Source organism: Centroberyx affinis, unplaced genomic scaffold, assembly GCF_046629955.1.
Source record: "Centroberyx affinis isolate AG114_WGS23_722 - 3 ecotype Tasmania unplaced genomic scaffold, CSIRO-AGI_Caff_v1 ptg004204l_1, whole genome shotgun sequence".
NCBI lineage: Eukaryota > Metazoa > Chordata > Actinopteri > Beryciformes > Berycidae > Centroberyx > Centroberyx affinis.
Genome location: NW_027281952.1, coordinates 52765 through 106672, shown reverse-complemented (window position 1 = coordinate 106672; position 53908 = coordinate 52765). Strand labels below are relative to the sequence as shown.

General features: G+C 42.3%; 3 protein-coding genes across 18 annotated transcripts; 2 read left to right on the top strand and 1 right to left on the bottom strand.

The window, feature by feature from the left end:
- The first annotated feature begins 2132 nt into the window (after positions 1-2132).
- On the top strand, positions 2133-19141 carry LOC139664232 (amyloid beta A4 precursor protein-binding family B member 1-interacting protein-like). The gene is made up of 13 exons (XM_071542983.1): positions 2133-2169; positions 6713-6772; positions 8833-8920; positions 9471-9664; positions 9767-9838; positions 9996-10155; positions 10290-10411; positions 10534-10608; positions 10998-11141; positions 13694-13804; positions 16155-16253; positions 16426-16549; positions 16701-19141. The coding sequence occupies exons 2-13, from the start codon at positions 6713-6715 to the stop codon at positions 16844-16846; spliced, it is 1395 nt and encodes a 464-aa protein (XP_071399084.1). The 5' UTR covers positions 2133-2169; the 3' UTR covers positions 16847-19141.
- Positions 19142-19220: 79 nt separating this feature from the next.
- Positions 19221-45200, bottom strand: LOC139664236 (abl interactor 1-like). 16 transcript variants are annotated; one of them, XM_071542990.1, is made up of 11 exons: positions 45052-45200; positions 37274-37441; positions 31853-32029; positions 28236-28250; positions 27399-27502; positions 26884-27024; positions 25456-25560; positions 24758-25053; positions 22702-22788; positions 20361-20546; positions 19221-20239 (listed from the first exon to the last, which is right to left on the bottom strand). In XM_071542990.1, the coding sequence occupies exons 1-11, from the start codon at positions 45166-45168 to the stop codon at positions 20064-20066; spliced, it is 1572 nt and encodes a 523-aa protein (XP_071399091.1). In that variant the 5' UTR covers positions 45169-45200; the 3' UTR covers positions 19221-20063. The 16 variants fall into 16 exon arrangements, with proteins under 16 accessions (XP_071399091.1, XP_071399092.1, XP_071399094.1 ...); XM_071542991.1 differs by having other exon boundaries at positions 24758-25045; positions 25460-25560; XM_071542993.1 differs by having other exon boundaries at positions 24758-24988; positions 25460-25560.
- Positions 45201-45308: 108 nt separating this feature from the next.
- On the top strand, positions 45309-53205 carry LOC139664208 (acyl-CoA-binding domain-containing protein 5A-like). Its single transcript, XM_071542957.1, has 14 exons — positions 45309-45414; positions 46761-46883; positions 47352-47475; positions 47957-48029; positions 48799-48964; positions 49133-49171; positions 50226-50378; positions 51279-51485; positions 51987-52081; positions 52176-52362; positions 52498-52712; positions 52799-52849; positions 52980-53095; positions 53193-53205. The coding sequence occupies exons 2-14, from the start codon at positions 46802-46804 to the stop codon at positions 53203-53205; spliced, it is 1521 nt and encodes a 506-aa protein (XP_071399058.1). The 5' UTR covers positions 45309-45414; positions 46761-46801.
- The last annotated feature ends 703 nt before the right edge of the window (positions 53206-53908 follow it).

The following is a 53908-nucleotide window of genomic DNA, read 5'->3' as shown; positions in this document are numbered from 1 at the left end:
CCGGCGCAGCCCGGATGGAACACCTCCGCCGTGATGGTTCTCGGGTTCGCCCTCCTGGTGCCATCCGTACCCGCCGTGTGCGCAGTGCCTCCGCGCTGAGGTTGGATGATAGTGTACGGTACTAACGGCGCGCTTTGGGCTTGGTGATGACTGGACTGAGCGTCCTGTTGATAACCGGGGTAGATTTGCGCTTGTCTGGTCTGCGCTGAGTGGTGGAACTGCCGTCGGGACGCTGCTGGCTCCGCGCGCCCCGGGCAATGCTCTCCGACGCACGGTCTGCTCCAGTCCTGGGCAGGGAAGCAGTGCGTCCCCCGGCAGATCTCTGATACGCTCTCCGCTCTGCTGAGCAAATGTGTGACACAGAATACAAATATCGCAGAGATAAGTGCCATATCGCCTCGTGGAAAGACAAAAAAAAAATGGAATTATCTCCCCTGCCAAACGGTTAGAACAGCCTCGCGTCACTTTTACGCATCCTCTGTGTGGCCTTTTTTGCGCATTAATCCTTCAGTCCTGTATTGATCATCTCTTTGAAAGGAAACTTTACTCAAACTAATAATTGATCCCAGAATTTAATTCCCAAATGATCTTGAACAAGTGATTGGACAGCGAGTCAGCTTCTTGTCTCCATCGCGCGCACCGCGGTTTCTGCCCCTTTTGCCCCTTCTGGAGATAGCTACGTCTAGCCCACATGTGGCGCTCCCTGCTCCTAATTGGCAACAGGTTTCGCTCGTAGTCTTAAATTAACCCGTAGCTTTCCCGGACATACCACTCTGCCGAGTCACTCTGTTTCTATTGATGCCGTGCATGTGGTAGATATTTGGAATATTTTGATCTGTGTTATTTTTATCCTCAGATTTAGGAAGCGGCAGGCCATTTCATATGCTCTGCCCCCTCCCGGGGGATGGATGAAGAATTAGAGGGTCTGGACTTAGAAATATGATATGGGATTCTTTGATTTTTTTTTTTCCCCCTTCATGCAGGATGACCAGAAATGTTCCTACATTCATGACAAGTGCCAAATGTGGAATGGTGAATGGAGTTTGAAAGATTAGCCTAAAGTGCATTTCACACACATCTTTCTTTCTTTTTCTGTATTTCCATTGCCATTCATTTGGATGACAGGGTCAGTGGGCATGTGGGACTTTAACAAGGCATGTCAAAATTAAGGTTCTGTGAAAATGACTGCTTCTCCTATGGGATCAACGCTTTGATCTTATCTCTGTTGTAGGATTAGAGTGCAGGGGCAGGACTTTGAAAACACAACTCTGTGATATTGTAAAAAATAAAAATAAAAATAAGAGGTAGAACTGTGAGCCCTGTCCTGTAAAATGTACACTTTATTAGACTTTATATTACCACTCTCATTTCCCTCCCCTGACCCCACGTGGCTTCGATTTAAGCTTCGGGCCACATTAGAAAACGTTCAACCACACTTAAACGTTTCCCTCTCTTTCTTCTTTTTCTTCTCATTTTCATGGCATACATCACGAATAAACTCCTACACACACATACACACATACAGCGAGTCAGTAAATCTCCCTCGGTGGCAGTTTGTTACTGGAAATGCTGAGAAGCAGCTGCATGAGAAATACATTCAATATGAAATTAGGGACATTTTTAAATGACTGTTGAAAGGCCTGGACACACACACACACACACACACACACACACACACACACACACAAGCAAGTGATAGCAGGGCTGGCAGGCATGGTTACTGTAATGACTTTCTCACTCAGGCTAAATTGGACCACACATGAATCTGAGCTTGCTGACGTCAACTTGTGCTGAAGAACAATAATCACGCATTTCCCTCTATAATTTCCTTTCTTTCAACGTCAAACGCCGTTTAAAGTCGTTACCCACATATATGGTGCGTTACCTTTGCTGACCTTTTCCCTACCGCCAACCTGCAGCCAACCGCCCACCTATTTTAAGGGAAATTAGAGAGAAAACTCTGCTTTAACGAGAGCCGTAGTTCAATCTACTTCCTCTTTTCACAGGAAACTCAACTAATATCTCGTGAAGGCAGCGCTCTTGCCGCTTCCAGTACAGTCGACATATCACGTGTGTAAAGTGCCCACGCGCGACACATGAGCCTTCACACATCAAGCATCTATCTTACACACACTTCATGACGCTTGAGGTGTCCGCGTGACAGAAAAGGTAAGAGCTCTGGAGATTTTAAACGAGGGTGGAAGTTAATATAAAATGTGTTTTTAAGTGAGTTTTGGGAGATGCTGTGTGTTCATAGCAAATGACACTAACAACAACACAAATACTGTCTTAGAACCTTTATGTAAAAATACCTGGACAAATCTGGTGTCAAGATGTTGGCAGGCCTCTAAGCTGCACGTTTCTTGATTTTTACTATTTCATATAACTAGACAAAAGTTTGGACACACATTTTTCTTTATTATTATTTTTTTTTACTATTTTTCACATTTTAGAAAAATAGTAAAGACACCATAACTATGAAACAACCAAAAAAGGTTGACAGAAAAAGTGTTAAACAAATCAAAACTATCTTATATTTTAGCTTCTTTAAAGTAGCCGCCCTTTGCCTTGATGGGAAGGCAAAGACTTTGGAAAGAAAATCATACATAGGCATCAACTTCACGATTTATATTTGTCTAAGACACTAATTTCAGGCTTTTAAGCATAAGCCATAGATCAAAATGGCTTTAAGATAATGAAAAACACAGTAGGCTACATTCAATCAGGTGTGTCCAAACTTTTGACTGGTCGTGTATGTTTTATCTGTCATGACGGAGCCTTTATGGAAGCCTCTTTGACCAGTCCCTTCAAGAGTTAAATACTTGCACAGCCACATCAGCCTTGTTTAGGACAAACACATGTCCTCGCACAGCAGCCAATGGATGGTTGTGCAACTAATTAGAAAACAGTAAGGAGCTTTTGACCACAAGAAAAGAGAAAACATGTTGGTTTACTGTCAACAGGCACGGCGTTCCTATTCCTTTTCACGCATATAAGGCTGACTGAGTGGCTTCTTGCGCTGGAGCGTTGGCTCGCGCAGCGCTCGTTCTGCCTGCCTGCCTGTCTGTCTCAAGGAGGTTCTATATTAACGTCTGTCTCTGTCTCTCTGTCTGTCTGCCTGTTGGTGGTTCCTCATCATGCTGATGTGCGCGAGCTGACAGACCACAGTGGTAGACGGCAGCAACAACGCGACACGCCTGATGAGAGCATGGAATTCATAAACAAATGTGGTTCTAATGTGGTGTTGTAATGCACAGTATGCTTTGATGAGCAGAGGCCCGGGATAATGAACACACTCTATCACTATGTGACATCTACTGGGAATAGATGTAGAAAATAGATCTGTTTTCTACATCTATTCCCAGTATATGTCATATGTCACACCACATCTTACCTATATCTTTCTGTATCTAATCAGAGAGATATAGGTAAGATGTGCTGTTTATGAGACTTCAACGCAATATAGGTTACAGGAGCAGAAGTTATGATTTACTCCCACATGTGAAAGGCAGAAGTCCTGTGTGGCCAGGATGGTAAACTTCATTTTTTTTTCTCACAAGATTTTCACTTTCATATGGAAACAATACTTTCTCCTCTCCCCCCCCTCCCGCCTCCCCTTTCACCTCATTACAGTTTAATGGACGGCCTGTTTACTGTTCAGCATAAACACAGAATGAGGCTGCAGAACACAGGCATGAGTATATATAGGTCTCTGTGTATGTTGGGGTACATGTGTGTGTCTGTGTATGCATCTGTGTATGAGAAAGAGCAGTAAAGAACGAGACAGAGAGGCTATATTTATGAGCGGCTTACTGTGCATACAAATGTGCTGTATATACGGCAGCATAGGCACTTTGCATATGCACCAGCTGCAGCTCTAATGTACGGAATATTTCATGTTGAAGTTAAACACTGCCAAACACATGTCTACTTTGCTCTCCCCATGTGTAAACTCACCCAGGTCTTCACTATCAACATGTTTATTCTCTCCTTCTCCAGATATAACAGAGCCTACCACGCCGCAATGCAGCTCTCTCAACTCTATTGTGGTGTTTTTCATTGTTTTGCTCGAATTAAGACACACTAAGAAAAGATGAAACTTTTTTTGATCCCTGTTGGGAAGTTGAGTCATTGCAGCAGCAAATAGTAAGAGGATACAGCAAAGAAAAACAGAATAATAACAGAGAAATAGGCCTATAGAATGAGAACAAAGATATGGAAAATGGGGGCTATATAGACATGCACAGCACTAAACATTCATTCATTCATTCATTCATTGTCTTTACCCACTTATTTCGAGCCAATCCCAGCATGCATTAGGAGGAAGGCAAACTAAATGCTAAAACATGTCAAGAAGTATGTATGAATGCAATGTATAGGAAAAGTACAGATTACAGCATTAAGAACGTGTGCAAAATAAGAGCAGTAGAACTTACTGAGGCAAAGAAAAAAAATGAATTTACCATATAAAATATGAAAAATATAAATGTATATGCAATATAAAACAATGAGATGGATATGGGAATATGAAGAAAACAGATATGTGAATTTACAGCAAATAATCATGATGTGCAAAATGCGCATCGTATGCACATTAACACGTCTACAGAGGGCAAAGTGTCAAGGCATGTAGACGTCAACATATTACAGATGTAGATAACATGTACAGAATGTGACAATTTATGACTCATGCAGAGAATGTTGCTGCTCTGTGTTTTTTCATATGTTTATTTATATGCATCTAAATTAATTTATTTCTCTGCTGCTGTGGCTTGACAGTATATTAATATCCATTACACTATTGATAATAGCTCACAGCACTGATCTCAAAGAGTTGGCAAGTAGGGGAGAGCTCATTCTTCAGTTTGGTCTGTAAGCTGCTCCACATGCGAGATGTATTTTTGACCTTAAAGCTGGCATGACGCCGTCTCCATATGGACAAACTCAGACACTGAGTTTCTCAAAATGCTGCTGGATGAAAATCTGGAATCTCCACGCAGCCAATTTTTCAGGAATTAACATTGACCAATAGACAGCATCTGATATCACCCTCCGTTGTTCTATTTATGGTGTGCTGTTTAGCCTGGGTGAGAGCAGGTGAGAGCTGGTATGTCAATTGGGTTAGCAAGTGGCCATCTCCCGTCACAGATGATTCATTGAATTCAGATCAGATCTCACCTACACGACCCTGCACCTACCTACCTAGGTTCCAATATTAGACCCAGTTATTTCTAACCTTGCTGCTGGTCTTAATAACAATGGGATAATGGGTTGAATCAGCCAACTCAGCAGTTGAGAAACTGAATTCTATTAGGAACCAGACAACTATCCAAGACAGTTAGAGGAAGATTAAAAGATGCTTTTTACAGACTAACAACAATTATATTTAATTACCTCTGCAAAGTTGAGGGACGTTTTGTTTTCACCCGTTTGTCTGCTTGTCTGTTAATTAGCAAGATATCTAAAAAAAACAAAAAACAGATTTGGCTGAAATTTGGTGGACAAATAGTCCTTAGGCCAAGGACCAGTTGATTAGATGTTGGTGGTGATCCAGATCTGGGATTTCCGCCATTAGACGATTAGCGTTTTGTAGCCATAACTTTTATGCTGCGTTCATGTGTCGGTGGGAAAGTCTGACATCTGGGACTTCCAAGTGGGCTGCTAAACAGCGTTGCATTCATGTGCTATTTTGTCTGAAAATCAAACCTGCAAGACAAACAATAGTCAAACATAAATCTTTACAGAGGCTGCAGCTCTGCAAATTGGAAAGTTGCTCAGCGTTGGCAGAGGGTTGTGCTCTACCAAGGAACTTTGAGTTATATGGATTTCATGAGATGATGGTTCATGAAACTTGCTTCATCTACAAAGGAAATATAAAACAGTTAAGTCAAGTAAAGCACATGAAAATCATTAAAATCTTTGCCATGAGTTATCACTAGGCATCAACAAAAAAAACCTCTTAGTGCTGAGCTCATCTGTGATGTTTGATAAGCAAATGGTCTTGGTACTAAGATATCTTGTGAGAAAAACAACTTTAAGCTGACAGATTTTTGCATGCAGCTTGATGCGTCATTCTCTACCATAAAAAGAGATGACAAAACACCACTGTTAGGGGAAAACACGCCATAGTGTGACTGATCACAGTTCTTCTGCTGACTCCTCTCTGGTCTTGCTGGAGTCTAATAAAAACAGTCTGTGTGAGTTCACAGCTTCACAGCATGGAAGCCATTTTAGCCTGTCACATACTGCTCTGTCACTTTGTGGAGTCATGGCGGTCACATTGCAGCGTGTGCAAATAGTTTACACTTGTGACTTTGAACATATTTAGAAATGCAGATCGTGTTTCTACTTCTTTCAGTGGGTTGATTGAGCACAGGTTTCTCATTGTTCCTCTGTTTTTAAACCTATGACAATTACACTCAAAGTGGATCTGGGGCTATATATGTGAGTGTGTGTGAGAGAGAGTGCATGCTTGTATTCTGTACCACAAAAATGTCCATTGTTATGCAGGCCTTCCCCCAGACTTTGTTTCTCAGCATTTCCAGTTGTATAACAAACGATTCAAGGATGGAAGTTTGACTGGGCGCTAATTTTGTAAGAGTGAACTTGATGGGAGGCTGCCGGTAATTGAAATGAAGATGGCACCCAAAATCCTTAAATCCCTGTATCAGACTGTTAGTAAAGTCACCATTACATATTCTACTGTTCCCAGATGGAAGACATAGACGCCATGTTCAGTGACCTACTGGGAGAGATGGATCTTCTCACTCAGGTAAGTTATCATCAGGAGATTTTAGGAGTGTGTGTGTTCCTTATTTCCCATAACGCATCAGTAAAATTCATCTAAAAGTGGAGAGACCGAACAAGAGTGTAACATCGAACATCTTTGCTCCATTCGTCACATTCTTTCTCAAAACGTGACCAGATGAGCTGAGATTCCTGCGCTCTCGTCGTACGTTCCCATCAGTGTTTTTGAAGCGGGAAACAAGTCACAAGATGTGAGTCAGGGCATCCCATAATCTGAGGACATTAGCTGATTCGACATGGTAGTCTTTGTTTTGAAAAGTAAGCACTATACAGACAAATGTAAGACAATGCTGAGATGTGAAGTCATCCCATCTGGATCGGACCGCTTCAGTCTTCCTAAAGCACACATAAGCTGCTCATCATATTGTTGCAGTTTGCCAAGAAAAACATTAGACACTTCTAATCGATGCAACCCCGGCCTGTGGGCATTTCATTATTGTTCATTTGAATCCCCTCCATGTAAGCTAAAAGAGTGCAGCCCTAAGGCTGGGATCAGTCTTTCACATGACATGACCATTAAACCTACCAGAATGGCTCTGCATGTATGTCACTGAAAGAGATTTAATGGGAGAGCCATCATGGTAACACCACTGCACAGACTATTACTCAAGTTTGCAAGAAAACCATTTTGATTAAGGCAGTCATCTTCTCTGAGTCGGAGAAACAAAGGGATTTGAAGTAATTCCAGTTATTGCCTTGATTGGGCCCGTTCTCTGCTTTAAAGCCTTGGAGCGAGCAGACAAAGAAGAGTCTTTCTGATCCCTGACTTACGGGGCTCTGAGGTGTCATTTAACCATGAGCTCCGGCATGAGGACATGTGTTTCCAGCCACAGTCATCAGAGTTCAGCTGCATGCTGGCAGACGTAGCACTGTGTACAGGTGGGCAGTCTGCCCAGCTACGGTTAGGTTGTTTACAGTGTGTGATTAAGCCTGTGAAGACTTACATTCGTTATTCATGAAAATATTACAGCTTTGATATAATCCATTTTCCTCCATGACATCAGCTGCGTACTGTTTTACCACTTATATTTTCATTCATAGACATGTTAGTGCCACAATAGGCTGGATCGATGACTTGGGTACTGGGGTACTTCTTAAGTGCAGCTTGTCCCAAAGGAAAATGAGAGGACAAGATCACAGCTTTGAACCAGTTTCTTTATCCAAAAATAAAAAAATCTGGGTGCAACACAATGTAAATGCAATTATTTTTCATTATTTGCAGAGAAACAGCAGCATTTTAATCTTAATGACCTTCCTCAGGCTGCTAATCAGTTTCTTTATGAAATGACATGTAATTTGTTCTCTGTGCAGAAACAGAGAGCAGCATGTTCTCTGTAACAAGCTTGAAAACAGAGCATGATAAAGTGTGCAGGAAACAAAGTCACTGATATTAAACAGGGTCAGATACATAATTAAAGAGCGTTCCTGGGTATGAAGTTCAAAGTAAAAAATATTCCAAGGACGCATATGGTCTTCTTTTATTTTTGGGCGGCTCTTTGATTACAAGTGTTAGTGTTATCCAAAACACAAATATAGCACAACTTCTGACACAAATCATGACTTCTGCGCAACTGTGGAAGTAACTATGGTTTCTGTAGTTGAGTAGCTTTTTTGTGTACTACTTCACTACATTTTAAATCACTTCTAGTTAAAAGAATGTAGTTTGAACTCTGTAGAAAAGATCACATGGAACTAAGTAACTTTTCTAAACGCATTAACTTTTACTCTGAGAACATTTTAAATTAGCTACTTTTTACTTTTACATAAGTCGATTTTTACACCAGTACTTTTTCTTCTACATAAGTAAAATATCAGCAAAGTAACAGTACTTCTAGTAAAAAATGTACATACAACATCTTATATGAAATTATATTTGTTTGTTTTTTTCAAAATAAACATCAAAATGTCACTTATGGGTGTGGGCAAAGCAGTGGGACCTGATGCTCAAAGCATGTGCCAGCCAACTTTAACTCTCCTTCAACCGTACATGGATGAATGAAATATCATCAAATCCTTTCCATACAGAGTCTTGTGCCTGAAGCTGAGGCATCAGAGAGGGAACCCGGCTCACAGAGAGATAGCAACTTCTCCATCGGCTTCACAGACCTGAATGGTGAGTACACATTTTATTAAGCGTTTAGCTGATGCTCTCATCCAAGCACAATTTGAAAAGACAGACAGACAAATATAGGGCCATAGGAGCCCACCTGCCAAATATTGTTGCTGTAGGACTTACGGATTCTGAGCTGCAGACACTTTTAGCGGAGAAAAAGAAAGAAAGAAAGAAAGAAAGAAACGTGCTTGGACCCCAACTAAGGAGTGAGGGAGAGGGGATTTTATCAAACCTTCAAAATAAATGTATGCTAGAGTGAGTACAGGAGGAGAATATGGAGGAAAGGAAATGATTTAGTGGGGTGAGGCAGTTCTTTAAGAGAAAAGGTCTCAGTCTCCAGTGGAAGATGGGGAGTGACTCTGCTGTTCTGACTGAAGTGGGACGGTCATTCCGCCGGGTGGAGCGATGACAAAATCAAGTCTTACATGCAAAAATGAGTAGATTTGGATCTTCAAATGCATCATTTCAATCCATTCTTCAGTTGTCTCCGTGGGTTTACGGTGTGCTGTGGTGACGACAGGATGAATCTAATTCCCTTCGCTCCTCACAGAGTCTCTGAATGAACTGGAGGACCATGACCTGGACGCTCTGGTGGCTGACCTGGGATCAGACTCAACCACCTCCGACCAACAGACCGGTCAGATAACAGATAATCAACCATCCACCTCGACTCGGGGTCCGGCACCGGGATCCACCCAGCCTTCGGTACCACATACTGCTGAATCTTCCAGAGCGTTGCAAACGGTGACCTTAGAAACTATCAGTGATCATAAAAATATATTGCTATCATTTGCCATCACACGAACATGGATAAAATTTGATCACATCCTCGTAATGTGCTTCCAGAGTGAACTGCAGACAAAAGCAGACAAAGTTAAACTGGCTCTGGAGAAGCTGAGAGAGGCCAAAGTGAGGAAGGTAAAGTCATGTCGTTCTTTGTAGACTGTTATAGTCTTATTTCTATGTTTATCATCAGCAGCCTGTCTCCGTCATTCGTCTGTTGTAATTCCATAGTTTAAATAGGATATTCTTGACTATGCAGTTAAATGGCGGTGCTGTGTTTCCCCCCTTGTAGCTGATAATAAAGGTGATGATGAGCGACGGCAGCTCCAAGACACTGATGGTGGACGAGAGGCAGACTGTCCGAGAGGTTTTGGACAACCTGTTTGAGAAGACACACTGCGACCGCAGCGCAGACTGGAGCCTGTGTGAGATCAACCCCGAGCTGCAGAGCGGTGAGACACACAGCTGCTCTACACACACATGTACATTCATCAGACACACAAACATTTGACATTGCACAACTATATGAAAGGAGTTCACTGGGTTTCTCTACTAAAAGATGCCCATTGTTTGCTCGGTCTCTCAGAAAGGGGCTTTGAGGACCATGAATATTTAGTGGAGCCTCTGTCTGCGTGGACCCGCAACAGTGAAAACAAAATCTGTTTTGTGTCAAGACCTCAGAAATACGTTCTGTTCAGAGACCCCCAGGTGAGTGTGGAAGAAAAGTAAATGTAGCGCATTTTCATCACCGAAAACTTTCATTCCATGGTTTAATGCACAATTAGTAAATCAAGTCATGCCTCTCTCTCTCTCTCTCTCTCGCCCTGAAGGTGTTTTACATGTGGAAGAAGGACAAGACGTTTCTGAGCGAGATAAAACAACGAGCCAAAGAGCTCTTAATCAAGGTCAGCTGCCAAACACACATTTCCACTGCGTGAAATTACTGAGATTAAATCCGGTTTCTGTGCAATCCATCTACAGAGTGAAATGTCTTAGCAGCCTCAAGACCTCATGTGTTAACAAAAGGTATTATTCTAAAATGCTTGATTTTATGGGGAAAAAAAGCGACCTGCTCTCACTCAATCATTAAAAAACAGGCAATCCCATCCTAAAAAGGTTGTAATTTATAACCTATTCCTTGAGTGAGTTTTACTTTCATATCTTATTATTTCGTAGGAGTGCGTATCTTTTTTTTTCCAAATGGAGGATATCTCATTTTGGAATTAATCTTTTCATTTATCCACCCAGTTTTTATTTCATTTTTGCATGTGATCTTTCCCTTCGGACCCGGCAGGAGAATTTTGAGGGCCAGTCCCTGATCGTTCCTGACCTTGAGGGTTGGCTGTTCCTAAAGGAAGACGGGAAGAAGGCTTGGAAACAACGCTATTTCCTGCTCAGGGCCTCAGGCATCTACTATGTACCCAAAGGAAAGACTAAGGTATGCAAATCAGTGAAGGCAACAATAATGAAAGTATTGTACAGCACAGTCATATCTGTCATGACTGTAACATCTCTTTAGAGTAACAACAAATACATGATGCACTGTTCACCCCAGTGTTGCTGTTGCCCTAGAGGCATTAAAAAATGAAAGTAAACTGGAATTGTTCTAACCAACACATAAAACTGAAATAATTTTTTATGATGCAGAAATTGGTAATTGGTAACTGAGGCAAACCAGAAAGTGCTTTTTCAACCCTAAGTGGTAGAAACAAGCAAAACATTTAGTCAGTGGCTGAAATAAAACAATATAGGTTAACCTTGAATACTTCTGCCAAAAAAAGAATTATGGTCAACAAGAGAGGCAACGCATGCCGCCACAGCGTGAGAGCAGCCTGTCTGATATGGAGCAGCCACTTTGAACCAACTACTTGCCTCCTGTTGGGGAAGTGTTGGTGAGAGAGTCATCAGCCATGGCTTTAATGGTTAGCCCCGTCAATTTTGTCAGCCTTTTTAAGTATTCTTAAATGGTGCGTAATATAGACGATATGCACTGTCCAAATTGTTTATGAATGGTACAACATGTGCTCGTAGTCAACCAACAATCAGCTATTGTAACTGAAGCATTTTATATGAATTATGATAAAAGCCTGTTCATTTGATTGTCTGTTCCTGTCTTCCTTGGTGGTCTTTCACTAGCTAGATGGAATTAATTCTACTTTTCAAACACTTGGTGAGGGCTGTGCATAAATTTACGCACATTCTCAGGCTTAAGTACGGCTTAATAAATTACACTCTTCACTTAGAATTGCTCGTACGCATGGTTTACACCCTCTTATGCTGATAAATGAGGGTCCAGGTCTTTGTAGCAGACTGTCAGCCTTCTGGCTGAGGAGTAAAACATGGAGAAATGAGAAGAGAGCTGGAAAGGAGGAAAATGGAAGTGGCAGCAGCCCTGAGAGAAAGAGACAGGAGAATTGTTTTCCCTGCGTAAAAGTCTCGATGGCTTTCATCTGAAGGCCCGAGCATCCAGCTGAGCCGGGGAGGCGAGATGGAGGAAGGGAAAGAGAAGAGCTGGAGAAAGTGAGGACAGATGCTTTGAACTGGTGCCTCGCCACCGGTGAGGAAGAGGATGACGTCATTCTGTCTCTCAGACAGAGCGCAGAGCCTCTCCAGCAAGAAGCAACAATGCCAATTCTGAAAACCAAAAAAAAATTAGAGAGGAAGAAAGTGATGAAAGTTAAACTGCATGAGGCAGATGTGCAAATTGTGAAAATAAAAGAGAAACGCCTTGATGCCGCAGAGAGAGAGAGAGATGCAGGAATCATCTGAGGACAGAGGCAGATGTGATGATGGAAAAAGGAAAAGATGAGGAGGAGGAGGAGGATGAGGAGGAGGCAAAAGCTGAAGTGCTGGACAACGACAAGCCCAACAATAACACAAAGACCACAGTCATCTGTCAAGAAGAACAGATGAAAAGCTGATGAAAAGCAAGCATGCCGAGTTGGAGAGAGGGAAAGAAGAGATGGAGGAGATGAGGATGAGATGGGGCAGGAGCAAGAATGACCTGAAGGAAGCGACACACCAGGTCAGTGAAGCAGTGATCTATAGGTGAGCTTTACTTCCTCATAGTGTAGTTTCAGGTGTGTAATGTGTAAACCCATTTCCCATTTTTTTTTTTCAAATGGGAAATGCACCTACTAATTGGTTGAGCCACCAAGTTTCCCGCAGACATGGAATATAGAATTGAAAACTAAAAACTCTATATATCTTCCATTGGCTTTTATGGAGTGAGATTGGTGAGATTTATATTTTCTGTGAACAACTGCATTTTTGTCGGTGTGGTTTAATGTGTGACCATGTTGTGTTTCTGTTTCAGATCAACAAATGGAAAGGAGGAGCCTGTTTGTGCTTTAGAGGAAAAACTAAATCTGGACTTCTCTTCATGAACCAGGACTATTTTCTAAGAAATACATTTTTCGGTGAACGTTATCCCCCCTTTTCCAAACCGACCCAACATGGAGGCTTTGTTCTGTGTCTTGGAGATAGATTGTATACTTTCTTTGAAATTTTGAATAAAAAGAAATGGCACACTATTGAAATGTTTTCTTTATTGAGGGAGCGCAAAAAAAATCAATTGACCACTAGAATGTCAAGAGCAAACCCTTGATATCGGATACTGAATAACTAACATACAATGTGATTGAGAAAATCTCTCTCTCTCTCTCTCTCTCTCTCTCTCTCTCTCTCTCTCTCTCTCTCGTTCTCTCTCTCACACACTCACACACACGCCCACACATGCACACACACACACCATCACTGAAAATCAAATAGTGTATTGGCAAAATAATGAAAAGCCTCACATTAAAACGACCCTAATTTATAGTGGCTCTTAAATGACAATGGAATACAATTCTTTGGTTTGGCAGCCCTTTGTAATATTATGAAAAAAAATGCTATAAAAATATATCTGTTTATGTTATTAGGCGTATTGCACGCAATAGCTATAATTTATGAATTTATAGTTATTATTTATATTTCTCTGTCTGGCAGTCATCCAGTGATCTTGCCTGCTTTGTCCAGTTTGAAAAAGTCAACATCTACACCACCAACGACTATAAACTAAAATACAGAGCTCCCACTGACTTCTGCTTCATACTAAAGGTAAGATAAACAACTGTAATCTCTATACTTTTGATGAGCTAGAGGCTTCACACGCCAAATGTCATGTAATGTTTGGATAACATGACCTAGTATAGAGTTAAATGGTTAATGGTAGCGCATGATTCTAGTGTGGTTTTTATGCTTGCAGGCTTGTAGTCTTTCTGCAGCGTTGTGAGAAATATCTTTGCTCATGTGCATGTTTAAGTAAAGCTGTTTTTTAGCACACATCCCAGTGAGTTCTGCAACATGTTGGCACCACACATGCACAGAACCCACCCAGTTTAACATGAAGATATATAGAGACAGACGGGAAAGAGAGGGAGGGAGGGAGGGAGGAAGGCAAAAAGAGAGACACAGAAAACAGAAAAGCAGACCGCGAACGAGACTTAAGTGGACTGAACTAGACCTGTCCAGCTTAACTTGACGGTCACCACAGACATTGCAGCTTTCTGCTGGTAGTTTATCATGTAACAGACGTTCTAATTTGGCCCAGACACAGCCTGAACAGAGAATGAAACCAGGTGTGGAGGGGTGGCTGGTGGCTTTTGGTGTGTGTGTGTGTGTGTGTGTGTACGTGTGTATATACGTGTGTGTTTGTGTGCGGTTGAGGAGTTCGCGGTTTCCAGTTGAAAGGGCAACCGGGGTCGCAAACTCATGACAACCACATCCGGGTTGGGCTGTGTGTTGAAGGGTTTGACTTGTTGCCATAGCAACAGTTACATTCCATAGCCAATCAGGGGTCCATGCTGCAACAAACGCAAACTGCAGTAACTACTTTGTGTGTTTGTTTCTGTGTTTTACAAGTCAAAGGTCAAAACTAACGTCAACCAAAATTAGACCCCTTTTTTTTTCACCTTCACTGCTCAGGTAGTCAGTGCTGTTTGGATTTGTAAGGCAACATCAGCATGGCTTTTCACACAAAAACAAATATAGACTGAGCAGAAAGCTGAACATGATGAGGTTGTGGCTACATGAAACCTCCAGGCCGCATCAGATCCGGCTCAAGTTCTCAGGAAATGACCATATGTGACCAAGTAGATGTTGAAATGATAGTGGCTGTTATGGCTAAGGTCATGCTGTGGGGAAGTGAGAGGAGTGGTGAGAAGTCAACATAAAAACTCCTCATGTGGCTGCCTGCATTGACCTGTTGTTTCAGTGAGGGCTTTTGCTTTTATCAATTGAAGGCAGCCTGTCAGTATGTAGACAAGCGGTTCTCATCCTGAGGATTTGGACAAAGATAATTTTTTTGTGAAATAATAAATATTCACAACATCTAGGATTTTCCAATAATTTATTAATTCATTTAACTAGTCTGAAAAGGGGAAATTAAATCATCAGTTTACTGTAAATGTCAGTTAATTTCTCTTTGCATGCATGTATGCATTGTGCACAGAGAAAAAGAGGGGTTCTTCTTCTTAAGTATTGGTTCTTCATAGAACCATAATGACTTAAAAAACCCCAAGCAAGAAGCTGATTTGTTAAAAAAAAAACCCAAAAAAAACAACTGGCAAATCAGGATAAAGAACCCAGTGTTGCTGATATTGGACATGTTGTGCATTTCTTAAAAGGTTCTTTACAGCACCTAAAGGATCTAGGTAGAACCATTAGAGCATCATGCTAAAGAGAAGGGTTCTTCATAGCACCAAATAAGGTTCTGCTGTGGTACAATCCTAACAAACCATTTTCAGGTCCTTTATAGCAGTGGTTCTCAACATGGGGTCCGGGGACCACCAGGGGTCCTTGAGGAGGTTCCAGGGGGTCCCCAGCAAATTGATGAATTGTTAAACTTCAGCATTTCATTTACAAGAAGTTAGAAATTGTAGAAGAATGACTATTTTCCAAGAGACAAAATCTCATCAAAAAGGGGTCCGTGGCCCTAATGTGGATTAAACTAGGGGTCCTTGATATGAAAAAGGTTGAGAATCCCTGCTTTATAGAACCATATTTGGGCTTGTGAGTGCTAGGCGTCGCTTTGTTTTTAGGTCTTGCCAGGGAAAAAGGTTGAGGTTCACAGATGAAGACAGCGACAGTTACATAATCCTGCATTTTACAACATAACTTTTTTTTTAATATGCATTTAAATGCCACATATAAGTTCTGGTCTTGTCTTCTGCCAATGTTGTTCAACCTTCAGTGTTGCTCTAATCTGAACCTAAAGTCTCTGACACTGTTAAAGGATTGTTTTGGAGCTGTGTGGTCCACAGTTCTGTTCCAGCTTGGGACCCTGAGTGTTGCCTGCTCTCTGCTGGCTTTTGGATGAACTGCAAAAACTACAGACTGGGAGAGCAGAGGGAAAATGTCTTTTCTTTAGAGTCGGTGCTCTAACTTTCAGCCTGTGCTGTTTCCCCAGCATCCCTGCATCCAGAAGGAGTCACACTACATCAAGTTCCTGTGCTGTGATGATGAACACACACTGTCTCTCTGGGTCAACTCCATCAGAGTAGCCAAGGTCAGATACAACACTGCCAATAATACAACTCCTCACTGTACCGTCAACAATGAAATGAAAACTTGAATTAAGTTTTGTATGCTTCAAATTCAAGAGAAAATGTGAAAATGTTTGGTTTTCAGATAGAGGAAGTAGACAGTTAAACATGTATGTTCTCTGTCTGTACATTTAGTATGGGACTGTCCTGTATAAGAACTACCAGACTGCAGTGAAGAGAGCCTCAGACTTGTCCTCCACTCTGCCCCTGTCCAGTCTACCTGGCTCGAGGCTGTACACGCCGCCTACTGCCCACAAAGGTAAGTCCATGCATTTAGGACCTGCAGGCAAAAACACACATACAGGGATATTTCAGAACAACAATAACGGAGGGAAAGACAGGAAAGCAGGAATCTTTTGACATGAATAAGTGGTAGAAACCCACATCTCTGTATTTATTCTTCTTTACAGCCAGAACCAATGGTCACACGCCTCAGGTTAGCCAGCAGCCTGCTCCTCCTCCTCCTCCACCCACCACCATGGATGATGAAGACTACCTACCTGAGCCACCGCCGGACTTCATCCCTCCTCCTCCTCCTGGACACCCACTTCTTTGAGAAGCATCCTTTATCCTTCCACCCAAAAATAGGTCAGGGTTAACTTTACCTTCTAGCCAATGGTGCAGCCCTATGTGTACAGACAGTTTGACCAAATGGTACCTTGGTTACAATAGTGTGTAACACCAGTGCACACGTTACACCGGTGTTATAGATGTATGATGTGCTGTAGAGTTTTGTAATACGTTTTCTCTGACTCAACTTCATGCTTCATGTGATAATAGCAAATAGAGAATATTGCTAGATGTTATTTATTCTCACATGTATGACGCTATTTATTTGTATGTATTTTATGAATGTACATAGTTACATTGTGATATTAATATGTATCTGCCATCTCTTTCACCAGCTTCATGTACACACAATACACAGTTCAGTTTATTGTTTCAATGAGCTGTTTATTACAAAAGGACTGTACATAAATTTCAATGAGCACATCCTATGTACAAACTGAGAGGAGAAGACAAATATTGGATTCTGTTCCCATGAACATTTAAGTTACGGATCACTTTTTTTTTCACGTTTCATCATAAGAAAACACACATCAAAGAAAGGCGCCTTGAGCTGTGATGCCCTGAAATGCTAGACGTTAAGTGGTAAACATTACAAAGTTCTGCACGTCAGTGGTTGTCTCATGACTTCTCTAGGAAAAGTATAAATAAATCCATTACATACAACTGCTAGCAGACCTTCCTCAGCAGTCTCAGACAAATAGACGTAAAAACAATTTGAATGCAAAGCTAGAAATGCGTCAGGTAGAAAAAGTTGTTTTCTCACAAAAATTACCTCATGATGGACAAAATACAATCGAGGATGGGATGTAGTGGCAAATCATTCACTGTAATAAATGAAGTGTATTTATGTGTGTCTGTATGGATGCTTTCATGCACTGAGGCTGAATGAATACTGTTGATTGAGTTGGCATTATCTTGTCTTCCACACCTGAAACTCTGGATCCACACCATGTAAAAGAACAATGTCATTCCAAAAAAGCTACATATCCATTTTTACAAATAACAAGAAACCTTGTTAACGTTCATTGCTCAATATTTCCAAAGTACAGACGATTACATTCGTTGACTTTTTATAAGCAAAGGGCTTGAGATAAGCAGGAGCTTTAATGATATTTGACAGTGAGCTTTCATTTTCATCATTTTGCAATTATTTTGTAACAGTAGGCATTTTGCAAAAGGTAGATATTTCATTTTGGAATGACACTCTTCATATCAGTCCTGTTTTTAAGGAGTGCAGTTCACCCCCTCGATGCAGTCAGCTTTGCAAATCAGGTGCGTAGGCTGTATGAAGCTTCACTGGAAATCAAGACAATCTGAAATATCTAATATGACAATGTTGCAATCTATCATTCATATGTGGTACAGACTTCTCACCTGTTTCTGTAGACAAAAGACAGAAGTTGTAAGTAGCAGACTATGAATCTAACTGTAGTACATTAGCACTGCTGAATTGCCTACATTCACTAAGATTTAAAAGTGATTGAATAAGGTTACAATCAAAACTGCTGAACGTTTACCCTTTGTAACAAAATAAGGAGACAAAAAATCCTTCATTACATTTCTATGTAGAGCAGACCATTCTTGTACTGAGGTTGTTACGGTAGGTGATTATGGTTAGACTGAGCACCAATGTAAAGCACCGTACCAGTAACCACTGAAAGAATAGAAGATAGCTATTCTAGAAGTGTAAAGGTTAGTTGAACTCTTGGGCGGCTTAAATGCAACTCGTGTGCTGCGTTCAAAGCCGTGACGGAAACCGGAACGTCCTCACAGTCGTTGACAACTAATCAGTGCAGCTATTCCAACACAATGGAAAACCAGGACAATATAAAAACATAGAATAATCACTTCTTCCTCTTCTTCACATTTGCTGTTTGAAGCGAGACACATCTCAGGGAGCTCTGCTACAGTAGCTGGACAGCATAACAAAATGATATAGATGTGATTCACCATAAAAAATAACATGTTTGTGTGTGACCACTTGGCCAAGCTAAAGTTAAAATGGCACTGTCAGTGATGGGTAAAACAAGGTTCCAGTAAAAAGAAAATCAAAACTTCAAAACCACCGTTGGCACCACCTCGCTTCCCATGGACCAGTCCCGTTGACGCCGATGGAAACTCACAGGTGAAACACACTACTGACAAATGTACTGGCAGCTTCTCACGTTACAGTATATACAAGTTATAGAACAGAAAGAAACTCCACCAGAAATAAGCAACTGAAACAGTTCATATCGTTGTTTTTTTTTTGTAATGCATTCTATATACTCAGTTTACCCTTTTTGACATTCCCACCCCTGTTCCCCACCCGCCTCGTCCCCATTGTCTCCCACCGCTCCCACCGACACATAGCATAGTAAATAGATATCTCATGGTTTTTTTCCCCCCTCCCTTAAACATCTGTGATTCGGACGTCGACAGCATCAAACATTCAGCCGTGTCCTAATGCACTTGTTGATGTTTGTTTGTCCTTTTCACGTTTTTTTTTTTTTTGACAAAGTAAGATGGATGTTTTTTATTCTGTTGATGAGAGGGAAGGGGGGTTGGTCTTTTTGAGTGTGGCCGGTCTGCTGGCCTACAGTGTAAAATAAAGGGGGCGGGAAAATTAGTGCCGAAAGCCACATGCATGGTATCATATGGCAAATCTAATGTATTGAGTTGGCTGTGTAGACATGAATTAACTCTACTTCTAGACTGAGATTGATGTTTTTATTGTTGGATAGTTCTCCGCTGGAATAGGCTTAATCCATGTCTGCCAGTACTTTAAGTCCTTGTGAGGCAAAAGTCCTCAAGGAAATACGACCGTTAAACTCTTGGTATTACGAGACGCACTTTAACCTTTTCTACCAACAGCCACACTGGTAGAAAAGGGTCCTTAGCTCCTCCCTTTAGTCCACAGTGTAAACCAACAGACCCTCTAGGCCTTCCAAAGCTTCGGGACTGTCCTGCTTTGTGCGACGCTTTTTTTTTTTTTTTCTTGGGGACCAGAACAAAACCGTGGAAGTATGAAGCCCCCTCCCAAAAGACAACCACTTTGTAAATTCCCCAAGACTTCAACATGGCACTTCATTCAAAACGGGAGGCTGTATGAACTGCTGTCAACTGGATTGCATACTGTACATCTTCACGGTTTTAGCTCTGCTCGAAACTGCAGTGGTGTTTTGCTATTTTGTGGGGTTTTTTTTGTGTTGTTCTTTTTTTTTTTAGTCTGCGTAGTGCATGATCGACTCAACGTAGTTTCCGGGGAAGAGTCCGGTGACGCCGTTGCAGACGCCTTCGAACCAGCCGTCGTCGTTCTTCTTGATAATGTAGATGATGGCGCCCTCCATGAACGACAGCTCGTCCTCCTTGTCCTTGCTGTAGTCGTAGATGGCCACGACTGGGGAGGGGGGGGGGGGCAGACACACAGAGCGAAAGAAAACCGTCAGGACAGAAGCGCAGTTGAGTGTGTAGGATTTTTTTTCCCGGATCTAGCGCTTTTTTTTCCCCCTGGCACTCACCTTTCTCTAAGTAGGCCTTGGGAGCCCAGTGGGGGTCTCCGTCGGCGTAGGGGTCGCTGTAGTGGACCACCGCGGCCTCCTCCTCCTCGTAGTCCACGGGCGGGGGAGGCGGAGGCGGGGAGGGCTCCTCGAACATGGCCATGTCCTCTGGGGGCGGCGGAGGAGGCGGGGCGGGGCTGTCTGTTACTGGAGCGGGGACAGAGAGGGAGAATTGGAAGAGATGGCAGAGGGGGCAAATGAGAAAGGCGAGGGGAGGAGAAGGTATCGGCTGACCTGATCTGATGGCTATTGCAATGTATTTCTAAAATCCATTTCTTGCTGCGGGGTTCCATTTCAAAATTCCATACCTTTTCAAAACCTGCATTCCTTGGCTCGGCTGGAGTCAGAGTTCAATATGGCATAGCAATCTAACTAGACCATATCATTCTATAGCTGAAGATTATTCTTCACCGCAACAAATATCACAATATGTGAAATGAAATTGTGCAATTCCCAAATTTTCTCTCAAATTCATTTTCCATATATTTCTAGACATTCCAGGTCTACAGGAACCAATAGGAAACCTGTACGAAGACCTCTCTTACTATGAAGACCATAGTCAATTTTAAATGCTGTAATAAATGTGCGGTGATTTAAGTGTTCACTAGAGGGCAGCTACGAGTCTTGGTGACTCATCAGTGAGGCAGTCATCCCACAGCATCTACTACTACTACTACTATTTCAGTTCATTTATCGCTCCATGCAGACGGAGAGGAGAGCTGGAGTAAGAGCCCAGAATATTAAATGACTCACTATCTCCTTTTTCAAAAACAAGAGGATGGGATGTTTGTCCGGCTAGTATGCCTTAAAGGGACAGTTCGGGATTTTTTTTAATGCCTGTCCTATTGATCACTACTGCAGCTCCCTCTTAGGACATTTAAAAAGTTGTGTATATCCTGATGGGAGTTTTTTACTAAGTTTTTTACCCACATTTGTGCTTGTGACACAAGAGTCCTCATAGATCAAGTCTCCCTCAAGTCTCAAACACACCAGTCCAGTGTGACAGACAGCTGCACTACTGATCTAACTAATTCATAAGCCCGCTGTTGAATTAAACAAACGGTAATATTGTACCAGAGAAGTGAATTTAACGCATTCCTTCAATTCCATTATGCTTATACACTCCTTTCCACCGCTTTAACTGCCGACAGTAAAACTGTTTAAGCATTAAGGCTTACTCTCAGCTGAAACTGCTTTACTGTATGACAGCAATTCTCTCGGATTTTATTACTCCCATCCATCACACCCTTTCGGTTCTGTGTAAAGGCAGCGCACATTACAGAAAGACAGAGAAAGGCACGTCTATTCAAATAGAAGTATGCAGTTGACAAGGACTATATTTCACTGTATCACTCCTATCTCGCATTCCCTTTTAAGGTCTGTGTAAGAGTAGTACGGATTATTGCTTTAAGGCCTGTGTAAAAGCAGAGTACATTACATTTGGACAGTTAGAAGCAAGAAGCACCTCTGCATATATAAATATGCATGTGGTCAGGTCTGTATTGGACTGTATTATTCATTTCCAGTGCTTTCTTTTAGGTCAGCGTGCATTGCATTTGGTCAGGCGGATGCAGACAGCTGGATGGCTGCGCAGCTACATTCGTCCAGACAGGACAGTGGTGAATCAGGACGCGGCATCAGGTCACATTTTCTCTCCTCAGTGGACAGAGAGGAGAACGCACGCCTGCCGTGATCTGTCACCATGGCAACAGACAGACATCAGAGGGGTGTCTCCGCTTTAACACACACACACACACACACACGCACGCATACACACTCAAGCAGCAGTAAAGAGTGTGTACGTGTGTGTGTATATGTGTGTGCAACCCTAAAATAATGGCAGTGCCAGCAAGGTGTGGTGTGTAAGAAGCCACAGCGCAGAGAGTGAATGTGAGGTAGTGTGTGAATGCTGAGACGTTTCCAGAGCGCTGATAAGAGAAGCGTGGATAAGGTGTGTGTGTGTGTGTTTGTGTGTGTCTATCTCAGAGAGAATGAATGTGCATTTTAACAGGGGTGGAGTCTGAGGTTTGTCTTAGTGTCTTAGTATATCTGTATGTAAATTTGTATATATGTATATGTACGTATACTGTGCATGTATGTGCATATACTGTATATATATATGTATAAGTATATGTGTATATGTACTTTATGCATATACAGTATGTAAATGTACATGATATTATGTATATGTGTAAGTGTAAGTGAGTGTATTTGCACATCTATGTCTATGTCTGTGTCTGTGTCTGTGTCTGTGTCTGTGTCTGTGTCTGTGTCTGTGTCTATGTGTGAGCTCAATACTTACTGCTCTCCTGCATTCTGGCCACAAAGCCGGTCAGAGGGATCTGAGGTGTCAGCTGGACCATGGGAGGAGGAGGAGGAGCCACAGACACTGGAGCAGCAACACCCAGATAGACAGACAGACAGCAGCAGAGAGACAGAGAGCGACGTAGGTGGTGGATGGGGAGGAGAAAAAAAATAGGAGGACAGGTGGAGGTCATGTTGGAGGAGAGAAAGTGAAAAAGGAGAGAGGAGAAAGAGAAAGCTTGTGAGCAAGCAAAACGGTGCAGGAAGCATTGCTGAGCAACCCATTTACACATTCCTGAACAGTACCGTGTTTGTTCAGCTGAGCTAAAGAGGCATTCATCTCAGCCTGAGAATATACCGCGGCGGCATCCGTTTTAAGTCGAGAGCAAACGCTGTAGCCAGCAATAGGCTTCTGCTACCAGTAAAAAAAAAACAAGCTGCAAAGCGCTACACAGACCCAAAAATAACAACAGTGACAAGGTAACAGTTCAGCAGCTTTGCGGGAGGAGTGACGTAGCGCAGATCGGCTTCTCTCGAAAGAGGAGCGTTTCACAGGTAGAGCTGCAGGATCCGGTTCCAGAGAGACACGCCGACAGACAAATAGATACAAACACAGCCGCCCTCGCTCAAAGACATGATGTCACACATGCAGGGGCTGACAACTCTGACTCATAAATCACCAGTAATGGAGGGGCGTCTATGGTCTCAGTGGGCAGTAATGTCTTCTTATTCCACCGCCCTCACACCGCACAGCCACATCCATCCACAGATACACTACATGACTTCAACAGGGGGGGGGTCAATTTGCTTCCTTGCGTCCTGGAACTGGTTCTGGTGCGGGGCAACTTCTATCGGAGCCCGCGGAGATTGCAATACGCATGTAATCTTTCACTATAATTAAAGTTCAGCGAGTTGCCGTCACTGGAGATCACATCAAATCCCATTTTAAAGCTCTGGTTGAATGTGAAAATAAAGCTGCGCATCACTGTGTCCCTGTTCCCAGACAAGACAACCTCCTCCCTCTGTGTTCTGAGCCAAGGAAGATGGCTGTCCCCAGAGAGAAGCCATTAGAGGAGAATGGCTCAGAGTGATGCATGCCAAAGTAAATTTCCACTCCTCTGACAGCTCATATGCATATGTCCTGGGTTTCCCCTTGTCTAGCAGCTGTGTGTGTGTGTGTGTGTGTCCTGAATTTCCTCTTGCCTGCCTCCTTCCATTGAAAAAGACTGATTAAAGTGACACTGTCGTAACTCAATTAGAGGAGGTAATGACATGTGCTACACAGCGGGGTCTAGGTGGGAAGGTTTCAATAACTCTGACTTCCTTAATCATGGTTCATCATTCCTCTTCATTATCCTCTTGAAGGGCTAACCCAGGCACCTTTGAGACACAACCGGGCTGCATGCAGCGGGACACAAAGATAACTAAGTATTGTGGAGAACGATACATTGACATTTATTAGGTTATAGGATGTAATACAACAAAAGCAACCTATCTGCTCTGCTCATGACTAGGAGCGGCTATATTATATCTGCAGGTTTCATCAAGTTAAATCTAAGACTTCTGAAGACCTTGTAATGCCAGTTAGAATGAAATTATGACCAATTTCACATGAAATTTCACTGTTTTCAGTTGCTGCTTGTGTTTTAACTTTCTTGCGTCTTAATCTGTTGTTTATCTATGTATTGCACCTTGACTGCCCAAATTTCCCTATTGGGATAATAGAGTTCACCTTACCTTACCTGCATGACTAAGCTGATCTCTGACTTGCAAAATAGCACACCAAGAAACTGCTACATTTTTAAGACCTCTAAAAGTGAATTTATGACTTAATGACTGTATTTAACAGTATTCAAAGTCTTTGGAGGTCTTCAAAATAGGCAATGAAACATTTAAAGACTTGCTCAGGACCTGCAGACACCCTGGGGTATAAAAAAAAACCCTGCGGATCAGGTTTGTGTGTGAATCAGAACTGTATTTACTCTTTAGTATTACCGTATAACCAACCATCTACCGGATCACAAGTAACCGGCGAGGCATTACAGCCCAGTTACCTGCGTTCTGCGGGTAGGCGGGGCCTCCGTTGAGGTGGGGCTGCTGGGAGACGGAGAACTGGGAGGCGACGGAGGGGGCGCGGCGGTAGGTGCCGGTGGCTGACACCATGGAGGCCGAGGAGGTGGTGGAGGAGTTGTGGCGGGAGATCTGGCGCGAGATGGTGCCGAACTGGGACATGGGGATGGGGCCCAGGCCGGGGCCCTGGGGCACCGAGGCCGAGGCCGGCGGCGCTGCAGGGGTGAGGGGGGGGGGGGGGAGGGAGGGAGAGGGCAAGAAATCATTTTTCGCTTTTTGACTTAAGGAGAATGTATTGTATTAATTAACTTATTTCTAAGAGTGAAACAACACAATTTGTACACATGATTGTTTGTACTTAAAGCAGAGTGCTATCATTTACTCTGTGACAGTTTATATATATATACTGTATATATTAAAAATGAATTGAACATATATAATTCCTGTTAAACATATTTTATTGCATTATTATCTAAGGGAATATCTGGCAACATCCCATTCTCTTCTATTCAAGCTATAAAATAAAGCTCAATTTGACTGAATTTGATTACATTTGAATGAGAGAACATGTGAATAGGAAGGGACAGAGAGAGCAAGAAAAGAAGAGTGGAAGACAGAGAGATACAGGGAAGATCCAGTAGATCCATACATTCTGGATGCCTTTGATGAGCAGCTGTGAGACTCACCTTGCCCAATACTAGGAGGGGAGGGGGTGGGAACTGCAAGTGGGACACCCACACCACTGCTTCCACTGTTCTCCCTACCACCGCTGCCACCACTGCTGCCACTACAGAGACAGAGAGGGAGAGAGAGAGAGATGATCAAACTTAATTACATGACCACATTTGACATCCTATCATTATTCTCTCATGTGTCATTCTGTCATAACAATATTCCTGTCACTATGGCTAATAAACCGTGAAAATGCTGTAGGGAGGCTGCCTGTAATGTCTTTTTGACTGGCACATGAATACTGAGCGAGTATCTGAGTGCAAATTTACACAATGTCTTGTCCTTTTCCGTGCTCCAAAAGGAGGGGAGCTACAGGGGTGGGAGCTCAAATGATCAGACAGGAGGATTACACCTGAATGTGGGAAATGTGGTGTTCATCTTGTGAAACACTGGCACCAACAACACCACTGGCATGAGACAGACGCTATCGTCTCCACCATGGTCTCATTTGTTTACGGTAATTCTACCAAGGTGTCACAATTAATTTTACAGTGATATATTGATGTTTTTCAAACGCTACACGTAGATTTAAACATGTCAGACATTCCGGAAATCACAGTGTTACATGCACACATTGGAAAAGTTATCTTACAATGTAGAGATGTATACTGTAGGCAACAGATCAGGAGAAGGCAGTTTAATGCAGCTTTTGACATCACTATTATTTGTTTTGTACAAATTGACCAAACTGATAGTACACACCTGGTTTCACATTCTGATAAGACACTATTTTCAACTCTAGCTAGGTTTAACCATAGGCATCAATTGGATTTATTAAGGTGTGTCACTTGTCATATCTTAGTGAGTCCAAATTTGATTTTTTTTGCCAAGCAAAAATTTGAATCTATTTGGAAGCCATAACTAAAAAAACAGAACTGACATAAGGGCAGCATTCAGGATCTGTTCCCTCTTAGCTGTGTGAGCAAGATATTTAAGTGACCTACCTCTAATAATTTATCACATTGACCAAGTAATAACAATATCTTGTCAGTCACCACTCCTGCTCCACTTGGTCCCCAGAAATTAAGTCGAAATAATCAGTACAAGTTTTGGTGGCAAATGATATTAGGAGCTGGGTGTTTGCCATACCATTTTAGTTATGTGTGATTTGACGCCCCCGGCTTTAAGATACTATTGGAGCTGCCTGCCACCTGTTTGCTTTACTTTGTGCGTTTCCTAGTTGGATCCTCACACCTTCGTTTAATTCTTGTTCTGCTGTTGAATGTGGATTGCTGAAGAAATGCGGCCAAATTCCTCTCTGAGAACCTCCGCAATCAACTTTTTAGTGCATCTTCACTGCATTTACACCTGTTTTCTTATGCATTTTAGCTCTATCCGAGTATTAGCCAGATATAAGAAGAGGGGGGGTCTGTGCTACCTGTGTGTCCTGGGCCTCTGGTTCAGTGAGGCTGTGCGTGCAGGGCTGTGCTGGCTGCCTAGTCGGGCCGGGCTGGTCATGTAGTCATTAGGCACCACCGGAGGCTTAACCGGCTCCAGGGTCTTGTAGGGAGTGTTGCGCCTGGATAGAGAGAGAGAGAGAGAGAGAAAGTGTGAGAGAGAGAGAGAGGGAGGTGTGGAGAAGGATAGTGAGAATAGTAAATGACAGAATGTTTGTCACCATGAGTCCCACTCAGTGTCCTCATGCAAACAGAGGCCATACAATAAGTAAAGTAAGGGTTTTTTAATATGATTTGCCATTCAATATAGAACCACTGCTCTAACCAAAGAACCCTTGAAGAACCCTTTTTCTTTGTGTACAAGAATACACATACACACTAAAACTGGTCAGCCAAGGAGCCAGCAATACCACCCAAGACAACAGTGGCCAAGCAGGACCAGAGTTTATTTTCCAAACCACGTGTGTTGAATCCATTTTAAAAGCCAAGGCCTTACCCCAGGGTTCCGCGACCAGCCATGGGTGGGCTGGGGGGTTTCTGCGTGGGGGGGTTGGTCCTGGATAGCGTCCCTCCTCGCCCCGCTGCGTTGTTCCCATGTTGCTAGAAGAGAAATGACAAGTTCAAATGCTGCTGTGGTGCAATCTGAATAGCCGAGGCCAGTGTTTCCCCTGCTATTGAATAGTAAGGCTGACAAGTCACTCGACCTAGAAAAACACGTTTGAATGGAGAATCTAAATGCTGTTTCAGATGGCTTTCCGCTCACTGACAAGACAAACATTTCTTGGGGAAACACTGGCGGAGAGACTTTTCAATGGATAGATAGATATACAGACAGATACAGAAGGAGAGGGGGGAGACCAAGGGAGGGAGAGGAGGGAGTAAGGAGGTGATTGGTTGCCTTATGTGAAGATATTATGCATATTGCATATGGAATGGGATGATGGTATTTGTTGACAGGAGTATGGATCAGCGCAAAAAGGCATATGTGTTAGAGTAAATATAGAAAAACAGTTGATATGTGCATCTACCATTTTCCTACATTTACTGTAACATATACATACAAACCATCTGACAACTGTTGTACTTGTGATTGTCGAATAAGGAAAATATTGTGCTATGTAGTGATTATGCTTTTGATGCACTGTAATAAATACATTTTTCCATGGAATCATTTGTTTCATGGAAACTTAATTCCATATCATTACAATTTGACATTGTTGTGTAGCCTAAGTTTTGCGAATGGAAGGCAGTTTTAATGGGAGTATGGAAACCCTGGCTGCTTGGAGTTTGATCGGAGCAGGATGAAAAGAGGAGGAAGACAACCATCTCTTACCTTGGCCTTAAGCCACTGAGTGCAAGCAGTGCAAAAAGAGAGGAGAGAAAAGAAGATATGCTCATTGGTTAATAAAAAAGTGAATAAATGATTCTGTATTGCAGTGATAGCAAGTCTAGAAATCCCCCATCATGCATCTGCCCTGCATCCATTTTCAGTTTAAATTTGACAAACAATGGCTACATCTTTGCATTTGTGCCCATTAGTGACAGAGTGTGACAGGCTGCCAGCATTAAACAACCAGCTATGTTACTACACTTAGAAGCAAACCAACTGAGAAATTAGATTAAGTTAAAAGGAGAGGACGTCATGAAGAGAAACTCAAGAGAGAGAGAGAAGGAGAATAACACATCAAGGAGACTAATAAGGGAAAATACTGACACTCAAGTGTAAAAAAATATTCAGTTTTATCTCGGCTTCAGTTCCACTCCCTTCTAATCCTCGATAGTTGTGTGTGTGTGTGTGTGTGTGTGTGTGTGTGTGTGTGTGTGTGTGTGTGTGTGTGTGCATGCGTGCGTGTGTGCATGTGTTTAAGTTAAGTGTTGGGGAAGCTATTTTAAAAGTATAGTTTTACAAGCTACCAGTAGTGAGAAGCTGAACTAAAACAAAGCAAGACAAATATTGTTTTTCTGATTAAAGTTACTTAGAAAACAAAGTTCAATGTACTTTGCAAAAGCTGATCATCAAAATAAAGTGCTTTGAATGCTGACTGTGTTTATAATGCTCACACTTTGACAGCTGCCTGCCAGAAACTAAAATTTAGCCATGAATGCAAACCCAAAAATCCTGGGGCAACTGATAATGTAGTAACTGGCAGATAATGTAATAACTTGTCAAAATGTAATACAATTTAAATGGGTTGAAAATGTAATAAAACCTGTCAATTTATTAAATTGCACCACATTATTACATTAACCAGCAATTTTTACATTGAGGTGTGTAACATATTTTAAACTGATGATGTAATAATAATATTGTCTAACAATGTAACAAGTGAGGTTATTACATAATTAGTTGATATTACTACTACATCATTAGTAAAAAAAATCTACATACCTTATGAAGTAATAAAGTCACATAATAATCACATAATGTGATGCTATTACATTATCCAGCTTTTTATAACATTAACAGGTTTCATTACATTTTCAACCCATTTAGATGAAACCAAACCAAACAACCCAATTGGGGTTTTTCACAGAAAAAAGCTGAATGAATATTAACAGTATCCAAAACACAGTATCCAAGTTTGAAAATTGCTGAGCTACCATTAAGCTACTGCAAAATTTAGTTAAACTGCTGTAGTTTAATGACATGTACATGTAGTGAAACTACTCCCTAACACTGTGTGAATGTGTGTGTGTGTGTGTGTATGCATATGAGCCTACTCTGTGTAGCCTACGTCAGTGTCTAGACTTGTGTTGCAGTCTATAATCAGAATCAGAACCACTTTAATCGGCAGGCCCGCTACAAATAATGTGTAACGTCTGAGGTACGCTGGGCTCTGCTGACGTTTTAAGCGGTGCGGGAGAACCGCGTGGGTAATAATCCACGGCGCGGTCGTAAATAACCCCAGTGAGGTGTACAGACTGGTGGGACTGAAACTTTGTCACCCCGGGCAACTGCCAGCAATGCCAATAAAGGCTGTCACGGCGGAGGGGGTGAGCACATTCATCCGTAAACGTGTGAATGGATCTTCCGTGCGCGAGTCTGTCTCCCCGCCGATCCGCGGGTGAGCTCCCCTGGTTAAGGAGCTGAAAGCGCAGGAGGGCCGATCACGCCTTGATGGCCTTAGGCGAATCCCCGGGGAAATCCACCCAGCCAGGGGAAATAGGCCGTAAGGACTGGGGTGCTAATAACATGCTTACACACATATATGCATGAACACACCAGCAGCTACACATTCACACACACACATGCAGACACACACACGACACCCAAATGCACGCATGAACCGACATACCCACACACATGCATCATCACATATTATTCACAGCATTCTCTCCCATTCTGTCTTGTGGCCGGTGCGGTGGTGGGTTTTTTGAGCTGATATCAATGCTTCTGAATTATTCACAGACATGTACTGTATACGTGTGTGTGTGTGTGTGTGTGTGTGTGAGTGTGTTCTGGGGGGAAAAGACGGAATCTGATATGCCTTTCTGTCTGCAAAGAGCCAGACAAATGCACATCCATGAACACACACACACACACACACACACACAAATGTGAGCGCACACGCACATACACACACATTCTGCAACGAGCCAGACAGAGAAATCACAGAGAATTCAAAATGGACGGCCTGAATCTCTGCAGTAGCCAGAGAGTCTGAAATTCCCAGAGTTTTCATTTGTGTATTTCTTCCATTCCTCCCTTCAATCATTCAATCATTCTGGCTCCAGTTGTTCTAAAAATATAATTGAATTAAAAACTGTTCCCCAAATGTTTCACGGATGTCTGAGTCATGTATTTTCAGTGCTGACAGAGTGCACTGCTGTTTTCTTACGCAGGTATATCTGAGAGGGGGGGGGGGGGACAAAAAACAAGAAAGCACACAATTTCTAGCATCTACGCACATCATTTCTGCAGATCCATTTGATTGCAGCATTTGTTCACGAGGCTTCATTTGCATAGCGGGCCATGCCAAAACTCTGTCTGTCTGTGCCGCTTCTCAGAGGGGGAAACGGCAGCTTTTGCATTTGAATCAGCCACTATCTCGACACAGACAGACGCAGGGAGAGGGATGAAAAGATTGACTCCAACGTGTCATGCTGCGGAAATTTATGACACAAACAATCAATACACACAATGGCGCGTCCGCACTCGCACACACATACACACAAACACACACACGCACAACCTTGTCAGAAAAGAAGAGAAGAAAACAAAGGGGAGAAAAGAGAGCGGATGGATCCCGGGGAGACGGAATTTAAAAAAAAAAACGGGAGAATGAGGCGGAAAAGAGTTGAAAGAATATTTTCCCACAATTCAAGAAAGGGGATGTGATGGTGTCAGCAGCATTTGGCCACGATATCTCTGTGTTGTTTACACTCTGGAGCGCGCACACACACACACACACACACACACAACAAGAACTTCCAACTTGTGAACCCCTCCAGTTCTTGGACAAGACCAAGCAAAGCTTTCTCAGCTGCAGTCCGCCACCAACTTAGCATATTACACTCGGATGTGTGCGTGTGTGTGTGTGTTACATTTTCACGTGTCTGTACTTAATTAGCTAAAAGGCCGGCATATTGATCGGCGAGAAGTCTGAGCAGTAATTATGCAAGTAGACAGTCGGTTTGTTCACATGAAAGTGCCAGGTGTGAACTAGACTCTAAGTGCATGTTTTCCTGTCGGGCAAAATTGATTTAGGCTGGGATTCAAGACGATCTATCGAAATAATGAGTTTGGTAATTAGCTGGAACGGTTCGGGGGTCATGCGGCTAGAATATAGTGAGGATGTTTCCAATACCAGTGGCTAAAAAGTGAAAAGACCAACACACATATTTTACGCACCGCTGACCAAACAAATGGGGTCGGTGTGAGAAGCCCGCACTACTAGACACTAAAATAACTTCTGGGGGGGCTTTTATTTTGACGTAGCGAACTCTTACTTTGACGCCGTGTCCCACGTCATCCAGCAGCGTGTAGTCGATGGGCTTCCGGATGTAGCGCACCGGCCGCTCCATGTTGCCGGGGGCGATGATCTTGTGGGTGCGCGAGGTGTTCTTGTTGGTGGTCAGGATGCCGATCTCTCGCCGCGCCACCTTCTCCTTGTGGATGTCCACCGTCTGGAGGGAGAGAGAGAGAGAGGGAGACAATTTGTTAGTTAAAAAACGGAATGTAGTTCATATACACAGCTGGTCGGCTGTGGCTGTCATTGTAATCGCCTGTTAATTTATTACAATCGCCTGTCATTTTCCTGCCAAAATGGCTGTGTGGTGATGGAACAGAATACTATGAATATTTCTAAAAATACTCCCTACTTTCTATTCATAGTAGCAGCAGAAACTTTCATGGCCCGGGGTTTTGAACTACTTTCTTTCAGACTGTCGCTACTGTACTAGTTTCATCTCTGCTATGTAGGGACGGGTATCCTTGGAAATAAGTTGATACTAATATTGGTTCCCGGTCCAACGATGACACCTTTTCTGATAGCTTGCTTCGTTGGATGAATGCACATTTCATTATGCAAGAGAGTGAACTATTTTCAGTTTTATTGTGCATGCCTCCTGCTATGATAAATAAAATCAGAGCTCCCACTGCAAGAATCTAACAGCTTTTTGTCGCGTTTTGGTACCTTTTAGTCAATTTAAAGTGAGATTATCAGTTTTTTATTTTGGTGACATTTTTGCTAATATACAGTCATTGCTGTGGTGTTTCTGCACTGCACTTCCCAGAGATCACTTCTTCTTCTTCTATTGATTCCAGACAAACCATCCAACACATCACTTTCTGTGCGACAGAGTAAAGAGCTACCAGACACCGGAACAGCAAATGAAAAAGCTTTCATGAACTGGATATAGGTTTAATCACTGGTGTGTTATATCAATCAGTGATAGAAATTAGCAAAATGGACATTTATTAATAATATAATGTTATTGGAGGCTTTAAGGCTTATCGATACCCGGCCCTTTCTCTTCCTTGGAAACACATTCTGGGTCCATAGCTTGAGCTACTGCTGAACCATCCTGCTCTCTTGGCCTATACCCTTGGGACCATTTGACGAAGCCCTCCTTTCCCCCCCTCACACACCAGGACCAAATTAAAATACCAGTGACCTCCATCTCCTCTCCGATTACAGTCATCATCACTCACAGCAGCCGCTCACAGCGGGCGCCTCCGCGGACGGGCCTTCACTCACGAGAGACTTTATGAATGATAGATGAAACCGGAAAGGAAGGAAGGGGTGGAGGGGGGGGGGGAAGGCTGAGCGAAAGGAGGTGAAGAAATGAGGGAGGATGAACGAGTGTGTGTAACTGTGTGTGTGTGTTCATAAGGATAGTGTACGTGACTGATGCTAATTCTACTGTACATCTCCCGACTTTCCGGCACGTTAGATCCTGAAGACACAGAATTGAGTGTATGTACATGCGTGATATTGGGTGTATGTGTGTTTCTTTGCGTGTGTGTGTGACCCACACAGCAATGAGGTCACGCATCAATCAGTCAACCCAGCAGCCCCACTGCTGCGACTGCCTCGCTCTGGGAGGAAACCAACCGGGAGATTGAAACTCTGATAGACAAGTCAGAGTCAACTTTATTTTTTTGTTACTCTTCTCTCTGCGTTGTGAAGTTGACCCTGGGTCGCTGTTGCCTGCCGTGCAAAACTCTCTCTCTCTCTCTCTCGACGTGTCTGACGTGAAGTCCGTGTGTTGCGTGCGAGATATATATAGAGAACATGCTAAGCTCTTATTTTTAGGAGAGGAAACTGAAGGCTCACGCCCAGTTTGAGCTGGGAAACTAACGAAGACGACCCGCCTACTTCCTGCCAGAGATAGGCGAGTCGAGCTTGGAGTGCAGATTGGAGAAAGGGAGAGAGGAGAGAGAGAGAGAGAGACTGGACTGTCATGATCAAAGATTAGAGAAATGGCAGGAAATGGATGAGAGAGGAAAGCGGTGACAGGATAGACGCTGAGAATATGAACTTGTCTCAGTCGTCAGATATACAGACAGCGCCTGTCCGTGGTGATGGATGTACAGCATTTGATAAACAACATGTGCTGTCACAGCCCACTGCATCTAGACCGTATTAGCATTGAAGGACTGTCCAGAATTCCTCTCGACAACAAAGCAAGGGCGAAGCGGCGGTGCACCAAGCATGTTAAAAGCAGGACTTCTACAACTACATCTGTAGATGACGAGTAGATCCCACAGCTTTCATCCGAATGCATGACTGAAGACTGAAAAAATGAAGCGTCATCTTAGCTTATGCAAGTGCGGCTGTCTTTAGGAAACGTCTAGACATAATAACTGTTATCTAACCTTTTGAGGACAGCTCTCTTTTTGCCCTTCCCTTTGTCTCTCTGTCTCTTTTCTTCTTGTGTAATCTATTTACAGTAATAAACATCTGGCTGCCGCTCAACCTCCCTATCTGTCTGGGAACAGATGGCGGAGCTGTAAGGCCAACATGTTAACTGCTGTATCGATAGTTTTGGCTTAATGAATCTCTGCTTGAGTAAAATGCTACTCTCTCGACAGCTCGGTGGCACCATTTGCAGAACTGACACCCTGCCAACCGTCTATTTTGCATTAGTAACGCAGCATTTTCCAAACAAGTCCTCTTGGGGGTGGAGCAATTTTCGCAACTGCAGTGCAGCAGATGTATGAAAAGGGGGGATTCTACACCGGCTGCACTTGTAGGTCTGATCAAAAGCCATCAAAAGCGAGTGATGCCCTCCCACTCAGCTTCTAAATATTACTGCAGAGGTATTTCTTTCACTCTTGCCGGTGCGTTATTGGCAGCGAGAGAGCATGATGTCGCCTGTATTGAGATTTCAACGTTGTGTCAGCAGACTTGTGATTCAATGAGCTCATATACGGCTCAGCAGCTAATCCACAAAGACAGACAATGCATGAACATAATCTACTAGGGGGGGGGGGTTATGAACGAATCCTCACAAGTGTCTGTATCTGTGTCATTATCATTGTTCGGATTTACACTCGGATATAATTCGAGAGGTTGATCTCGCACTGGGGGGGATTTGACCGATTGAAATGGAGCTAAAATCCTTTAACAGGACTGCAGAGGATGAAGAGGCACAAGTGGGTCACCGTACGGATGAATGACAAGACGAGTTGGGGTGGGGGGGGGGAATGGATGAATCATAAAGCAAGCTGACTGACAGTGGGACTCAATGAAATGGAAAACAGGGGTAGAGAGTGACTCATGGGAAGAGTCCTGTAATGTTTTGTGTTGCAGCAGAATCAAAACGAGGCACTTATCTTTTGTTCGCCATTACACTGGTATGGGATGAGACGGCAGAAGTGAACACAAAGACACAGTCAGCGGAGACACAACTATTCAACCCAACTGATACAGGCAGAGAAGAGGTGGTCTTCCATAGCTTGCCCTTGATTTCTGCATATAACTAGCTTTCCTTGTCAAATTTTGTGTCGACCTCCTTTCCAGTAGGCTTTCTATATCCTAGATGGGAATTTTGGCAGCAATATTTGCCTGCCTTCTCCATACCATCCCATTCAAACGATGGCAAGTGAAGACATTTTTGCACAAGTCGTGCCAGAAAAAAACTCCTTGGCACAACCGAGCAAGCTAAAACATTTCATTCCCTCGACACATCACTGCTAGGATAATGAGTTGAAGCCCTGGGGAGATACCTGTAAGAGACGGCCAAACACTGAGATAAATAACAAGGTGACCGATAACCTGAACACATTTGTTCTTTTACCTGTGAAGGAGGGAACCAACAGCAAAAGCAGAATCAAAGCAAAAATTGGATAAAAAAAAAAGCGTACTTCAATTTGGATTCATGCAAGTATCCATCAAAGACTTCACAGGACCACATGAGAGAAAGACACGCAATTATGGTTTACAATCACTTGCCACTTTTAGATTCAACCAATTTGTTACCAACTCATCTCTCACTGAGATATTTGCTCTGACCGAGATAGCTGCTTTCACCAACATGTGAAGTTTCTGACTAATAAATGTTTTCAGCAGGATATCCATGCAATTTTCATATCTTTTCATGCATCCATGTCTGTCGCACTGGCCTTCAAGTCTTTATGAAGTTGGCACATGGCCAGTAACACTGTAACTGGAGTGCTGGGGTGGCCGAGTGGATAAATCATTGGATTCAAGGCCCTATTATCATTTCATGGTAGGATGAAATCCCACTTTTGGTAAGAAAGCAATGTATATTTGGAGAAATACCTTTATCTTAGATGACATGAAGGGACGATTCAAATAATAGCTTTAAGGTGTCCCTCTTACTGCCCTGATCTCTTAGTCCCACCTGTAGCAGGCATGAACCTATATACTTGTCAGCTTCTGTAATGGGATGCTGTTATCTGTTCACATCAGCATGTGCTTATAGAGCTCAACAGTACCATTACCTCTACAGGAAATATCGCGGGGAGGGATTTCAGCACCACTGACCATCTCTAAGGATCAATAGCTAAAAGACTCTCATGGCAAGTCGTTTGACTGCGGCCCACTCCGCTCCGTCTCGCAGCATGCGGGGCGAGGCGGGAGCTGAGAATGCTAACCAGGCAAGAGTGCTGGCGTCAGGCTTTCGCTTCATCCCTGACAGGGCTTAATGAAGCACACAGGGAGGGGACGGTGACAATCGCTGGCTGACAGGCTGGGTGGCCGAGTGCAGCGCAGAGAGCGAGGGAGGGAGAGAGAGAGAGAGAGATACAGAGAGGACTGCTGATGAAGCAAGTGGGACTGAAGAGGGGTTGCGGAGGGTTGGCAGATCCAGCATGATCCATGCCCCCGCCGTATCTGTCTGTCTTTATAATGTGTGAATGTGTCACAGTGCGCTTTGGTATTGTGACACACAGTGGTAACAGTGGCCGTGTATGGAAGATTTTATTGGACTTAACAGACTTACAGAGGACTGATCCCACTATCCACAAATAAATAACTTTTCGCTTGTGTTTTGGAAACTGATATCTAAATAACTAGGAAACAATTGGCAAAAATGCATAACCCTGAATAAATGTATTGTCATTTAAAATAAATAGGTTTTATAAATGTATCCGAATTAACAAATGCAAAATTCTGCATACCAATGGGTGTTTTCATATTTTTGGATTAGATTTGTTAGTCTCTCCACACAACATGCATTCAGAAGGATTTGTATACTTTAGCAGGATTTCTGTGAATTGCTACAGCTGAAGGAGCAAAGATTGTATCTACAAACAAATTAAGCACACATCCACAACTAGTTTATATTAACCTTTGGCATTTAAATAAATAGAAAAATGCATTAAAACATGTCGAGGATGTGTGTGTATGTATGTGTGTGTGTGTGTGTGTGTGTGTGTGTGTGTGTTCATCTCTGACCTACCTGGGAGATGTGGTTGATGGAGGACTCCATGCGTCGCAGCTGTGAGGCCTGGATGTCCAGCAGCTGCAGCACATTGTTGGCTAAGGCATTGATCTGGTAGGCCACGCTGGCCAGAGACTGGGTGGTGTAGGCCTTGGTCTCCTCCAGGGCCTTCCTCTTGTCTTGGGCCTGGTGGGGGGAGAGGAGGGAGGAAAGAGAGGGAGAGAGTAAGAGAAGAGAGAGCGGAGCAGAAGAAAAGAGGAGAGATGAGCGGGTCAGTGGTGGAAATAGAGCGGTGGCGGAGGGCAGAATCAGTAAATGCTGTGCATGTTCAATACTGATTATGCAAACAAAATCAATGTGGCTGATTCTTCAAATTTCCTGGACTGTCACTCATTTGTATACCAGTGTGTTTCAGTAAATATTAACAGTCTGTAAAAGCTCTTCCTTGTTTGTTGTTTCAACATTGTTGTCTAGTGGGTGACGCCTTAGATTTACTCTAAATTCTGTAGCAAATAAGAGCCATTCCTCAGCTGCAACACTTTAGGGGAAGTGAGCCCAGGAAAGAACCTCGGTCTCAGAAACAAAATTAGCCCTCTATCAGTTCTATGAGCAGGGAGTGAATGAGTATTTTTTAGCAGGAAACACTGCTCTTGGAGGACGGTACATTCTCAGCTGCTTCCCCCCACACAGCCCCGCTAAGACCTGAAGAGGAGTGAACCAGAGTTCACGCGTCTCAGAGGGAACGACTTTGTGGAATGCAAAGCAGCCTGGAATTGGACAACAATAACTTCCGAATGACTCAGATGGATAACATAGGACAGGTGCATGGTGGGAGCTCAGCCCAGTGGGCAGGAATGCCAAGACATTTCTTAGGATCCCAAACCTCCTCCCTGTTGCGGGAACCATCTGTTTCAGGATGCCTTTAATAGCATTGGGACTGAATAGTGAATACACATATTTATAGCAAACAACATAGGGATAATGCGACCTCACGCAGAACCACTCCGCCAGGGGGTTGCCAATCTTTTCCAAACTACCCCCTATCACTGCTGGAAGATTTCTATAACCCACATTTAAAACTCTTGAAAATCTGTATGGCAGATTGGTTATGGTTATCATTTAAATGCAAGCACACAAGCACACATTTAGTCTGGGCGGACGAATATTGGATTTTGCTCACATTGCTATTGAATCTTCAAAATCAGATATTGAAATGGACCGGCTCGCACTGTGAGCCTTCTCAGTAGTCTGGACGCAATCCAGCCACAGCGCACAAAGGGAATGAGTATATATATGTAATGTAAAAAGATGAAGAGGGAGAAAGGGATACAGATTTAAACAAATACCGCCATTTTACAGAGAAGCACAGCAGCCATTTTCAGGTCAAGGGCCGATATACAGTGATGTGGTCTCATGAAATCCAATCTTTGGAATCGATCTCAAAAATCCCATTGAAATGGCAAGTGTAAAATCATAGTCATTAGCCATCATCACAGCACACAAAAACAACTTTTCGTTTGGTTCTCATTGGTTCTTTATTTCATAATAACAATCATAGTCTATTTAGTTTTATTTGGAGGCCTGCACAACACTTGCTCTACACATAGGCCTATGGGAATACTTACACCATAGGCCTATGGGAATACTTGCATGGTAACACATTTTTCACTGGTATATACATAGGCTACCAATGCATATGCACACACACATGCATAGACTGTATACACATGCCAGAGCTGCAGAATTGGTTGTGTATAAGTGACTAAGAAAATAGTCAGGATTTTGATTTAAGTAGCAAAACTGGAATTCAGATCTTTTTTTCCAGAACAGACACACACACAATTTTTTTCTGCCCTTAAAGAGAGGATAATCGAGAGGGGAGTCTCTCATGTATATCAGATTGAAAGAGACAGAAGAATCCTGGCTGCTCATCACAGGAACCAGGACTGACCGACCTCATTGACCTGGGATGTTAATTTATCTTTTTCATCACTCGGGTTTACATGCAGGTCGGCTGAGCTCGTTGTCAATTAACCGCTCAATTTATCTCAATTATAGGATTTAAAAAATACAACCTGTGGGCGTCTCCGGCCAAGTGTGAGCGTGGAGAGGTTAGAAATAAGACCAGTAAACAGACTATAGCTTCTATAGAAAGAGCCAGCAGAGGAAACCACTCAGCAGTATCACAGAGACGGGCACAGGTCCTCGACCCTGAGCTTGGGAAACACTGATTTATATTTGTTTATGTCTAGTCTAGTCTGTTTTATAGCTCTTTATCACAGTCAAGTCTCAAAGGGCTTTACATACCATCATATAGCCTACATGTCATATACCATACTACATATACATACACATCATATACATCCTATACTGGGTCATATAGCCCACATACTTCATATCCTACATTGTTTACTACATCATATTTATGTAGGCTAACTGAATGTAGTGTGATTATGTGTTTTATGTGCAATGTGATTGTGTGTTCACCCTGTGTATGATGTGTGTTTCTGTATTAAAACGTATCGCACCGTATTGTATATTCCTAAGGAATGCCACAAACGCACACAAACACTCTCACACAGACACATAAACACAGCACAAATGAATAGATAAGGCATACACAGCGACACATTGCAGATTCAGATTTCACTATTCGTATGAATCACTCTCTCTCTCTCTCTCAGCCACAAACACACACACCCAATAAAAGAAGCACAATACTTGCATAGTCACATACTCATTCTCTATTACACACAGCTGGCACGGACACCTAGAAACACACATTAAGAATAAAGGTAGACAGAAATACACACTGCTATCTTTAACAGAGTGCAGTGAGTGCAGGAGGAGGAGGAGGAGGAGGAGGAGGAGGAGGAGGAAGATAACGCGTGAGCTGGGATTTAAAGAGAGGTGAAACTTCCAAAGGAATCAAACTAATTAAAGTGGCCTGAAAATATCCAGTGTAGAAAACCCAGGGTAATAATACATCTCTCTAATACACGTTATTCATGATGGATCTCTTCTCCTCCCTCGCTCCGTCTCTCCCTCTTTTAAATATAATGTTTTTATAATAAGCTTACAAAAGGCTTTTGTAAGAGTTCCTCTTGGGATTTTTCTTTTTAAACGCCAGCCTGAATCTTAATAATGCACTAAAATAATGCAATTACTGAGTGTCATATCATACTAAAGTCCAGTGTGTGTGTGTGTGTGTTGGATATATCCACAAAGCCCTGAGTCATGAATGAAACAGCTATGAGTCAGAGGGGTGTCATGTGAGCCGAAGGGGGATTTCGGGTTGGGTCAACAACTGGGACATATTTAGTAGATTCATGAGCTTCCACCCTTTAGCACTAGCCCATCTGATTCATTCATACCTCAGTGAGTCCATGTAGAAAGCTTGACCAAACACTCTGGCCCTGATGTCAAATTTAATGACTTTTCCATGACTTTTCCTTCCTTATACATTGGTAATGTTGTTTTTCTGCTCATAAAGATTATAAAAACAGTCTGGTTTTCACTACATTTGGGCATTCTGTTGAGAAAAACACCATCTAATGCAATGAATGTGTGAAGTTGGAAAATGCATTCAGATATATTCCTGGAAAGTGACCCATAAACTGATCACATCATCCAAAATGTTACTATTTTTGTAAGCAAAGGCATTAAGGAAGGAAGTAACTTCAGTAGCAATAGCATACTACTTTCATACCTTCAATCATTTTCTAGGAGGTAGTTGTCACTTTTTCAAATGGTGAGTGTCTAATTTGGGAATGAAACGCTTCAATTTTGCTCCAACATGATACAGTGTGCATTTCCATATCAAGGTGTGCATGGCATAACTTGATGTTTATGACACTTTTGCTATTCTATTTGATAGTATGGCTGCATTTATTAATAAATTGCCATCCCCAAGTATGCCTATAATCCACCTAGATAAAGATGAACTATGTATGTTTTAAGTCTATGACAATACATGACAAAAAAGATAAAAACATGGTCTTCCATCGGGAGCAATACGCCCAATTCAGAGCTTTATTCTGAACACAGAAACATTTTCCATGTCCAATTTCTACAGTACATCATCTGAGCGTATGCTAACACATTTGCATTCTCCTTACTGTTCATTCCCTGTTATGTTTGTCCAGTGTGTGTGTTTACATGCATGCATCATTCTGGATAATTTTCTTTCATATCCCCGCAGACGTCATTATTCAGGAGAAGCTGCATACATGCATCTTCATATTCCACGCATGAATATCCTTGTGTACATAAATAAACAGGATATTCCAGATAGTGCCATGGAAAGTGAGCCTACACAGACTGTGAAAATCAACAGGAAAGGGGATGAGGTGCATACATGCTTCTGGATTCCTGCTAATATCAGTATGTCCTAGCTATCTTGTTTGAGTTTCTCATTAACGGAATAAGAGCTTAAGGCCTTTGTAAACAATAACTGTTGGCAAGTGTCAACTCAAAACTGAAATATTTGAATTATTCAATAATATGGGTGTGAATGTACTTAAGACATTCAGATCTTTGGACTAATACATTTTAGGCATTTAGCTGATCCAGAGTGACTTACAGCTTCAGTGTCAGTTCAGATTTCTTGGTCCCTTGTTCATGAAAAAACAGTATTCTTCATCGTTTGCTTCTTGACATTAAATGTCTTATTACAATTTTTTTTTAATTCTGGCTGTGCACATGAATTTTGAGGTTTATGAGTTGATTATGTTTGTTTTTACTAACATGGCAGCTTTGCAAAATGCAGATTTTTTTTTAATGAATAGCCTACAAGAAAACTTAAAGAGCACATATCTGAATGAGGCCAGTTATCTATAAAAAGCCAGAGTCACGGTGCATTCTGGACATTAGTCACATCACTCTAAAATGGTGAATGACATGGTATCATTATTAGTATCATGACCTATTGTGTCACAGATATGCACAGGTAATTATGGGCAACATCTTGAGGCAATGAGGATGGGCATTTCTGGAAAAAGTTATGACCAGCCATCATCAAACTTTTATTATGTATAGCCCACTCAGAATATAGGCTACACCCTAGTTTTGTCCCTTTTGCTAATTTCCATTCTTGCTGCATGTAATATTGCACATCTACATCACCTAAAAATATTTGCCCTGGTATAGCTTAGCAAATTATTAGCTACAAATCATAGATCTGCATTCCACAACTAGCCATGGACTTTTGTTTTGATCAATTATTATGTGGTAGATGCATCAATCACACGTCAGGGATCTACAAAGCAGGGTCAAGCTTGTCTGCTGCCAATCTACAAACACCTCACACACATGGAATTCCATTTCCTTTAGCGGTGTGACCTGCTGATATGAATCTGATCATGTTATAGTTTAAGGTAATCCCAACTGCTGATCTGTGAGCATCATTGATCAAGAAAAATGTCAAACTAATTTACATTGAGAGGTTGGGTGCGGGGAGCATAATCCCTATCCTTGCTGGGTTTTACATGAGTTTATGAATGAAGTCACAGCCTAGTAGTGAGTGGGCTGACACAGAAAGGTCACGTTGCCAACCTGGTGACAACCAGAGGCAGTCTGCCAAAACAATCATCCAATATACAAACAATAATCCAGATTACTGAAATTTAATCCATTCCCTGTGGGAACACTGAAAATCAATATACCAGCCATCTGGTCTCTAGACCAGAGTACTGCAGGTTTACCTCTCACCTATTGCTATTGAAAGTAACCCAAGAACGAAAGTCTATAAACAGAAGCTTAGCATTTCCTCCCAAACTGTCCTCATCAACAGGGTTTATGACAGAGGGAGACGTTTCTTCATGTGCATGTAGCTAAAGCCTGAAAAATAATCTGGCACAACCTTTGAGCAAAATATTTAAATTCTCGTGGAGCTCTCTGCATAACTAATGATCTTGGAGTGAAAACACTGCAACCTAGAACTGCTTGTGTGTGTGTGTGTGTGTGAGTGTGTGTTTGTGTATGCGTGCATGCGTGGAGAGTAACCTACATTGCATTTCTGGTGACAAGCGGGACAAAGTGATCTGACATATTATTGCAGTGTAACTCTGGGTATTCTCAGCCACACACTCTACATTTAAGTGCCACAATGGCATAACTGCCATGCGCGAGCACAATGGGGTCCCTGGTGTGTGTCGGTCTGTCAAAGGACTCTAACAGCTGAGCTCACAGCCATTCACACCGCACTATTCAAAGCCACTGGTGGTCTATGATGTCCACTCACACTCTCACCTAGATTCACCTAAATACTCTCCCACTATGGAACCCTTTGCTCTGACCAAATGGGCTGAGAAGGCCTATTGTGTTCCCACACATTTTCATGCCAAGCCCCCACCAATAGATACACATTAGGCCCCATTTGATTTGATTTTGTCTGAAGGAGCCTCTTATCTGAGAAAACTTTTTCTTGTTGGATATGTTCTAGTACAAAAATGGACAACTATTTATATTGTAGGTGGGGAAATAACAGTGAAGCCTGTGATCAGAAAAGTCATTCCTACAACATTCACTATAATGAATGAAATAATAATGAAACCATTCCTCATTTTGCTGGAACCCCCCTCAATGACCCCTGGTCGGCCCCGGACCCCAGTTTGGGAATCACTGCTTTAGGCCTTAAATTTATCTTTTTATTGACACTGATTTAACACTGAATCTGTGTGTGCAAAAAACAAGCCTGCATGCCTACAATTACTTTGAAGCATGCATTTGATTACATGCAAATTATCGCTGAATGTGCTCTCAACCTCTAGAAACACTGTAGCAGTAGATGCCTTCATATCCACAGCATGAGTGGCTTTTAGTGAAAAACCCTGTGGTTACACAATACACATCTTGACTCTTACATGATGCATGCTTATCCCTGCTACATGTGTATCAAAAGTCTACAAGGCCTTGGCCTACTTAAATGATGCCTCTGAAGTGATCGTAGATGCTATAGGCTTGGATCCTGACAATGTTAGTCATTCATAAGGAAGCCTGGTGAAAAAACATTATAATATTCCTATAATAATCATATGGGGAGTATATAGTGTGTCTGTGATACTCAGTGAGTGAGCTACTATTACAGTGAGTTTATGGTGACCTTATCGTACTTCATGGCATCTTGTATTTCCTATGGTGCACAGTAATATTCCTACAATATTTTCCTATATGGGCTTATAGCTTTTCTCTACTATTCCTATAGTATCTTTCTAAAAAATACTATCGATTGCAATAGTTCTTTATCGTAAGATTCACCTGAGAAATTTCCCATAACAACACCATTATGTGGCCTAAATACGTAACGCCCGCTTGCTTGTTATTAATAAATAATAACATATGAGGCTATAGGTCGATAGCCATAAATCATGGCGAAATAAATCAATGAGGGCCGAGATTTTGGACTCCTTACACAGGCACCTATCAAAGAGAATGCAGTCAGTGACAAACCACTTGGTCATAACAACGACACACCCTCTCAAAGCCCCCAGCAGCTTTGAACATTGACATAACGTTAACGTTATAGCCTGTGAATGTGAACACGGCTCCGATACGCAGGGCCGAGCCCCCCGAACTAGACGATAATAAAACCTAGCCCAGCCCGGTACGGCACGGAGCTGAAACTGAGTCATTATACCGGTGTAAAAGGCCAGTCCGTGTAGCGGTTTGCGGATCCCTTTCGTTACGAGCAGCATTTCCTGTCCCTGTGGTTTCACTCACTTCTACTACAGCGCCGCAGACACGACGGAGATAAGAGAGAAATTCACCATTTTTAAAGGCAGTTAGGCGTCGCTTACCTGCACATAATTGTTTTCACAGTATTCCGCGACCCTGGACAGGTTCTGGTAGCTTTCCACAAGAGCTCTTTTGCCGGCAGGGATTTCCTCCTCTAATAGCATTTGTAGCTCTGCCATCTTACATCCCTTTGCATTTCTCTCCTCCCTGTCCTTTCAGTGAGGCGAGGCGGTGATGCTGTGGTGTGTTGCTGAGAAAGGGGCTCCCCCGCCTGGCATTGTGGGGCCGCTGGCCTCGAATTCACAACCACCCGTGACAAATCACAGCTACGCTGTCAGCGGTGTGAACCATGATTGGTTGGGAGACAGACGGCGACCAATAAGATTTTACTGCGATGGAGCATGAATTGAGACGCAAAAAATGAGGTTTTTGAGGTTTCTGAATAGCGCACAGCTGCGTCAGGTTGTAGCACTGCAGTGTGCTACAAAATATATCTGTTGTGTTATGTTATTATTATTAACCATCATACACATATTTAATAATAATAACACTATTAGGCCTACTACTTCTGCTACTACTGCTAATACTGCTGCTACCACTACACTACTACTACTACTACTACTACTACTACTACTGGGCTACTACAACTACTACTACTACTACAATAATAATAATAATAATAATAATAATCATAATAATAATAATAATAATAATGTTCTCCAGCCACAAACCACAAATTGGTTGGGATGATGTTGAATGTTCCCTCATTGTTTTGGTAATCCTAGTCATGACACATTGGTAAGCCGTTAAACTTTAAATTGAAAGTTGAAATTTGTCTCTGGAACTCCACCATTATGGATTATCTGTCAAGTTATTATTTATTGAAACAATTAATTAGATAAATGACTTAACAACATAGCTGTATTTGTATGAATAAACAGATAGGTATCAGCCCTTACTAATGACAACTATAGTAATCCTATAATAACTCATAAGGATACTATACAAATATCACAGCAAAATCTATGTTTTAAAGTCAGAAACTATACCACAGAAAATCCTAATGTGATACTATAACAAAAAATACCACAAACAAAACTCACTATTGAATACCACAGACACACTATGAGAACTGGTAAGAATAATTATTACAACCTATTTTTCATTAAGGAGTGTTTGAATGTAACATAAAGCCTGCGACACTCTTAATATCTTTGCTAAACATCTTTACAAAACCAGGCCTGCCTCATAACACTACATTTCCCATACATCACTGCGGCTCTAATCCCTTTTAGCAATGATTTGTGGGAATCGAAGGAGTAAGCGCTGAGCGAGAACGGGGCCTTAGCGCACGCGTTGCCAAGGTTTCGTTCAACAAAAACTACATTTCCCAGATGCATTTGCTAATCATATGTTGGCTGCTTGGCTCATCCTTCACCGAATTCGAGATTGCCTTCTGATATTGCAGACACCGGGCAATAAAACATAATTGCACCGGCAGACATGAACTTTATGGTGAGTTTCTTACACATCTACCATAGATGAAAGCATTTCCTCTGCAGAATACAGCCTGTCACAGCTAAACAGACGAGGCCATATTAAACAGTCATGTGTTTTAATCCGACCATCTCTGATTAAAAAAAAACATCTACATCCCTAGATAATTAGCAACTAGCTGCAGTGCTGACAAAACGTGTTGAATCGTCCATCAGTGAACACTTGGCGGTTTTGTCTCGATGTTTCTAATAATGGCTTCAAATTCCTCTTGAAGATGTGAAGACTCTCCTCCTGTCATCCTGGTTGGGACTCAGCATGGCGCAGGAGGAGGACAGATCCAGCCTGGAGGCAAAATTTGCTGCCGCAGTTAGAGTGATCCGGAGTTTGCCTGAAGATGGTGACGACTCATTCTATTCTATTCTATTCTACTCTATTCTATTCTATTCTGTTATAGTCTATGTGACAATATGGAAGTGAGATGGATTTAAAGACAGCAATGGTCGGCTATATGATTATCTGCTCCGCCGTGTGAAGGCTCTGCTTATTGGTGTGTAAACACTGTAGGACACCAATCACAGACAGTAGGCTGACCTACATTCTGAGCATTTAAGCAGTCGGTCGTTTCTTGGCCGGCACTCTGTTGATAAAGCTGCTGGGACTAGAAGAGCTGATTAACTGATTCAGTCATTTGTCAAGTCTAACACCACATATATCTTAACACAACAATACATGCTGTTTTCATATGAAATATCTAAGCTGTAGGCTGTAAAATAACGCAGAATTTCATGGGTTGCTATATTTACAGTAGCAATACCAGAGCCTGTGTTGGTAATGATTTCAGTTATTCTTCTTCTGTCCCTCTCAGGCCCTTTCCAGCCATCTGATGACATGATGCTGATGTTCTACAGTTACTACAAGCAGGCCACCCTGGGACCCTGCAACTTCCCCAGACCCACGGGCTTCTGGGACAGTCGTGGGAAAGCCAAATGGTAACTGCTTTTACAGTGCGCCCATTTAATGTACAAGTAGTTGTTACTGTATATTCCACACCTCTAACTCCTGGCCGCACCAGGAGACACAGAGCAGGTGTGCAGTCACATGTCTCAGATGCAGCAAGAGCACTTCAAAGTGGGCTCAGCCAGAGGAGGGGCCCTTTGAAATTTTGATATGAAGAGGGAAAATAAAGCAGTGAAGGATAGAGAAAAAAATAAATGCCAAGTCCTAAAATTGGTTTATGTTTTTGCCCAGAGACAGAGGGGCTTGATGATGGTATAGCTTTTCTTTATTCTGGATTATGCTGATTGATTGTGCTTCAACACACGCCTGAAGAGATGTTGCTATTTAAGGCAGTAGGACAGTGGTTTTGTAAATATAAAGATCCATATTATTATTACTGTACAGCAAGTGTGTTTTTCCCCACCCGCTTTCCTCTCAGTGCTGAAGTATTAAACTGAGATCTTGTGTTGCCAGGGATGCATGGAGCTCCTTAGGAAACATGACAAAGGAGGAAGCCATGATGAATTACGTTGACGACATCCAGCTGGTAAGCCTTTTCAATAAATAACGAACTCTGAATATTAAGCAGCGTACAGAAGCATAAACAGTTAATAAACTTGGACCACTCCTCCTATCTCCATTCACACTTAATTTATTGGTAAATAGAAAGTCATTTAATTCATTTTCCTTCTATCAGCCCTTCACTTGGAGTCCCTTCTTTTTCACAGTGTGCCTAGATACTGATAATTATGGATTTTTGAAGGCTGATACCAATTTCTATATTACCAATTTTTCTAATGCTGATTTATGAGTCTCTTAAGACACTGAAGGAAAAGTAAATTAATTTAAATAAGATGTGGCTACATACCTTGACGTCCAGCTGCATGGGACACACTGAATTTGTGAACAAATGAAATTAATTACACATTTTTTTAAATCATATTATTTTGTAAATGTTTGGTAAATTTGGTGAATAATGACAGAACTTATTTTAATGAACAGCAGAGACAGCTCCCGTAAACAGCATTATTAATTTTCCACATCATAGCGCGTAAGAGGCATTCGCTTCCACTGATAACCAATTGTTTGCAAAGCTCTAATCAGCTCTAATTAATTGGCCCAACAGATAAATCGGCCAGCCTTTGCAATATATATTTATTTCTTATGAATTTGTTCTCAGTTGACTACACACAATCCCACCACACATACAAACATACAATGTGAGATTTATCCTGTTACTTTTAACTGCAGATTCTGAAGTCCACAAGTCCTTTTTTTTTTTTAACACAAACCTTATCATTTGTTCTCACTGTCAGATTCTGGAGACCATCCCAATCTCTGATGAAGTGTCAGACCTGGTGGAGAAGCTGGGTACCTTCTACACAGAGGTGGAGGGAGGAGTAGTAGGAGGACGAGGAGAGGAAGACGAAGAGAACGAGGTGGACAAGAGGGCCTTCACCAGGCCTTTTGCACAACACGCAGGTACGTGACCAAAAATGAAACAAACACTCCAGAAGCAAGAAAAAATGGCTTAAATCCAGAAGACAATAGCTGCTCAAGTGGGATGTAGCACAATGAGTCATTGTTGCTGCTGCTAATTCTCCGAGATGATTTTTTTTTAAGCCTCTCTCATGTGTCTTTTGTCACTAGATGAGTTGATGAAGTCATTTCACAAGCCGCTAATGGAAGGCAAGTCTTTGGTGTTTGCAGTAGCTGTAGAATACGCAGTAGATGTGGAGTTCCTTTGGTGTGCTGCTCCTCTCCTCTCCTCTCCTCCTGGCCCCACAGTGTATCAGCTTATTTTAACCTCATTTACATGGCTTTCATTAGCCTTTCATTCCGCTGACAAAAGGCAGACAGAGGCAGGCAGATTAGAGTGCGCTGTCCTTGGCTGAGCTAGAGCTGAACTAGACTGGAACTCGACGCTAATACACTGCAGGTACTCCGAGGAACTAAGTGGATGGGTGGAAATATTGTGTGTAAATCTGTAATGTATCTGATGTGTTTTTCTTTGCCGTCTTTCCGTAGTTAGTGTGCTGGAATGGCCTAAGCAGAGGTGGGGACTCGAGTCACGTGACTTGGCCTCGAGTCACAATTTTAATTGCTTTTGTCTTGACTTGAGACTTGACTTGAGTGGGTTCTGGTGACTTGGCACTTGACTCTGACTTGTACTTTGATGACTTGAAAAGGTTTCTAAAGTCTTGACTTGAGATCTTGTGTTTGTGTAAATGACTTAGACTGAAAATGATGAGATTTGTTCCAGCAGACGACTGAATTTAAATTCTGTTTTCTGAATTTGTATGGAATGATTGAATTTATTGAAGCTGATTATAGAACTCAAACTCGTGATTCTTTTACCAAGTTTTTATCCTATTAAAACCATATTGCATTGAAAAGTCCTAGATATTTAGTTTTCTTTAAGATATTAAATTGATATGGACTCTTGTTCTGACTTGACTTGGTGATCTACATTTAGAATGAGACTTGACTTGAGACTTGTGCCTCAAGACTTGAGACTGACTTGGGCCTCGAGCAAAGTTGACTTGGTCACACCTCTGCCTATGTTGTTGTGTGTGCTTTGTAGTATAGTCGTAGTGTGTAGAACCTGCAAAAAGTTGTGTCAACACGTTAATATTGTAGATGGCGTGAGCGTGTCTTTGCTTCCTCTAGATTTACGCTGCACAACCTGCAATTGGAAATCATTCATGAAGACTTAATCAAGAGTATTTCCCTCACTGTTCAGGCTTTGGGGATCTGTGGGCTGATATACAAAACCCCCAAGAAAATGGCAAAGAAAGCAATGTTCAAGGCATAACTGTCATTAGCGAGGAGACAGAGGAAAGCAAGGAAAATAGCAAAATGGAGAGAAAAGAGGAAAGTAGTGATTCGGAGAAAGGTGAGGAAGAGGAGAGCGATGAAGAAGAAGACAGTACAGAAGATGAAGAGGAGGAGGAGGAGGAGGAGGAGGAGGAGGAGGAGGCGGAGGAGGAAAAAGGTACCATCAGTAGTTCTAGTTGTGAGCTGTTTTGGGCTGCAAGGTTGCTGTCAAGTACACACGTACACACACACACACACATTCACACACACACACACACACACACTCAGCCAACAGAGGGCATTAAGTATCATTTACGTAACAGAACAGGACAACCTGCCTTTATACATTCCAAAACTCAACTGGAAATCCCATAACACTGCTGACGGGAGTGTAAGCACAGAACATGCATTGCAGTGTGTTTTCCAGTATGATTTTAACACATGCTGAAACATGCTCTGCAAAGCATGTTGTGTGCTTACACAGATCTTCCATTCAAACTCATTGAGCGGAATGTGTTTTCCCTGCAACACCATTAATATAAATGAGAAAAATTGTCTGGTGTTTCTCTCTGTCTTAAGAACTGATGATTTTCTGTTTGTGCACTTTTATTTTTTGCACCTTTTTTTCACCTTGTCACCATGTAAATATATTGTGGCATTTTTTGCGTCAGCTGGCCTCTTTTTGTTTTTTTACTTTTATAGTGTGCAAATTCTCTTTGATCTTCTATGCACTGAGTTTTTTTAATTAACACACCTGAGACATTTTCTTGTTTTTTTTTTTGGACTTGACAAAAAGAGTGTAGACATCTTCACATATCTAATGTGCTAAAGAAAGAAAGTAATTACAGCAAATACACCCATGACTAGATGTGGCAACAGCTGGACTGGGCAGACAAAGGGCACATAAAGAGTGCAGTGTGCTTCATTGTTTTGCGTTATCAGACACTCTCTCTCTCTCTCTCTCTCCCTCTCCTCTCAGAGTGGAGGAGCCCCGACCCGAGGCAGGTGAGGGTGCAGGACAGGAGGTGGAGGTGTGACCCCAGGGGGTCCAGCAGCAGCGTGGAGCCCAGCATGTCCTCCGTCACCAACGGGACACACAGCTCCCTCAACAGTGAGCTGGAGGAGGAGGAGCTGGCCTGCTCCGTGGAGCCCAGCTCTTACAGGCACCTCAATGGACACCTCAGTGGTAAGATGACACATACTTCACAAAAAGTCACAATGAACCTCTAGTATTTGGTGATGATTACATTTTTTCCATTTTCTTTTCCATGTAAGGAATCTAAGATAAGAGAATAAGAAGATCAAACTTAAATGATCCCTGTGGGGAAATTGACATAGCAGGGAAAAAAACAGATGTAAGCACAAAAATAGGATGTAATATAAGCAATACAAATAAAAAGAAACAATTATGGGGTTAACATAGAGACATAATTTACACATGTTAAGTAGACTGTATGGGTGGGTGGTATGGTAGAGTATGGATTACTTACATGTATGGATTTACTCACAGTCTCGATTGTTGACTTAACTCTGAAATATAATCTGAATTATGCAAAATATATTTATATAAGTATGAATAAACATCACATTATCAAAACATATAAAATAAACCTAGTAAAGAAGTATAGAATTTACCATATTGTCCATGTTTTTTTGTTGATGGTGTTCTGTGTTTTGCACCTTCCAGATCACAGTGACGGCGTTCCTGAGAAGAACTGCCGAGCCACAGACTCCGACAACGAGGAATTCTGTGACTCAATGGAGCATCTAGCCATGGAAGAGGTCAGTCACGAAGTTATGAAGTGAAATTTAAGGTGTGTTCTGTCCCATACGGCTATTCAGACTGTGGTTGACTCTCATGTGTTTCCCCATCAAGGGGCTGGGCACATCAAAAGTCCAGTCATCTGGATCCAGAGCTGCCTCGGTGAGGCGAAAGGAGCTTTGGGTGGAGAGCCAGGCGGCACAGAACGGAGTGGAGGATCAGACGCTGAGGGGAGAACCCCACCTTGAAGAAGGGATCAGTACAGTCCAGCACAGCAGCTGCTTGTCAAGGAGAGGCAGAGGTGAGCCTGTATCCCTTTCTAATAATGAACCTGTCACCCAAGATGTGCTTTTAATGCTCCTCAAAAGCATTAGATTGTTGTTTTAATGTCAAGACACTTAGCTTTAAGCTGTCACGTTCTGACACCCATGCCCAGGCTCTCAGTCCCCCAGGGCCGCCTGTGGCTCCCAGCTGTGTGTCAACGTAGAGGCCGCCTGCTGCTGCGTCTCACAGAGTCGGCGCTCTGTCGGCGCCGCCAGGGGAAACATCAACATCAACGAGCAGATCGCCATGGCGCTGCTGAGGCTGCAGGACGACATGGCCAGCGTGCTGCACCGGCTGCACACCCTGGAGGTGCTGACCGTGTCGCAGGTGAGACAAGCAGCGCCTGTAGTGTGTTTTTGCCATTATGCAAGCCTTTGATCGCAGGCTAAAATTTCCCTAATTTCATTTTTCAGTCAAGATCGCCTTCGCCGAGGCAGGAAGACTCCCTCCCCCTCGCACGAAAGGTCTTTATCCTTTCCACAGTTTATCAGCTTTTTATTAGAAATTGAAAATGGTTGCTGTTTTTATGATGACATTTTAAAACAGATACATTTCTAATTAGAAAACCATTGTCACAATTCTATATTTCTGTAGTTCCAGAGAGCGTTTTGGTGGCCTTTTCACTTGTCTCCAGTCACAGTGGTGTTGACTACAGTCTGGCCTCTGATCGCCCATTGGCTCGTCCACCTTTACTTACAGTGGAAGAGAAGGTGAGCCAAATATGAGTCAAATATGGTCACTTGTAGCCAATTGCTAGTATACTGCAAAAAACATAAATTCTAACTCTGTTTTAACTCTTCTCTGCAGGAAAATCAGCTGAATGCTTGGAGGAGCATCTGAATCGATCGCAGTACACGAATGCTGGTTCTACTCATGTGGGTGAAACAGTTGCACTTTTGTTTGACGCTTGCCGTTACGTTTTTTATGCCACTGATGGAGAGTGGTCAGGCACTAGCAGTAAAGGATAGGCTACCTTAGATACATTTACGGTGGGGAAAAAAGGGTTTAAAGGAGGCTCATAATATTCTGAAATGTAGCATCTGGAGTTTAAGGAGACGAGATGTTTCAGAAAGAAAAGGTTTATGTATTATAGATATAGGCAGTTGCTTGAAGCTGGTGCATTTGCTTCATTCCAATAAGCCTAACGTGAGGTGATGATCTCCTTGTTTTTGAGATGTGTCAAGTGTCACTTGATCTCCAGGAGTTTTATGTCACATACCTGTCAGCTTTTCATTGAAGTAAACTGATACCATGATCATACAGTAGCTAAGGATCTCAAATGATGAGCTTTTTTTAGTCATTTACATTGACAGCTGTTTTATTTATTGTACATTTCACAAATAATTTATTTTATCCAAAGGTTACTTGATATGTTTCTGAGAACTGTGTGTGTAGCAAAGTACTTAGGAAATGTATATTATTTTCCTTAAAACAACCAGAGGAACAGATGTACCTGTAGCCGTTCATTTTCATTGTGTGGAATGTGGGAACATGTCAGGGACACTTCTGTTTGGACCAAATAA

Bases quoted from the DNA above. Each gene is read 5' to 3' on its own strand.
- LOC139664232 (XM_071542983.1), top strand. From the start codon at position 6,713: ATGGAAGACATAGACGCCATGTTCAGTGACCTACTGGGAGAGATGGAT. The intron at 9,839-9,995 runs GTAAAGTCATGT...CCCCCCTTGTAG, and splicing joins GAGAGGCCAAAGTGAGGAAG to CTGATAATAAAGGTGATGAT. The intron at 16,254-16,425 runs GTCAGATACAAC...CTGTACATTTAG, and splicing joins ACTCCATCAGAGTAGCCAAG to TATGGGACTGTCCTGTATAA.
- LOC139664236 (XM_071542990.1), bottom strand. From the start codon at position 45,168: ATGGCAGAGCTACAAATGCTATTAGAGGAGGAAATCCCTGCCGGCAAA. The intron at 37,442-45,051 runs GTAAGCGACGCC...TCCCCCCACCAG, and splicing joins GTGAAAACAATTATGTGCAG to GCCCAAGACAAGAGGAAGGC. The intron at 32,030-37,273 runs GTAGGTCAGAGA...CTCTCCCTCCAG, and splicing joins CCATCAACCACATCTCCCAG to ACGGTGGACATCCACAAGGA.
- LOC139664208 (XM_071542957.1), top strand. From the start codon at position 46,802: ATGGCGCAGGAGGAGGACAGATCCAGCCTGGAGGCAAAATTTGCTGCC. The intron at 49,172-50,225 runs GCAAGTCTTTGG...CTCACTGTTCAG, and splicing joins TCACAAGCCGCTAATGGAAG to GCTTTGGGGATCTGTGGGCT. The intron at 52,713-52,798 runs GTGAGACAAGCA...TTCATTTTTCAG, and splicing joins AGGTGCTGACCGTGTCGCAG to TCAAGATCGCCTTCGCCGAG.